A 72,089-nucleotide genomic window follows, 5' to 3' on the forward strand; every position below is an offset into this window, starting at 1 on the left:
TTTACAAAGAATAAAGCCTTGAATTTTTTTAGTTTCACAACATTTATTAAAGATATTATAATAGGTTTGCCTTAATGTCTATGTATCCCTGTGAAACTGAAGATAATCCATATATGTGAGACACATATGAGTTAATTTGACCCTTTCTATTCAAATGTTGACATGTACCAAGTAGCAGATGGTAGGATGTAGACCATAGTGGTCTTATACAGGCTTAGAAAAATAAGTAACATTTTTTTTAATCACAAATCCAGAAGAAATCATCATAGTCTTATTAACTGACACTCAATAGAAATAAATAATAGAAATGAATTTTTCAGGGCTTGATCTTTGTTTGGCAATTCAGATAACCATCTTCATTTACTTTTCTGCCCAAAACTAAGGTAGCCATTTCTATTTGGTATATATGAAAACAGAAACATAGGAAAGTTTCTTTTAGGAAATAACTTATGTAGAGATACAATTTCCATCGCCTTTTTTCTGGGTGTTTGATAAGTATGGAGGTTATCATTGCTGTCTATTTTTGTGTAAGACCGAGTTTCTTCTTATGACTGTACTTTTGAACATTAAAAAAAAAGATCATTTAGCTGCTCCATCTCCGTGTAACCATAATAATGAAATGGTAAAAATTTAGACTAGAATTTGGACCTTTCAACCAAACCTATTACCCATATTCACTGGTGACTAGACTGTGACAATATTACCCATTATTTTGTACCATTACATTGGTATTAATATACTTTAATGGAAGTTGCATCATGAAAGCCAATAAGTACCATCACAGTGCTTTAAAATCTTTTCTTATAATGAATGGTATTATATATTGAATGAATACATGAATATCATTAATAATAAATAATATTAAGTATCATTAAATAATAAATCATTAAATAATAAAAATATAATTAAGTAATAAAAGCTAAGAACATTATTATTCATCTAGGATTGTTAAGGTGATTGTTCAAAACATGAAGTAAGAGGCATTTGGTTATATTTTTGCCTCCCAAGAAATATTGTCTACTGTATATAAATGTAATTTTTGGTACACTTTGACACCAAAAAAAAAAAAATACTGCTTTACTCAACTTGTGAAAGTAATGTTAAATTTTATTTTGAGGAAATGTTAATATAGATACTCATTTATTATATATATTTAGTTCTTTTAAATCTCTTAAGAAGTCTAGTAATGCCAGATGTTTTAAAGAAGATCGTAGAAAATTGTTAGGGTCAAAGGGCATAATCCAGAGAGTTTGGAAAAATGCTTTCAAAGTTAGTAAATAATCCTTTTTCTCTACCCAGAACCTTTTGTGGGTTCTGTTAGTAAACTTCACCTTGAACCAGAAGATACTGTGAGTTATTTCCCAGGTCTTACTGGAGGAAGATTTTTGGTGATAAATTGCCCACGTTATGACTCACTACTTCAGAGTTTGGTTACTTTTGAACTTATTTTTGCTGGCCTACTTTTAGATGAACACATAGCATCTACATTAAATCATTAGTTTTCTTTCAGGCAAATGACCATTGCAAGTTTAATAAAACAGATTTTATTCAAATAATATAAGAAAATGAAGATTTAAGATGTTCTTAAATATTGTTTCTCTTTCAGAATGGCCATCTTAACTCTAGAAGAATATCAGATCTGGAGTGTGAAAGATGTTCTTGCCAATGAGTTTTTGAATCTACTTTTCCAGGTATGTTTAAGGTAAATGACAGAGACCGAGGGCAGTGGTACCAGTAGTTCTACATCTTTTCCATTATGTAGTAGTTAGACAACTAGACTACAAACCATATATTGTCAAAAGAACTGCATTAACCTGTACACCACCTGCAGATGGTAAGTTAGAGCGTGCGTGCTTCTCAGAGTCACAATGTGCATGATAGGAAAGTAGAGTATAGCTGATAATGTTTATCTTAATAACTCATGATAGAGCAGATTATAAACACATAGAAAAGAATTTAAAATGTAAAAGCCATTATAATTTGCTATTTTTCTTTACTTTTTGTTTTTTTTAAGACCCTTCCTAACAAGTAACGCAGTGTGGACAGAGACATAGATCATAAGTTGGCAGCTGTAAATTTTTCACAAAGTATACAATCTTTCCAGTTAGGAGGTTATTTTAGATGCAAAGCTGTTTCTTAACTTTCTTTTTTTTCTTTCTTTCTTTCTTTTTTTTCTTTTTTTTAATTTAATTCTTTAGAAGGCCCAAAAAAGATTGAAGGAGAAAGGAGGAAAGAAAAGCTGTCAGGGGTGAACATGAAATCATAAAACTTGCCAGATTTTAACTATTTTCCCAGTTAAAGTAGTTCTCTTTGCTCCAATTTAAAGAAACAACTTATAGTTTCCCATTTTTCATAGTTCTTCATAAATATATGTTGATTTAATAGTATTTTACAGAGTGTGAGTAGGGACAGACTGGAAGTTCAAGATTTGTAAATACTGACAGTATATATAGAATAGATAAACAAGTTTATACTGTATAGCACAGGGAAATATATTCAAGATTTTGTAGTAGCTCATGGTGAAAAAATATGAAAACAAATATACGTGTATTCATAAAGGACTGAAAAATTGTGCTGTACACCGGAAATTGACACAACATTGTAAACGGACTATAACTCAGTAAAAAAATAAAAATAAAGATAAAACTTTTAGAACACTATAAAAAAAGTAGTATTTTAGATTTTTCTTATTTTATTCTCCTTTTCTTATAAAAGCACCCCTATGAAGATCAATAAGACTTGATATCTTTATATCTATCATGATCCTCCATTGTAAATACAGAGTAACCTGCCTGTGACACAGCTATGTTAGAATAAATGAAAATTGAACTCTTCCTGACAGCTAATAACTAATGTATATTTAAAGCATATGAAATCTGATAAGCCTATGATACCCATTTAAATCAATCAGTTGCTCTACTGTCAGTTATCAGCCAGGATCTAAGTTGATGTCTTTATAAAACATAAATACATATAAAAATAATATAAACCTACTGTAAACAGAAATGACTTGCTTAGTAATATGAAAATGGTGCAGCTATTTTAATCTCATTTAAAATGATGTCCTCAATTACTTTAAGTTATCATTAATTATATAAACATTTTGACCACTTAAGTTTGTGTCTGAGTCATCTTGCAGCTCTTACATAGCAAAGCATTTTGAACTTTTATATTGCCTTTCCTATTTTCTCATGCTTATCAGGGACTTGCATAGGCACTATTTTTTCTATGACTCTATAAACAGATGTATGCCTGAGATTTTCTTTTGTGTCTCAGTGTCTCTAGCATTATATTACTGACAGATTTTTTTGTTGGTTATCAATCTAATTTTTTTCTTGGTATATATAGTCCTTTCAAATATATATATATATGTAGTCAGTTTACACTGTTGTGTCAATTTCTGGTGTACAGCATAATGCTTCATTCATACATGAACATACATATATTCATTTTCATACTCTTTTTCACCATAAGTTACTACAAAACAGTATTAGATATAGTTCCCTGTGCTATACAGTATGAACTTGTTTATAAATTGGGAGTTTGATTTGCAGGTACTAAATATTAACATTACATTTTATGATGCTCACTTTATCCCATATTCAGACATGCTTTTAAAACTTTATGTTCACTTAATATATAAGTAAGCAGACTTACTCTAAATTGTTTTATTTTCTGTCTGTTTCTAAAATAGAATTAGCTAGTAAATTCAGTGATAAAAGCTTGAATTATACTTTTATTTTATTTGCCAAGATTCCACTCCTGGCTGACCATTTTGGGTATTTAAGTATAAAGTAAGTAAATGTCAGTAGAATTAGGAAACCATTCTTGTGGTAATATTATTTTCAGTCCTTTCAAATAAACTCAGTGCCCAATATTTTGCAGAGGAAGCATTCTAAACATGATCAGGGTCTTCTATCTTGTACGTTAGTCAGAAAGCATCAAATGTTAAACAGTTTGATAAACAGAATAGTGCACCACACTGACCCCTACCTATATCCATGCTCTAATCCTGAAATCTGTGAATATGTTATTTTACATGGCAAAGGGGATTTTGCAGATGTATCAGGTTAAGGACTCTGAGACAGGGAGATTAGCCTGGATTATCTACATGGGCCTAGTCTAACAACAGGAGTCCTTAAAAATTGAAAATCTTTCCCAGCTGTGGTCAGAAAGATATGACTTTGGAAGAGGGATTAGAAAGCTGTAAAGCTGTTAGCTTTGAAGATAGAGGAAGGGCCATGGGTAAAGAAGTGTGGGTGAACTCTAGAAGCTGAAAAAGACAAGGAAATACTTTCTTCCTTTGACCTACAGAACGGCATAGTGCTGCTGACATCTTGATTTTTAGCCAAGTGATACCTGTTCCTGACGACCTACAGAACCATAAAACATTAAGTTTGTGTTGCTTTAAGCTGCAAAATTTGTGATAATTTGTTACAGCAGTTATAAAAATAAGTATAGGGGAGATAATCCAAATTTATGGATTGGAGGGCTCAACATTTTAAAGATGTCAGTTCCCCTTCAACTGATTCAAAGATTTACATGTGCACATCAAAATCCCCAAAAGTTAATTGTTGTTACTGTTTTTTTGTAGAACTTGACAAGCTGATTCTAAATACATAGAGAAGGGTGAAGGGCCAATAGCCAAGATGATATTAAAGAACAATGTTAAAGGACTTATTATAAAACAATATTAAGTCTATGTGATAACTACCTAAAGTTAGACATATAGACCAATGGAACAGTATTGAATTAAACCCTGTACCATACATGAACAGTAATTTTAGATAGATTATAAATCTAATAAATTTGAAACATAAAGCAAAGCATCTGGGGGAGGGTAAAGCTCCGGTGGAATGTGTGCTTAGCATGCATAAGGTCTTGGGTTCAACTCCCAGTACCTCCATTAAAATAAATAACCTAATCCCCCACCAAAATAAAGCATCTAGAAAATAGTGTAGGAGATATTTTAATGACTTTGAAGTGGCAAAGAGTTCTTAAACAGGACACAGCACTAAACATAAAAGAAGAGTTTTAAGTTGGACTTCAGTAAAATTAAGAATTATTTTTATCAAGAGATACCATTAAGAAAGTGAAAAGCTAAGCCACACGGTGGGAAAATATATTTGCTATACCTATATCCAACAAAAGACTTGTATCTAGGGCATATAAAGAACAAAAACCAGTGGAGAAAAAGGCAGAACCTTAATATTAAAATGTGCAAAAAAATTGAACAGGTGCTTCTCACACACACAAAAAAATCCACATAAGCTATGAAAAGGGGCTGACCTCTTTAGTAATAATGGAAATACGTACTAAACCCACACTTGGAACACCATTAGGCATCCACTAGAATAGTTAGTTGTTAAGTGATACGAAGCATTGGTGAGGGCAACAAGCAATGGGGACTCTTACACATGGCCAGTGGGAATATAAATTCTTACAAATACTTTGGAAATAGGCTTTTTGAATGAAAGTTATATATGTATATGTGTGTGTGTATATGTGTACACACACACACACACACACACACACCCTATTACCAAGGGTAACCCATGTGTGTACCCTTCAGAAACTTCTACATCTGAGCACCAAAGGACATGCAGAAAATTCTCATAATCACTATTTGTTATACCCCCAAATAGAAAATGACCCAAACACTTTTCAACAATACATGACCATAAGTGGTGGCACATGCATACAAGTTGTATACTTTAAAGCAATAAAAATAAATATACTAGTTTACAGAAAACACTAGTGGATGAATCTTACATAATTTTGAGAGGAAAGTATGGGACCAAAAATTTCAAAAGCAAAAAAGCCAATCCATGGTGGCTGAATTTAGGATGGTGAGTCCATCAAAGGGGTGCCGTAGTATCTGGGAAGAAACCCAAAGTGGAACAGCAATGTTCTGTTTCTTGACTGGATGAAGGTTACATAGATGTGTTTACTTTGTGAAAAATCACTGAGCTGCATACTTAAGATGTGTTCACATTTAAGCATGTATATTATATTTGCATTTTTTAAAAAAATGTTTGCTTGCAAAAAAAGATATCCAAAGCCTAAGTATTTATTAGTAGGAGGATGGATAAAACAAATGATAGTATATTCAAATAATGGAATACTATTCAACAATAAAAAAGAATCAACTACTGATACAAGGATGAACCTCAAAAGCCTAATTTATACATCTCATTGTCAGGTAAATTTTAACTCAGAAGGTAAACAAAACTGTAAACAGGCATGTGCCCTGGGGGGAGGGGTGCTTTAGCCTTTGTCTCCTCAGACCTGTGCCATTACTGGCACATCCCGCAAGAAGAGAGGCAGGGCTCAGCCACAGCTACCATCTCCTCCTGTGCATAGTGCCCGGGTGGGGGCGGGGCTGAGGCCTGAATCTGCACGTGGGGGCTCCACAACCTCCTAGGCAGGACTGAGGCTTGTTTATAGCCTGAGGCAGGGAGGATCTTTCTACCCTGACACCTCAGAGAACTTGTGCTGCCAAGAGAAACAAGGAGCTCAGATTTGGCACAGAGCGTAGGCGGGGCTGTTCCGCGGTCTTCCCCGAGCCCACCTACAGACCGCCTACCCGAGGCAGAGCAGGCAGCTGCACAGAGCAGCGGAGTGACCAGCACCAGGAGAGGGCACAGCACCTGACCACGGTGCTGGGATGGGGTGTGATCTGCCCACCTGCCTCCCCCTGATCACAGCATCTGACTGTGGCATCAGGAGGGGGAGTGACCTGCCCGCCCACCGGGTAAGAGCTCAGCTCCTGACCTAGTGTTAGGAGGGGGCACAATCTGCTACCCAACAGCCACTGAGAGCAGCACAGATGAGGGCGCCAACAGAAGGCCTATGAAACAGCAAGCTGAGTTCACGAAGCAGGGGGAAGATACAAAGACCTCTCGATCAAATCATTAAGGGCACACCATCTCCAGGTTAAGTAGGTAACTGATACTCCTTAAGCCACGGTGCCAGAGAGATATGAGCAATGTGAATAAACAGAGAAACCACTCCCAATTAAAAGATCAAGAGAAATCCCCTGAAAGCATGATCAAGGAAAAAGACATTGATGGCCTACTAGATCAAGGTTTCAAAAAAAGAGTGATCAAAGTACTGAAGGAACTAAAAAAAATAGTGTTTAGGGATATAAAATATGTCAAAAATGAAATAGAAACTATAGAGAAGAACCAAGTAGAAGTAGTAAACTCATTGTCTGAGATGAGAGCTGACCTAAAGGCTGTGCAAAGCAGACTAGAAAATACAGAAGAACAAGTATGTGATCTAGAAGACAGGACAACAGGAAGCACCCAATCAGAACAGCTGAGAGAAAAACAAATAAAAAACAATGGAAACAATATACGGGACCTACGGGGTAATATAAAGTGTGCCAATCTATGCATAATAGCAGTTCCAGAAGGGAAAAAAGAACAAAGGGGATTGAAAAGGTATGGGAAGGACTCATGACTGAAAACTTCCCAAACCTAAAGAAGGAATCATATCCAAGCACAGGAGGCTCAGAGGGTCCCAAACAGGAAGAACCCAAACATACCCACACCAAGGCATATCCTAATCAAGATAGCCAGAGTCAAGGATAAAGAAATGATCCTAAAGGAAGCAAGAGAAAAACAGAGTGAGTTACAAGGGAACCCCCATAAGGTTTTCAGCTGATTTCTCTACACTGTTTACAACAGCTAAGACATGGAAACAGCCTAAAATGTCCATCAACAGATGACTGGATAAAGATGTGGGATATTTATATGATGGGATACTATTCAGCCACAAAAACTGACAACATAACGCCATTTGCAGAGACATGGATGCTCCTGGAGAATGTTATTCTAGGTGGAGCAGAACAGAAAGAGAAAGAGGAATACCATATGAGATCACTCATGTGTGGAATCTTAAATATATGCAAGATCTTGTGGTAACTCACAGCAAAAAAAAAAAGTGACAATGAATATATGTACGTTCATGTATAACTGAAAAATTGTGCTCTACACTGGAATTTGTCATAACATTGTAAAATGACTATTACTCAATAAAAAATGTTTAAAAATAAATAAAATAAAATATAACCTTTAAAATACTGTATAATGAGAGGTGTGATGTTCTAGTATCTGTTCTAAGAAGTACGTTAGACACACATAAGAATAACCAATGGTCAGAAAGATCACATGTTACCAGCTACCACCCCATGCAAATTAATGGCATTTAGGAGATATTCATATATGTATGTACATATGTAAAATATGTATTATATATATGTAAATCAAATAAAATATTATAATCTAATGTAAAATCATATCAGCAAAAGCACTGTGCTGACATAAGTATCTTGGTGTAAATAGATTACAATTTTTTATTGAGTTGTCATAATGGGAATATTGTGAACCAAGTGGAAGTTGTAAAAAAAAGTCATCCAAAAAAAAAAAAAAATCCTGACTACATGAAAAGATGCACAGTTACTATAAGGCCTCTCCCCTTATTTACTATCAGTGTGAGAAAGTCTCTTGGAATAAGTTAGGAGAATTAAAAACTCTTAACAAGACACAAAAATGCACTCTCTGTTAAAGAAAATAAACCAAAAGAAAAAACAAATGAATGGACAATTAAGATCCTACAGATAAAAATACCAATTATTATGGGAAATATAGCCTTAAAATAAAAAATGAGATTATATTCTAATTTCACCTTTTGAATAAAGATATACAAAATTTAGCTGAATACCTTCGTATTTTGCACTTACGAAGAAAAAATGTATTTGCAATGAAAAAACAGCCATTATCCTGCCTTTTGAGTATTCTAAAGTTTTAGGTTTGAATATATTTCATCTTAAATGGTCTTACGCACTATGCAGTGGTTGGTGTTTTAAAAATACCACTGTGTGTGGAACTTCTAAAAGTGATTCAAAAAATTTATATTTTTGTAATAATTTAGTAATGACCCGGATATTATTTTTAACAAGACTACTCACCATGGAATGGTGCAAGATTTTTTCGATGAGTTTATATTCACACATGTTGAAGATTGTCACTATATTACGAGAAAATGTCAACCATGGCAGTATTTTGACTTGAAAACGAGATAAGCTGAGAAGCACATTTTAAGTATAAAATAAATGATTGCATGCCTTTAAAGACAAGAAAGTAAAAGCATGATAAACTCTGACTTTGACACACTTAAAATATAAAAATTAACATAATGTGATTTACACACTTCTCTTTAAATCTTTCAGTACTTTTTCAGCCCCTTTCCCATTACACCTGCGTCCCCGCTCCTGGCCCGCGATGTACACACCTCCGATCACACGGGGGAGGGGGACCCGGGCGGTGAGGACCAGGGGCTCGGACACTCACCCGCTCCCTGCGGGCGAGGAGAATAGTCGAAGCGGGCCCGCCAGCGCACCAGTCCCCTCCTGCCCAGCCGGCCGGGGCCCCAGCTCGGTCAGGTCCACACACACCCCGGCAGGAAGCGGGCGCAGGCAGTGGGAAACCGGCGTAACTTCAGACAGCGGGCGGGGAGCGTCCTCCTCCCGCGGACACGCAGGCAGCGCTGTCCTGGAGCCTCCATGGCGCCGCCCGCTCAGTCCTGAGGAAAACAAGCTCCGCCTCCAGGGAAGATGCTGGCTGCTGACGCGGACTGCGTATGCGCACCGCCACCTAAGACACGCTGGCTTCGCGCGCCCCCTGCAGGTCCTCGAGGGCGGTGCAGTATACTCAGAACTCACTGTAGAACACATGACCCCTCCCAGCCAGGATGCTAAGTCACTGGAAATCTCAGTGCCCTGGCCTCTTTGTTGATGGCACTGGCGATGCTCTCATCCAGCCATGCCTGCTCTCTTGCCTGACACATGCCTCAGTCCTTGGAATCCCGCCTGAATCAGATTCTGTTCTGGAGGAAGGACAGGTGCAGAAGAATCTCAAAATTCCAAACTTAGAAGATGATCAGGAACCCAAACTCAACTCTGTCAACTCCCTGGGGTCCCCTGAGGAGTGTGGTTTTCTCAGACCATCTGCCCTGTGTCAGGAGCAGACCAAGCCTCAGGTAGCTTAGAGAGACTATCATTCAGCACATGCTTTGGACGGTTCTCAGTTCTGACCTGCATGATCTTGAGACCATTTTGTAACTCCTAACACTGTTTTCTCATACCTATAGTGATGGTTATTGATGACTGAGTTAATCCTCTTACAATGCTGAGGTGCTGTTGTTCCTTGGATAACCGAATATTTTGAAGGGATCAACTGTTTATCACTTCCCCCTAATTAAGTATGTTTTTAAAACTAGAAATGTTTCAGGGGGCACTCAGGTCCTCCTCTTGCACCAGTTCCTGGTGTTGGCAGTTTCTGCTCTGAGCTCCAGATCCTGATCCTGCCGGTGGTCTATGGTGATGCCAGTGTGTACATGCTCTTCCTTGTGCACCGGTGTGGAAAGGAGGCAGCCCTTCCCCTACATGAGGCTGCAACATGCTGACACTCAAAGCAGGCACAATGAAGAATCAGCTAGAGTTCCCGGTACCAGCTGTCCCAGGTAGAAACATCACCTTCACCACAGTGTTCCTGTGCTCCTATCAGGCCTTCACTACTCCCAGCAGGCCATGCATGAGCAGTGTGACAGGTGACTGCCTGTCCCAGCACAGCATGGTGGTGATGATCCCACCTTATCTGTTTGTCTTTGGAGTGTCCCCACACGTCTCTGAGCTTCACTTTTCTCTTCTCACAGGCAGGCTTGTACAGGCATGAACCTCACAGGATTATGGTAGGTAGTCATGGTAGCTGCTCACCCAGTGGCAGGCTCTGCCGAGAGGGCTGCTGGGAGTGCTGTGTGTCTTCACACTTGTCCTTCACTCTCCCCAATGAAAACACTCTTGGCCTTATCCTTCCCTGGCCTGTGGCCTTTCTGTGTTTGCAAAAGAACATGGAAACAATCTGTTTGCAAAGAAGTTTTGAGGTTCTGTCCATCTGGTCCAGGAAATGCTGACTCTGCTAGATGTGCTGTTGGGTGGGCTCTCATGGGAGAGGCTTGGGCAGGACTTCCCTTGGCAATAAGCTGCCCCACCCAGGCCTTTCCATGATCCAGACTCCTGGGACCAGGGTGCAAATCCCCAGCTCCCCACTTGTAAACAATGTGACCTGGGCAACTTTCTCAAACCCAAGCTTTGTCCACCCAAGGTCATCAGAGATGGGGGATAACAGGATGTCCTGCACAGAGTGTCTGTGCAGATTAAGTGAGGTAGAACAGACAGAACAGTGGTGGGGCCTGGCCCATTGGTTGGCAGAAGGGAGCTCACCATGTGCAGCAATTTCCGCGGGTCACCCAGCAATCTGCCCAGAGGCTTAGCTACTCCATCACTATCATGTATCTGAAGTCCACTTAACCACATGGGAGAGAAACAAACACATATTCTGAGTGTAGCTGCCAGAGGAAAAAGTGCATCTGAGCGGGGAGTAATACCAGAGGGTGATCAGGATGGTGGAAGATGCCCCGTTGGGTTGAGCAGAGTGGAGCTGCCCTCTGGAGCCTGGGGTTAGTGATGATGGGCTTGTAGAAATGCCTCTCTCCTTTACCCATCAATGCTGGGTCCTGCGGGTACTGAGTCCCACAATCGGTGTGCTGCTAGTGCCCTCAACACAGAGAAAAACCCAGGGGATCCCACAAGGCTTCGGCCACGTCCTCTGCTTCCTGAACTCCCATTCTGGTGACCCCACCTGGGATGCAGAGATGAGGTGAGGCAGGGGCTTGTGCTGTCAACACCACTGCTCTACCCTGGGAATCTGACACACAGTAGGTGCTCGGTAAGTCATTGTTGAATGAACAGCAGTACTGGGTCAAGTTTCTGTGGGTGTCTGTGCCCCTAGATCAGGGACCCCTCAGGGCCCACCTCACAAGTGACATGAAAATAATAATGCCACCAGGAGCAATAACATTTCCTCAGAATAAGTGGGCTTTTCCAAGCACTCTCCACCTGTTGCAAAGGCCTCCCAGCAGGGAAGTGGGCTGTCAGGGGCAACACTGCACTCTCCACTGTAATAAGGAGAAAGCCAAGGGCCACAGAGAGGAGTGCCTTTCCAGTGTCACTGCTCACTTTCCCACCTTTTGGGAGACTGGGGGGCTTTTCTACTACATTCTGGCTCTGAAGCCCCAATATTGTTTGGACATGTCTCCCTCCCTGGAGCAGGGAACCACTAAGTGACCTGTCACTTGTCACCAAGCAGACAGGCTCATTTCAGCTCATTGTGCCACCTGCAGTTTGTGCTAGTAGCAGGATCCTCTGGGAGACATCACACTCTCCCAACCTGAAAACAGGTGAACAGCTCACAGGTTTTCTGGAGAGGATGGTCACATGGCCTTGATCTGGCCAATCAGCATTTTCCATCCTCCCTGGCCACTGTGATTGGCTCAGGGCTGGGCACCAGCCCAATCAGGCTCCACGGAGGTCAGGCCTAGTTGCTGGAATCCTGGGAGCAGAGAAGTTCTATTTCAGTTGGGAGTTGAGGGGTGGTGATGTCAGCCTGTGGCAGTTGGTGACTATCTTGCTCTCGTAAAGGCAGAGCCATGTGAAGATGACAACAGTGGCAGAGCCCAGAGGTGGGGAAGGATGACTTCTGCTGATGTCACTGAGCACCAGGTACAGCTCTGCCTGAAGCTATCTCCCTGTGGATGTCTCAGTTAGGTAAGTCATTCTCTCCTGCCCTGTTTGCTTCTTTAAGCCACTTTGGTTTTCTGTCACTGGTTTTAAGAAAAAGTTTGACTATTCCTTCAAGCTGGCTAAATGGAGACCCTGGAACTGCAACAGTGTGGTGACAGGCAACAATGTGGCTAATAGACTCCAGAGGCCTCTGTTCAAACAGGGGATTGTAAATGACAAGGGAGAGTACACATGGCCTCAGTGAACAGACTTGCTAGTGGTAGCTCGCAGTTCCTGGATATTAGAGTGCATGCACTCAGCCAAGTCTCAGCCCTGCTCTCACACCTGCTAACCCATACATCTCCTCTCCCACCTGCCTGGCCTAGGGGCCTGGACACCCCCAGGCACTTGAAACAGCCCAGGGCTTTGTGTTGTAATTTACACAGGCTGCCCCTACTTCTGAGGGTGAGGGTGACTGGGTTCCAGTTTACATAGAAAACAGACTAGACGGTCTCACTAGTGAGCTGTGGGGGTGGGACCCCAATCTACCATCTGACCTATGACTTCAGAGTGGACAGCTTACCCACCCTCAGCCAGGATGCTTGCTAAGCCTAGGGGCTCAGGAGTCCTGCTCCCTCCAGCACCCCTCCTGGAGGTGAGAGTGGGGGGGCTCTGCCCTATACAACACTCACCCCTGCAGGGGCACACGTGTGACCTCACAGTCTGTCATCCCTTCCTTATGACCTGGACCTCCTTGTCAGGGCATGAGAGGTGCCTTAATGTGTGAGAACTGCAGTTCATGGGTGCACATGTGGGCAGGTGCACCATGACTGAGAGGACAGCACCCCAATTTAAGCCCCCTCCATGCTCAGATGATTACATTCTGGAATTGAGGGGTTCCCAGGGGTCAGGTGGCCAATTCTGGCCTTAGGGGCAAATTCTTATCACCCAGGAGGCTAATTTTTAAATTAAATTACACATTTACAATTCAATAGTCAAGCCCCTTTCTCAGCAGCCTTGTAGCCTCTCAGCTTTTACCCCTCGCTGTGACCATGTTCTTAGCTTCAAATTGAGTGCCATTATGGACATGAACATGTCCCTGTCATGTGTCACCTTCAGAGTAAGGGGCCACCCAAAACTCCCCTCCCTTCCCCTTGTCGATACCTCCACACAGGGAGTAGGGCCCTTTCGATGCAGTTGTGCAAATGTGTGAGCTAAGGGTTTAGAATGACCAGACTAGGAGGGGTCTGCCCCACATGGCAGGGCAGGTGGGCTGGCAGGGGTTGATGGTTCACTTGTAAAACTCAGCTGGTGTCAGGCAGCGACAACAGACTGGCAGCCAAGGGCTCAGCTGGTGCAGAGTAAGCGGATTAAATGTGTTCACCCAGACGCCTCGGGGATGGCAGCCCTGGAGTAAGACTACAAGTGAGGAAGGTGGAGGGTCCCCAGTGCCTGGACCTCCACCTTGTAAAAATCAGGACTGAGATGTGGCTTTGAAATCAGAACACTGGAGTTCAAAGCTTCCCCCACCACTTGGTCAATAATTCAAAGCAAATGAGCCTCAGTTTTCTCATGTGTAAAATCGGAACATTGAAGCCTCTCCCTCTGAGGGTGTGGAGGGAAGTAAATGCGGTGACAGCAGAGCACAGGAGCTGTCTGGGCTGAGCCTGCACACAGGCAGGCCGTTGTTGCTGCCATGACCACCGTCTTCCAGGGCAGGGTCTGCACACTCTCCCTGTGAAGGTCCAGACAGTAAACATTCTAGGCTTTGAGGGACCTACAGTCCCTGTCACAACTACCACCCTCTGCTGTTGGAGGACGAAGGCAGCTCCTGCAGTAGGTAGTCCAGGCTCGCACCCCCGCTTCCTGGGATAAGTATTCCTGAGATACAATTGTCACATAACTTTGTTGGCTTTAGGTGTGCAGCATAATGGCTTGTTACATGTGCATATTGTGAAATGATCACTGCATTAAGTTTACTTGACGTCTGTCATCACCCATAGTCACACACTATTTTCCTTGTGATCAGAAATTTTAAGAGGTACTCTCTTAACAACTATCAAATGCACAGTGCAGTGTTGTTAACTACAGTCACCTTGCAGTACATTATGTCCCCAGGACTTGTTTGTCTTCTAACTGGAAGTTTATACATTTTGATTATCTTCCCGTATTTCAATCACCCCCTGACTCACCTCTGGCAATCACCAACCTGATCTCTGTTTCTATGGGTTTCAGTTTATTTTATAGATTCCACATATAAATGAGATCATACGTATTTGTCTTTCTCTGTCTTATTTATTTCACTTAGCATAATACCCTGAAGGTCCATCCAAGTTGTCACAAATGGCAGGATTTCATTTTTTTAATGTCTGAATAAGATTCCATTATATATACATATATATGCGTCACGTTTTCTGTATCCATTCATCTGTTGATGGACACTTAGGTTGTTTACATATCTTGGTTATTGTAAATAATGATACAGTGAACGTGAGGGTGCAGTTGTCTCATTGACATAGTGATTTCATTTCCTTTGGATATATTCCCAGCAGTGGATTTGCTGGATCATATGGAAGTTCTAATTTTAAATTTTGGGGGAGTCTTCTTACTCTTTTCCAGAGTGATGGCACCAATTTACATTCCCACCAACATTGCAGAAGTTTCCCTTTTCTTCACACCACCACCATCACTTGTTATCTCTTGTATTTTGATGACACCCACCCTGACAGGTGTGAGGGGATATCTCATTGTGGTTTTGATTTGCATTTCCCTGATGGTGAGTGATGTTGAGCACCTTTTCATGTACCTGTTAGACATCTGTGTGCCTTCTTTGGAAAAATGTCTATTCAGTTCCTCTGCCCACTTTTTAAATCAGATTGCTTGTTTTTTTGCTGTTGAATTGTAAGAGTTATTTATATGTTTTGGGTGTTAACCCCTTATCAGATACATAGTATGAAAGTACTTTCTCCCCTTCTGTCTGTTACTCTAACCTCTGCTTTCTGGATGACAGGGGTCCAGGCACTTGGGAATCTCTGCTTCTCACATGTTTCCAATGGTGGGTGGGTGAGGGCTGTGTTCTGATAAAACTGTGCACAACCGTGGGTCACTACCCCTTCTTTTAGAAGGTGGGCTCTGAAGAGTGCAGTGTGGGCAGGGATGTTTCCCTGAAGTCATCATTTGGATGGTCATGTGCCCTGGAACTCACATCTTCTAGCCCGGATGTGATGGGGGAATTTGCAAAGGGAGGACCTTGCAGCTAAGAGACTGACCAGGTGTTCTTGTGTCTTGTTGGAAGCACCTGGAAAAAAAGTTGTGTGGAACAGGGACTCCTCCAGGTCACAAGGCTCAGTTCAGGCTTCTGGGATGCAGAGACCTGCTCTGAGCCACTGTCACTGAGGAGGGAAGGGCCTCAGGCAGGAGGGAGGGGTTGCTGGATTTCACTTGCCCTGTTTGTCAAGTATCAGTTCTGGTGATGTGTGGCACATGGGCTTAGCTTTGGGCATGTAAGAGGAGAGGTTCCTGGGGAAGGGCTGGCTTTTTCCTCTGATTGAGTTCCTACTGTGTGCCAAGCACAGCAGTCCTCTGAGTCAGAGCTGGAAAGCCAGGCACAGAGAGGTCAGGGAGTTTCCAGGTCACACAACATTAGGGGCATCATTAGGGTCTGATGCAGACCTGACGCCCAGCCTACATTCTCTCTCCTTTCCCAGGACCATCATGATCCCACATGTCAGCATCACCCAGAGAGGCCCAGGTATGGGCACTGGGACCTTTCCTGCCTAACATGCCAGGAGCCTTAAGAGGGAGGACAAGACACTTCCTGAGTCCATGATGCCCAGAGGCTGCTCTCAGTGAGAGGCCCAGCACACACTCTTGGATGAATCCTAGCTCTGTCCTGAGTCACTCTGTCCTCCCTGCCTCAGTTCTTCTGCCCACATGGGGCTGGAAGCAGCAGCGACTTCACAAGGGTCTAAGGAACCTCCAGGATCCTGGAAGCAGCACCCTCACACAGGGAGCACGGTGGGGTCAGCCTCCATTGTCTCCTTAACTTTTCCTCACCTCTTTGCTGGATGAGGAGCCCTAGCGGGGCCCTGGCTTGTCCCAATTCTCACCCCAGATCAGGGTCCAGCAGGGGGTGGTGTCCAGGCTGGACTCTGTCCTCTGCCCCTTCTGGGCACCCTCATTCCCCACACCTTGGCTGCCTGGACACTGTCTTCCAGGGGCCACTCTGTGCCTCCCACACCTACCTAGCATCCACCCACCCTGGGTTACTCCATCGCCCTCTGGCCCTTGGACACACACCTACTCCTTGTTGAGTGGAAATGAGGTGAGGGACATGCTGGGCCTCCTGGACAGTCTGGGGAAGCCCGATATCCCCATCCTGCCCACCGCCCCAAGAGCCCAAGTTGGGGAGAGGGTGTGCCTCCATTCATACTCTGATTTGCTCAGATTCTCAGCACCTACTTTGCTGGGTGGATATGGGGGCAGAGGGATGATGTAAAAGCAGGAGACCTGGACAGCAGAGCATGAGAAGGGGGCTAGACCAGGCTGGTCTCATAACCCCCTTAGCCTTGGCTTTCTCATCTTTAAAGTGGGACAGACTATTGTGAGGTGAGCAGGATCCTGACCCATAGCCAGGCACTGTCCTACATGCATAAGAGATCACTGACTCCTCATGAAAATCTGTGGGGCAGGGACAGGCGTTATCACCCATTTCTGCAGAAGTAACTGAGGCACAGAGAGAACAGGGGAGGTGACCACTCCAGATTACAGAGCCCAGGCCATCTGGTTCCAGTGTCCAGGCTCATGGTCAGTGCCCACTCTGGGTTTCCTTCCTCCCTTCACCCTCCACTGGGACCCATGGCTGCAGCCTCATCTCAGTGTGATTGTTCATGGGGAGCAGGATGGGGGCTCTGAGGGCCCGTTTCTCCGAGCACTGCTTTCCCAGAAGGCTTAAGGGGTTGACTGTATTCACTACTGGACACCCAGGCCTGGGCCCAGGCCAGCCACACTGCAAGGCCTGAATCAATGATTGTTGAGTGAATACCTGAACCTCTGCATGTACCTGCATGTTGCTCCCATTTCCTCATCTCCACAGCTGGCTACCCGGCCAACACCTTATGTCATCAGGCCTCTGCCAGGGACAGTCAAGGGGACCAGAGCTGCTCATCTGGGGACAGGGAGCCTCAGGGGCCCTGTGTCTGTCCCAAGCATCTCCTGGGCCAATTCACAGGGAAGCCCAGGCAGCTTCCAGGAACAGCAATCAGGTCCCAATCCCAGGGGTGTAGAGTAGGTCTTGAGGGGTGTTTCCTGAGACTGACTTTGTGTATGAAGGGGTCCTGGGGGTCAGGCTGCTTTCAACCTCCATTCCAGGCCCACACCCCTGCTGGCAGCATGGAGCTAGTAATAAAGGACACAGGCCGTGGGGCCAAGGCTATAGCAGGGCTCTGCTCCCTCTCTGTGGTTCAGTGTCCTCATCTGTAACAGAGAACTAGTAACAGGGCCAAGGGAGGGCTCACTGAGACCCTCCTCTGTAGCTTTGGTTGGACACTGCCCTCTCTCTGCTCAGTGCCCTTCTCTGTAATAGAGAACTAATAACATTTTTCTTAGCCCCTTTTGGCCCCGTTTTTCTGAGTCTCTTTCCACATTGGGCCCAGGGCTTTCACAGAGATCACAGACTTGGGAGGTAATCAGAGTGTGGTCTCAGCCCTAGTGGTCCCAACTGAGGCCAGAGGAACTTCAGGAGGGGTGGGAATCCAGAAGTGCTTCATGGAGGATGTGAGATCTGAGCTGTGTCCCCAAGGATGAGCTGTCATCCAGCTGAGGCCTGGCACTGAGCAGGACCCATGTACATGGTGAATGAGGGTGTGAATGAATGAATGGGCACCCCTCTAACAGAGAGTGAGGGGGGAAGTCCCCCAGGCCAAAGCAGGAAACACAGGGCACCCTGGGGGAGCAGAGGGCGGGGCTGCAGTGTGATGCCTGCCTCACCCTTTATGGGTGTCTTGCCCCCACTTTAGCCTGTGTTCTGGTGGATTGGGAGCCCTTGCCTGTCCTCTGCTCCAGGATCCTGCTCTTCATTCCCAGCAACACCCACCTGTGTCACCTCAGTGTCCCCAAGTGGACCTGGACCTGTCTTGTGGGAGATTGTGAAGAGGGATTTGGTGTGCAGCCCAAGACTGAAGTGGGAGGGAGAGGATAATAGGGACCTCCAGAGGGGATCATGGGCTGGGGGAAATCGGAGGGGTGGGGAAGGCAGAGACTCAGGGCTGAAGGATCCTGCTAGTGGTGGCTCCTTCACAAGGGGCTTCACAGGGAGGAAGCATTCATGGGGTAAAGGCAGAGCTCAGTTTGGGGCTCGCTGACATGGAACAGCTCATCACAGAGACGTCCAGAGGAGCTGGATATAGGGAACAAAAGTGCCACTGATATCATGGTCAGAGCCTGAGACCCAGATGAGGTGGGGTGGTGGTGCAGGGGAAGGGGCTTGAAGATGTCAAGATGTTCATTCATTGGGGTCCTCAGGGTGGGGACCTTCATGTTCATTTCACAGCCACCTGGTGCCTGACAGAGCTAGGCTTAGGGAGGTCACTGTGTAGACACGTGCTGACAACCTAGATTCTCCTGTTTTTACATAAAGTCCCTGGTGTGAAGCCAGGTGGCACTCTTTAGAGTCATACACCCTCACCCCTGGGCTCTCTGTGTGCTTAGAGCCCAGTGGCACCTTACCTCCCACTCCCCACTGCAGGACCCTTTGCACACCTGCATTTCCACAAGCTATAAAACATCTTCTCTTGCTGAGTGTTTACCCTATGAAATCTCATTGCCCCAGGAAGAGAGGCCTCACAACCTGCCCTTATTAAAGTGGTAAAGCCTGTTGTTCAGAGAAGCCCCTGACAGATCTCACAACCAACCAGGTACCTGTGCATGAATTGATCATGCAGCCCCCTCCTCCTTGTGTGAACAGCAACCACCCCAATAACAGACCCCACACACTCAACCTTGGCGCTCGTGTAGGCACCTCTTGCCTGTGTGGCCTGATGTTGCCTATAGCAGTGTCCCTATTAAACTTTCCTAGACCCTTCTCAGACGCTGGTAATTCTTTACCAACCCAAGTAACTAGCCCGCCATTTTGCCCACAACACCTGAAACAGAATTGGCTAAATTATGCAGATTGATGATGCAGTTTAATTTGCTTTAAAGGTGAAATCAAGGTTTACAAATAAAAGCAACATACGTACTCAAGGCAGGACTAAGAACTCACACGGATAACTAAGACCCTCCACGCGCATCCCACTGTGGCCTCAGGGCCTTTGCGCTGGCTGCTCTTTCAGCCAGGATCTCTCTCCGCCTGCTTCTTGAACACCTCCAGGAATCTGCTCAAATGTCCTCCCTGACCTTATTTTTCTCCATGGAACATATCACCTCCGGACATTGTGTATATTATACTTAATTATCTCTGTGTCCCCCACCAGGCTGTCTGCTGCATGAGAATGGAGACCTGCCTGCTTCACTCCCTGCTGTGCCCGGTATATGGAACCCGCCCAACACACAGTAGGACCTCAGCGAATGTGTGACGTGTGTGTGATCACTGTAGGCCACAGACAAAGGTCTTCCCAGCAGTGATGGTAAGAGTCATTCATTCTCTACTTACTGAGCCCTACTGTGCACTGGATACTGACCTGGGTGGGAGGCATGCAGTGGATGAGACACAGTGAGCACACACAGCATGTTAGGAGGGACACGTGCTCTGGAGAGCACACAGGGCTGGGGGAAGTCAGGAGTGCAGGAGTGGAGGAGAAGAGGGCGAGGTGGAGACAGTGGTGGCAGAAGAGACAGAGAGGTGGGGCCCAGGTCTTGCAGGGCTTGATGGCTCCTGTGAGGGCTTTTCCTCAGGGCAGTGGAACCATGGCTGGGCGTGGAGAAGGGGCCCGGTTCCTGAATGCTATGCAGGAAATGGAGAAGTTGTCTGCTGGGGAGATGTGCATGGAGGAGGCTGTCCCTGTAGACTGTGCAGGCAGGGAAGGCTCCTCTGAGGGGGTGACATCTGAGCTGAGCCCTTGTATGGACCGTGTTTCCACCTTCTGTAGACTGGATGCTTTCGTCTGCCCTGCAGGCCTATGCAGGACACACCCTGTTCTCAGTCAACTGGACTTGGCCTCCTGCCTCCCTTTTGGGCCCTCCCACCCCAGAAGGAGTCCTTCTAGATCTAACACACTACCCCCTCCACTGGACTTGGACTCACACTGAGCCACTGTCCACCTGCCCAACTCACCCAGAGTCAAGTCCAGACACTTGGGGGAGCCCCTCCACCCCAGAGCCCATGAACTTACTCAAATGGCCAGTCCTCAGCCTGCTTACATGCCTCACCCTCCCCTCCTGCAGAAACCCTGTGACAGATCCTGTCCACAGCACCCTGCTCCTCCGATCCTGACCCCAGGCTTTCCCATGGGGTGTGACCCCGCATGGGGTGCAGTCCCCTCCTCCAGTCTGGTGAGTAGAAACTACCTTTTCTTTTTTCTTTTGTTAATATATTTATTTTTTAATTTTTATTTTATTGAGTTATAGTCAGTTTGCATTGTTGTGTCAATTTCCAGCATAGAGCATAATTTTGTCAATTGTGTTTACTCTTTCAAGAAACCATCTCTTGGCTTGATTTTTTCAAATGTTTCTAATATCTCTATTTTATTTATTTCCTCCCTGATCTTTATTATTTCCTTCCTTCTGCTTCCTTTTGTTATTTTTTGCTCTTCTTTTTCTAATTCTTTTAGGTGGTAAGTTTGATTGTTTATTGCAGTTTTTCCTCTTTTTTGAGGTAGACCTGATTCTCTCGCTATAAACTTCCCTCTAAGCACTGCCTTTTCTGGATCCCATAGGTTCTGTGTGGTTGTGTTTTCATCATCATTTGTCTCACTGTGTTTTTTTATTTCTTCTTTGATTTCATCATCCACCCATTTTTTTTTTAAAGTAGTATGTTGTTTAATCTCCATGCTGTCATTTATTTCTCCTTTATTTTTCTGTAGTTAATTTCTAGTTTTATGGTATTGTGTTCAGAAAAAGTTGCTTCAAATATTTTCTATCTTCTTCAAATTGTTAATGCTTCTTTTGTGCCAAAGTATATGATCTATCCTAGAAAATGTGGTACGTGCGCTTGGGAAGAATGTATATTCTATTTTAGGGAAATATAATGTTCTGAAAATATTAACCAAGACAAATTGTTCTATTTTATCATTTAATTTCTATGTTGTCTTATTAATTTTATGTATGGAAGATCTGTCCAGTGATGTTAATGGATAGTTAAAGTCTTCTACCATGACTGTATTCCGATCAAATTTTCCCTTTTTATCTGTTATGTATTTAGGTGCTCCTATGTTGGGTTCATATATGTTAATGAGTGTAATATCTTCATCTATGACTCCTTTAATCATTATAAAATGTCCTTCTTAATCTTTCTTTATAATCTTTGTTTTAAAGTCTATTTTATTTGAAATCACTGTTGATATTCCTGCTTTCTTGTCATTTCCATTTTTGTGGAATATCTTTTTCAATCCTCTCACTTTCAATCTATGTGTGTCCTTCTCCCTAACGTGGGTCTCTTGTATACAGTGTATTGTAGATACTTGCTTTATTATCCACTCTGCACTCTATATCCTTTGATTAAAGCATTTAGTCCATTGACATTTATAATAATTATTGATAGATATGTGTTTATTATATTTTGAACTTTGTTTTGCAGTTGATTTTGTATTTCCTCTTTGTTCCTTTCATTTTCTTTTTGTGGTTTGATAATTTTCCTTTTTATTATCTTGGTGTCTTCTTAGTTTTGTGACTCTATTGTAACTTTTTGGCTTGTGGTTACACTACTTTGTACGTATATTAACCCATTACTATATCTGTTTGTTTTAAACAGATAGTAATATAAGCTCAAACTCATCCTACCAAGAACAAAAGAGAGAGAGAGAGAGAGAGAGAGAGAGAGAAACCTGTATATTTTCTTGTTCCCCTCCCCCACCCTTAATGATTTAGATGTCCTCTTTTTATGATTTCATGTTTATTCTGTTGTAATTCATTGTAGCAATCACCTTTCCAATCATGGTTTTCTCCTTTTTGTAGCATCCTGCTTCTTTTCTGTTTAGAGTAGGTCTTTCAATATTTCCTTTAGCATAGGTTTAGTGTTGCTAAATTCTTTTAGTTTTTGCTTGTCTGTGAAGTTCTTTATCTCTCCTTCTATTCTAAAGGATAGCCTTGCTGGATAAAGTATCGTAGGCTGCATCATTTTTTTCATTCAGGACTTTGAATATTCCTTGCCCCTCCCTTCTGGCCTGTACTGTTTGTGTAGAGAAATCAGCTGAAAATCTTATTGGGGTTCCCTTGTATCTCATTCTTTGTTTTTCTCTTGCTGCCTTTAGAATCATTTCCTATTCTCAACCCTGGTCATCCTAATTGTAATATGTCTTGGTGTGGGTCTGTTTGGGACCTCCTTGTTTGGGACGCTCTGTGCTTCCTGTACTTGGATATCTGATTCCTTCTTTAGGTTTGGGAAGTTTTCAGTCATGATTTCTTCAAATACCTTTTCAATCCCCTTTGTTCTTTCTTCTCCTTCTGGGACCCCCATTATGAGTAGGTTGGCAAGCTTTATGTTATTCCATAGGTCCCTTATATTGCTTTCATTGGTTTTTATTTGTTTTCTCTCAGCTGTTCTGTTGTCCTGTCTTCTAAGTCACATATTCATTCCTCTCAATTATCTAGCCTACATTTTACAGCCTTTAGCTCAACTCTCATCTCAGCAAATGAGTTTTCCAATTTTCACTGGCTCCTCTTTAGAGTTTCAATTTCGTTTTTTGACATATTCTCTGTCTCTATAGACAATCTCTTTTAGTTTCTTCAGTACTTTGATCACTCCTTTCTTGAAATCATCTAGTAGACTATCAATGTCTATTTCATTGATTGTTCTTTCAGGGGATTTATCTTGTTCTTTTAATTGAGAGAGGTGGCTCTGCTTCTTCATCTTGCTTATATCTCTCTGGCACTATGGCTTATGGAGTATCAGTTATCTACTGTCGTCCTTTAGGAGTTTATTTATTTATATAAAGTGGATGCAGAAATAAAACTAAGCACAAAGAAATTAGTTTTAAAAGCAGTATAATCAATAACAGAAGAACATATTGAAACAAGATAACAATTGAGTTGGGATGAATTTTTAAAACATTAAAGGAAGAAAAATATTTGAGAACAGAGTATCATCATAACAGAAGAACAAAACAAAGATAAAAATGAAATTGGACAAATTGAAAGATAATAATATTAGTATTTTAAAAGAAAATTTTAAAAGGGATTAAAAATAGAAATATAAAAATTATTTAAGAAGTAACATTTAAAAAGTAAAAGAAAATGGAACAGAAAAAGAAGAGAGGATGTTCCCGTGGAGATTGTGTGCCCTTAATAATTTTATCAAGAGGTCTTTCTTAAATAAGTGTGGTTGCCAAGTCTTACTTCTGTGCCTTTTGTCTGTTATCCCTTTGGTTACGGATGTGGCCGTTAACCTGTTAACCAGAGCCTACCCTGACTATTGAATGGGGACTCCTATTTGTTTTGTGGTTGTCACAGCTCCTGCCCCTGCCTTGTTTCATGAACTCAGCTCATTGTTTCCAGAGACCCTCTGGTCACACCCTTGGTCTGTGCTGCTCCCAGTGCCTGTAGGTAGACATGTCACATCTCCTCCCAATGCTGCATCTTGGTGCTGCTCTCCTGCATGGTAGGTGGGCAGGGTGTGCCCCTTCCCAATGCCGTGTCCAGGTGCAGCAGTCCTGCACAGTAGTTGGGTTGGTTGCTCCCCTGTTCAGTGCTACTCCCCACTCCACATCTGTTCCACACTCTGTAGGTGGGCTTGAGGCAAATGGCCACACCAGCCCTAGTCCCTGCTCTTTGCCAGAACTCTGCTCCTTGTTCATTTGTCTTAGAGGTGCGAGTTCATAGACGCACCAGGACAGAACCTTCCTATATGTCTGGGAATGTAAACAAGTCTGAGTCCCACCTATGAGGCTGCAGAACTGCCAGGTACATATTCAGGTTTCAACCCTGCCTCTGCCTGGGTGGGTATGATGGCTGTGGCTGAGCCTCATCTCTCTTCTTCTGAGAAATCACCAGTTATGTTGCTGTGGGTCAGCAGAGACAAAGGACAAATCTCCCCTTCCCTCAGGCAAGCCAGCAAAGTTGCTTTGCTTTATTTTTTTTTCTTATTTTATGGGGGTCCCAGGCTGTTCTGATCTGTATACAATCCAAGCAGTTGTCCACAGCACACTGTAGTCCCCCAGGGTTACCTCTGTACAGTCAACCAGAGTCTGCCTGTATCCAGCAGCCTGTCCCTTCCCATCCCTGATTCACTTCTAGGTTTGGGGGTTGTTGACACACTTTGTGCCCATATAACTTAATTCTGTCAGTCAAGGGCGGTTCTGTACACATCTGAGCCTCAGAGGTTCCCTGTCCATCCTGCTGACCTCTCCGTTGGAAAGGGGGAGACCCAGTCAACCAGCACTATCCTTCCTTTGCTGCTCCCTCTTCAAAGGACCAACCCCAAGCCATTTTGCATTTTCTTCCTTCTTTTTTCCGTTTCTCCTACCAGATTGGTGGCACATTTCGTCTTTTGAAGATGGCAATGTTTTATCAAAGTTCATCAGATGTTCTGAGTGGATGGGTGTGTCTGTGAATGTCAGTCTTGGTGTATTTATTGGAGAGGATAAGATACAAGTATCCTTCTACTCCACTATCTTGGCCTTTCTCCAAGAATATGCACTCTTAATAATTTTGTCATAAGGTTGTTTTTAATTATGGGTGGTTGCCAAGTCTTCCTTCCATGCCTTTTGCCTGTTATCCCCTTTGTTGGTGGTGTGGCTGGTGTTCTGGTGGCCTGAGTCTGCCCTGGCTATTGAGCAGGAGCTCCTTTTTTTCCTGTGGTTGTCACACTCCTGCCCATATCCTGCTATGAAAACTCCACTTGCTGGTTGCAGAGGCCCTCCAGTCGTGCTCCTGGTCTGTGTCCCAGCATCAGTTTGTGGGTGGTCTGCACCCCCACCAGATGCCTGGTCCCAGCACCACACTTGTGCAAGGTAGTTGGCAGGTAGCTCCCCTGCCGCATTAGGTCCATGCTTCATAGGTGGACTCAGAGAAAACAGCTGCACTAGCCCTCATCCCTGCTCTGTTCCAGAACAGTGCTTCTTGTCCATTTGTCTTAGAAAAGCCAATTCAGAGAGGCATCGGTGTGTAATGGTCCCCTCTGCTTGGGACTGTAAACAAATCTCAGTCCCACCTATGAGGTTGTGGAGCCCCTAGGTAGGGATTCGGCTTTTGACCCCTCCTTCACCTGGGAACCATGAACCAGAAAATATGGTGGCTATGGCTGAGCCTTGACTCTCTTCTCCCAAGAAGTCTCCAATAATGGCACTGTGGGTCTGTGGACACAAAGGCTACGGATCCCCTTCCCCCCAGGGCACACCAGCAGTGTTGCTTTGCCTTTTTTTTTTTTTTTTGGATTTTATGGGGTACCCAGGCTGTTCTAATCTGTATACTCTCCCAGCCATGGCACACAGAACATTGCAGTCCCCCAAGGTTTCCTCTGTACAGTCAGCCCGAATCCTCTGCTCGACTCAGACAGCCTGTCCCATCCCACCTCTGCTGGTTCACGTCTAGGGCTGGGGATCATTGGGACTCTTTGTGCCCAATTAACTTAGTTCTGTCAGTCAAAGGCTATTCTGTACAGATCCGAGCCGCAGATGTTCCCTCTCCATCTTGCTGAACTCGCCATTGGAGTTGGGTAGACCCAGTGTATTAATGCTATTACTCCTTTGCAGCTCCCTCCTCATTGGAATGGTCCTGAACTATTTTCCTTTTTCTTCTTTTCTTCTACCAGATTTGTGGAAAATTTTATCTTTTGAAGAAGGCAATATTCTGTCAAAGTTCAGCAGGTGTTCTGGGTGGTGGGTGTGTCTGTGGATGTCACTCTTGGTGAATTTGTGGGAGAGGGTGAGCTCTGAGCATCTTTTTTACTCCACCATCTTTCCTCCTCCTTCACTTTTTCTTTTGATTGGAACACTTAGTCCATTGACATTTATAGTAGTTATTTTATAGATGTGGTTTTATTGCCATTTTGAAATTTGTTTTCCAGTTGATTTGGTATTTCTTATTTGTTCCTTTCTTTTAATTTTTTTTTCATTTTTGTCATATGATAAATTTCTTTTCTATAAGCTTGGTTTCTTTTTGGGTTTTATGACTCTTTATATACTTCTGATTTGTGGTTATCTTGTCTTTCAAGTATGGTAACCCCTTACTTCATCTGTTTGGTTTTAGTTGATAGTCATTTAGGCTCAAGTGCATCCTAAAAAGAAAGAAGACAAAAAGAAAGAAGAAAAAAAAAAAGGGAACAAAATCTATATTCTCTTGCTCTCCTCTTTCACCTTTTATGACTTTGCTATTCTCTCTTTCTTTCTTGCTTTCTTTATTGACTTACTGACTTATTTATATCTTCATGTTTTCCCTTGCAATTCACTGTATTTATTGCATTTCCAATTATGGTTTCCTAATTTCAATAGCTTCCTGTTTATGTTTTATTTAGATTAGAACTTTCAATTTTTTTTTAGCATAGATTTAGTACTGCTGAATTCTTTTAGTTTTGCTTGTCTGTGAAATTCTTTCTCTCTCTTTCTGTTCTAAAGGAGAGTCTTTCTAGATAGAATATCCTAGTTTGCAGCCTTTTCTCATTCAGGACTTTGAATATATCTTGCCACTCCCTTCTGGCCAGAAGTTTTTATGTAGAGAAATCTGCTGAATGCTTATGGGGCTCCCTTGTAACTAACATTTTGTTTTTCTCTCACTGCCTTTAGAATATTTTCTTTATCTTTAACTTTAACCATTTCAAATATAATATGTCTTGGTGTAGGTCTGTTTGGTTTCTTCTTGTTTGGGACCCTCTGTGCCTCCTGTACTTGGATAATTCTTTCCTTCTTAAGGTTTGGAAAGTTTTCAGTCATGATTTCTTTAACTATATTTTCAATCCCCTTTTCTCTTTCTTCTCCTTCTGGGACCCACTATTATGCATAGGCTGGCGCACTTTATATTACTTGCTTTAATTGGTTTTTATTGGCTTTTATGTCTGCTGTATTGGGTTATTTCTTTTATCTTGTCTCCTAAGTCATTTATTCATTCCTCTGCATTATCTAGTCTGTTTTTGATTGCCTGTAGTTGAATTTTCTATTTTTAACTAGCTCTTCTTTATAGTTTAAATTTTCTTTTCAAAGTTTTCTGTCTCTATTGATAGTCTCTTTTAGTTCTTTCAGTGTGTTGATCATTCCCTTTTTGAAGTCTAGTAGACTATCAGTCTATTTTACTGTTTGTTCTTTCAGGGGATTTCTCTTGTTCTTTTAATTGAAAGTGGTTCCTCGGCTTCTTTATTTACTCATATTTCTCTGGCTCTATGTATTTCTTCTAGACCCGTTTCTGAGCTGTGGTGTGTAGTAGGCAGGGTGGGAGCACTTCAGTTGTGAAGAAAAATAGGCAGGAGATTTCCACTGGGGAGTTCCCTCTGTGGTGTTGTCTGTCACTTGTTATGCAGACTTACAAAGTACTATTTGTTGATGTTGGCTTTATCCCTGCTTTAGCTATGGGAATGTCAGCCACCTACTCTGGTGCCCCTCAGGTTCTGAGCCCCAGGAAACATCAGTGCAGATCCAGCAGTGTCAGTCCCTTGGACCTGCCTTAGCAAGTGTGTAGTCACACACATGAATTTGTGGTCCACTACAGGTTCAGCTCAAACCCCAATCCTGCATCCACATATGGAACCATACACCACCCTGTTGTAAATACCCTCACTGGCCACCCTTCTTGAGTCAGAACTGCACTCACTGCCTGTAAGTCCCAGAGGTGTGGATCCACAAAGTGACCAGAGAGAGCAAATCCACCCTCTCTGCCTGGGGCTGTAAACAAATCTCAGTCCCGCCTGTGAAGTTGCAATGGCACAGGATATAGATTCAACATTCAGCTCTGCCTTTGTGCAGCAGTGTTGGCTATGACCAAGCCCCATTTCTCTTCTCATGAGAACACACCAACAATGGAGCCAAGTGGAGAAAGTGACTTTGGCACAGCCATGCATCATTCCTCCCCCATTATACCAACATTGGTGCTTTTTTATGAGAGTTTCAGTCTGTTCTGTTCCACACACACACACACACACACACAGCCAGAGCTCACACTGCCCTCTAGTTTCCTGATGCTGCCTCTCTGCAGTGTGACCCAGCCCTCTGCCTGGGCTCTTCACTGAATCCAGTAGCCAGTCCTGGCTCATCCCTGCTAGTTCATGTCTAGGGCTGGTCATCACAGGGACCCTCTGTGTCAGTATTCACCAGTTCTGCCTGCCATGCAGTTGCCACTGTGTCCTCCCTACCTTGGAAGCTCTGCTTCTTTCCTAGCTGATCTCCCAGCTAGAGAGGTTGTGTCCCAGTGTGAGGGTGCCTTTCTTCCCATGCTACTTTTTCCCTGCAGGATCAGTCCTGCACTGAATTTGTCTTTCTTCTTATTATTCCTTACCATATCTTGTGAGAATCTTCCTGTATTTCAAAATGAGAGACACTGTGCCAGAGTTCAGGAGGTTTCTGTGCAATTCAATGTTTTTGTAGATGTAATTCTTTGTGTATTTGTGGGAGAGGTCAAGCTGTGTGTCTGTCTACTCTGTCACTTTGACTCCTTCAAATTTTAAAATAGGGCTAGGTCTTTCTTAATTACTCTCAACAAGCTGTTGTAGTTTCCAGCGTACATGTCTTGTAATTTTTCCTTGCCTCTATTGGATGCTGATTCAGAACATACACAACCTTCTAGAGAAACCTGTCCCACCCTGCCATTTGCTGCCAACTAGCTGGCCTGTGTCTGAGTCACCAAAAGGTTTTGTTCTTTATCTGATTCTTAATTCTTTAGAATTTATCATTTTACTCTCATAAATTCTGATTGTACTTGTAACAAATACTTTAAAATAAAAATAATAAACTTTATGCTGTGGATTCAATATGAATGAATCTCAAGTAACATATGCTTTAAATACCTTAGAATTAGTAAAGCAATATAGATACATTATGAACACTTGAAATGTTGCCTAAAGGAAAAGTGCAGAGATTTGCAAATCCCACCCCCAGAAGTGACCGTCATGAATGGCTTGGTGAACATCTCTCAGTCTCTATCTCTCTTATTCTCTCTGCCTCTGTCTCTCACACACCACAAGATTCATTTACATCTATGATGATTTGACACATATGTGGTCATAGATGGCATCTGGGATGTAGATGATGGATTAACAAGCATCCAAACTGAGGGCTTCCTTGACATCAGGTAAAGACCTAGCAGTCATTTTTCCAGCTGCACAACAATCATTCCTCCATGTGAACCAGAACTGATGAATCCCACCCCCTCTCCATGAACATTAGTGTTGCTTCCAATCTCCTACTAGTTAAACCAGAACTGTGATGAACATCCTTGAAAAGACATCTTTGAAAAATTGTGCAAGAATTTTAGTATGATCAACACTAAGCATCAGCACTACTCGGAAAGGGGTGAACTTGTGGAACTGTAATTCATCCTGCATACTGTTCTCCCAGAGAGGAGTGTCTGTTCACTCTTCCCTCCAGGGGATCTACTGTGGCCTCTGCCTCCTCATGTTGTCACTAGAGCTGGTTGTCACCAGGCTAAATTCCTGCCAGTGTGATGGTGACCAATGCTGTCTCCAAAGTGTGTACATCTGTGTGCATCCTCACTTGAGAGGTCAAGCACCTCTAATATACACTGGCCACCTGCATTTCCTCTTGTTGGAATTGCATGTGTTTGTTCTGTTTCTGTTTAGAACACAGTGTTTCAAGAAGTTTTTGGACCACAGGGATGTGAAACCTTTCTCTGACTTTAGGTTATGAAAAATGATTTTTCCAGGTTGTGGTTTGACTTTCATGGCTTTTGAATATTATTATTTTTTATTTTTTAGGTTATGTTTTGCCACAGGAAGAGCTAAGCATCTCCCTTCTGGCTCTGGTATCACACATAGAATAGCAGTGCCTATCTCGAGATTATGCACATAGTTACTAAAAATTTTCATTTTGTACATCTCATGTTTAATCCACCTGGGTTTCCCTTTCAAATAACCAAAATACTACTTCAAGTTAAAAAAAAAAAACACCAGTCCCTTGTTAAAATATGAGAGCAGACACAAACAGCCACCTTTTGTATGATTTCATTGATAGGGAACATCCAGGGTAGGGAAAGACACACAGAGAGAAAGAGGATTAGGGCTTGTCAGGGGCTAGGGGAGGGAGAAAAGAGAATGTGTGCTTTGGATACAGGGTTTTATTATGAGGAAAGAAACAGTCTGAAACTAGACAGTGATGATGGTTACACAGCATTGTGAATGCACTTAATACTCCTGAATTGCACAATTTAAAATGGAAAAACATCTAAATTTTATTATTGTAAACTTAAAACATAAAAATAGATGATACTCTAAATGACATGAAAGAAAACAAGGAAATTACAGAAAAAAAAAAAAACAAAAATGATTCCAGGAGAAGGGAAGTAAAGTTCGGGTCTGAGAGTGGGTTGATTCTGAGAATTAGATGACAGTGTTGGTGTTTGCAGAGGCATCTCAGCCTGTAGTGGTGGTGATGCCTGAATTGGCTCTGGGTCTCATAGAAGTGTGTGTGTAGGTGCAGGAGGAGCTACAAGATCAGGCTCAGGGTCTCCCTGCAGGACTGGTAATGTAACCTGGCTCTAGGTCTCCTGTAGGGCTATTCTTACAGTCTCCCTGCAGAGCTGGTGGGATGTGAAATGGTTCTGTGTTTTTTGCAGGTGCATGTTCGGGTTCCCCTGCAGGGTTGGTAGAATGGGACCCAGTCCTGTGTCTCCTGCAGGATCCAGCTCAGGATCTCATGCAATACCAGGCTCAGGGTCTCCTTGTAAGGCTTGTGGAATGAGACCCCATCCTTTTTCTCCTGCAGCAGCAGATTCATGGTGTCCCTGCAAGGTTTTGCAATTTCACCCTACTCTGTATCACCTGCAGGAGCAGGCTCAGACTGTCCCTGCTGGGTTGTTGGAATATGACCCATCTCTGATTCTCTTGCAGAAGCAGGCTCAGGGTCCCTCTACAGGGCTAGTCAATTTTGTTCCAGTCCTAGGTCCCTTGCAGGTGCAGGATTGGGGTCTTCTTTCAGGGCTGGTGAAATGTGACTCAGCTGTTGGTCTCCTGCAGAAACAGGCAGAGTTTCTCCCTGCAAGCCTTGTGGAATGAGACCCAGTGCTGGGTCTCCTACAGGAGCATGCTCGGGGTCTCTAGGCAGGGCTAGTGGAATTGGACCTGGCTAATGGTCTCCCTGCAGTGCTGTTGGAATTGGTCCAATTCTTGGGTGTCTTGAAGGTGCAGGCTCTAAGTCTCCCTGCATTGCTGGTGAAATGTGACCCAGTTGTGGTTCTCCTGAAGGAACAGTCTCAGGGTTTCCCTGCAGGGCTGGCGGATGGAACATAGTCCTGGGTCTCCTGGAGGAGCAGGCTCTGGGTCATTCTAGAGCTGTTGCAATATGACCAATCTCAGGTTCTCCTGTAGGAGTAGGCTCGGGGCCTTCCTGCACGGCTAGTGGAATTGGACACGGCTCATGGTCTCCGTGCAGTGCCATTGGAATTGGTCCAAATCTTGGATCTTTTGAAGGTGTAGGTTCTAAATTTCCCTGCATTGCTCATGGAATGTGACCTGGCTCTGGTTCTTCTGCAGGTGCAGGCTGATAAATTACCTGTAGGGCTGGTGGAATGTGACATGGCTCTTAGTCTCCTGCCAGAGCTGATTCAGGGTCTTTCCACAGGGCTGGTAGAATTGGTCCCAGGCCTGGGTCTCCTGCATGTGAAGGCTCAGGTATCCCTGCAGGGCTTGTGGAATGTGACTGGGTTTCTGTTTCCTGCAGGGGCAGGTTCAGAGTCTCCTTGCAGTGTTGCTGGAATGGCACATGGCTCTGAGTTTCCTGTAACAGCAGTCTTATGTTCTTCCTACAGGGCTAGTGGAATATGACTCAGACCTTGGTCACTTGCAGGAGCAGGCTAGTTTTCTCCCTGCTGGGATGGTGGAATCAGACCCTGTCCTGGGTCTTCTGCAGAAGCAGGCTCCAGGTCTTCCTGCAGGGCTGTTGGAACATGACCCCATCACTGGTTCTGCTTCAGGAGTAGGCACAGGGTCTCCTTGCAAGGATAGTGTAATTGGACCCAGCTCAGGGGTCACTACAGGGCTGATGGAATGTGACCTGGCTCTGTGGTTCCTGCAAGTGTAGGTTCTGTGTCTCCCTTCAGGGTTGGTTTAATGGGACCCATTCCTGGGTCTCCTGTAGAAGTAGGCTCAGAGTCTCCCTGCAGGGCTGGTGGAATGTGACCCATCTCTGGGTCACCTGCCAGAACAGATTTGGACACTACCTTCAGGCTGGAGGAATTGGGCCTGTTCTTGCATTTCCTGCAGGAACAGGCCTTGGGTCTTCCTGGAAGAATACTGTAATATGACCCATCTCTGGTTCTCTTGCAGGAGAGGCTCATGGTCTCCCTAGAAGGTTAGCAGAATTTGTCCCATTCCTTGGTCCAAGGCTCAGGGTATCCCTGCAAGGTTGGTGGAATGGGACCTAGTCCTGTGTCTCCTGCAGCAGCAGGTTCTGTTCTCTTTGCATGGCTGGTGGAATGTGACTCCACTCTGTAGTATTTTTTGCAGATGCAGGCTTAGGGACCTCACCAGAACTGATGGCTCTTAGTCTCCTATGGGAGCAGGTGAGGGATTCCCTGCAGAGCTGGTGGAATTCATCCCAGTCCTCAGTCTCTTGCAATTGCAGACTCAGTGTCTCCCTGCAGGGTTTGTGGAATATGACTTGGCTGTGGGTATCCTGCAGGAGCAAGCTCAGTGTTTCCGTGCAGGGTTGGTGGAATGAGATCTAGTTCTGGCTCTCCTACAAGAGGAAGCTGGGATTCTCCCTGGAAAGGCTGGTGGAATTGGACTGGGATGTCTGTCTCCTGCAGGAGCAAGCCTAGGGATTACCTGCAGAGCTGGTAGAATGTCACACAACTCTTGTTCTTCTGCAGGAGCTGGCTCATGTTCTCTGTGAAGGGCTTGGTCTCCCCCAAGAGCAGGTTTGTAGTCTCACTACAGGGCTGGTGTTATGTGACCCACTCTGTTTTCTGCAGATGCAGTCTCCGTGTTTGACTGCAGGTTTGGTGGAATGGGACGAAGTCCTGGGTTTCCTGGAGTAGCAGGCTTACAGTCTCCCTTCTGGGATATTGGAATGTGACCCAGTCATGTGTTTCCTGCTGAAGTGGCCTCAGGATATCCCTGCAGGGCTGTTGGAATTGTACCTCGCTCTGTATCACCTGCAGGATCAGGTTTGTGCTCTCCCAGCAAGGCTGGTGGATTTGGACCTATTCCTGGGTCTCCTGCAGGAGCAGGTTTTCAGTCTTCCTGCAGGGCTTCTGGAATATGACATATCTCTAATTTTCCTGCAGGATCAGGCTTGTGGGTCACCCAGCAAGGCTAGTGGAATTGGACCCACTTCAAGGTCTTAGTGCAGAGTTGATGGAATGGGACCCAGTCCTGGGTCTCCTGCAGGAATTGGCTCAGAGTCTCCCTGCAGGACTGGTGAAATTGGACCCATTCCTGAGTCTCCTGCAGGAGGAGGCCCTGCATCTTCCTGGAGGGATGGTGGAATATGACAGAGATCTGGTTCTCCTGCAGGAATAGGCTCAAGGTCTCCCTACAAGGCTAGTGGAATTGGACACATTCCTGGATCCATTGCAAGTGAAGGCTTGGGGTTCTTCCTACACAGCTGGTGGAATGTGATTTGGTTCTGAGTCTCCTGCAGGAGTAGGCTCAGGGCCTCCTTGAAAGATTGGTGAAATGGGACACAGTGCTGTGTCTCCTGCAGTAGCAGGCTCAGGTTCTCCCTACAGTGTTGGTAAAATTGGACCTGGCTCCAATTCAACTGCAGTAGCAGACTGAAGGTATACCTGCATGGCTGGTTTAGTGTGAAGGAACAGCAAGTCTTAATACATTGGCCCACTCCTGGTAAAAGTATAAACAGGGCTTGGTGCATGGTCTCTTGTATTGTCTGAAAAAGCCCCTTGAGATGTGTTGATTATGATGACCTCTTCCAAGAACTTGAACACTTATAGAATCTCTGCCAACTCATCTTGTTTAGACTGAAGGAATCTGCCTTTCATCAGTTCTTGGAATAGAGATCAACACAAAATGAAAGAGGGAAGAAAAAATTACCAATCTATCTATTAAGAAATCAGCTGAAGACATTAGAAAGTTCTCTTGCAATGCACTTGTTTCTATTTTGGTGCATTTAGAATCATTTCTTTATTATCAACTTTGGCCATTTAAATTAGAATATATATTGTTGTAGGCCTACTGGGGTTCATTATGCTTGGACCCTCTGTGCTTCCTGTGTTGAGATAGCTGGTTCTATCTTTGGTTTAAGAAAATTTCAGTCTGATTTCTTCAAATATCTTTTCAAACCATTTGCCTTTCTTCTTTTCCATGTGGGATCCCTAGGAGTCATAGACTGGTATGTTTTCTCTTATCCCAGGTTTCAGTTGCATTGCTTGCATTGGTTTTCACTTGCTTTTCTATGTCGTGTTCTGACTGAGTGATTGCGGTTATCCTGCTTTCGAATTCACTTATTTGTTCCTCTGCATTATCTAGTCCGATTTGGACTGTCTTTAGCTTAGCTATTCTCACCATTGAGTTTTCTGATTCTATTTGGCTCATCTAAAGTGTTTCTCTTTCCATTTATACTAGCCTGCATTTGTATTCATAGACTCAAGATTTCCTTCAGTGTTTTTATGTCCTCCCTTTTCAAGTCATGTTCTAGTAAATTTTGGTGGTCTAATACATTGCATGTTCTTTCAGGAGACTCCTGTCTTTTGAAAATTTGGAATGGTTCTTTTAATTTTATTATATCCCTCTATCGCTATGGGTTAAGGATTATCAGTTATCTATTATAGACTTGAACAGCTTTTGTAAGTGAAATCATTTCTGTGCACATTTAGTATTAATGCTTTGAGGATTGTTTTTGGTATGTAATGATGCCATGCATTCCTTCTGTGTCTGTTGCCTGTTATATCTATGATTGCTAGTGTGGTTTTTGTTGTGGTGAATACAACCTATTCTAGTAAAGTTAGCAGAGTGTCATTTTGGTTAAATGCTTATCATAGCTCTGACAGTGCTGGGATTAGTAATTTTTGCTGGAATACAGGCTTCCAAATGGTTTCTGGGCTGCCGGCTGGATATGTGGATAGGGAATGGTTCCAATACACTCTCATGAAAGTGCATTCGTCCTTACTATTGCCACGGAAAAGTCAAAATTTTATAATGGGTTCCCTCAGGTTCTCTGCAAACAAAAACAAAAGTGGAAACAAATCTAATGATGTCACACATTAGAACCTGTTGAAGCGTGCAGTGCCACAGTTGGGTCCTTAGTGTAGTACTGGGTCAGCACCACAACTATTGTTGCATTAGCATGTGGTAGTCAAGTCTGACGGAAAGGCTTCAAATTCACATATTGTTCAGCAGATCTCTGCTCCAAGAACTCTTGCAATAAGGCATTGGAACTCAAAGGCAAGCATGGGGCATTTCAAAAACCTCTGCTTTGGACAATAAGAAATTTCAATCCTGCCTATGAAAGTTGCAGATCCTTGGGCTATAGAATCTGATTTCAACAATAAATTTCCCTGGATTCTAGAAGCTAGATGAAGATGGCTCTGAATGAGACCCATTTCTCCTTTATGGAGAAAATGAGCAATTATACCGTGGATGTGGAAAGACTGTGACTAAGGCCCTGGGTTACTAAGCTAATCCACAACACATATGCCAGCAGATTTAATATTAAGAGAGGACACAGGCAGATCTGTTCTCTAGATAGTACCAACCACAGCCCAAAACAATCTGCAAACCCCTGGGAATAAATTTGTGACATCAGACACAGCCCTAACACACAGATTCCACAGGCACTCCTAGCTCAAAATTAACAGGTGGAGTATTGGTCTGGGAATGAATTGCAGAGAAATTTTGTGATTATTGCTTTCAGATATGTCAACCAAACGTCCACTATGCACTCTTTTAACCCTCAGCACATTGTCTTCCATCTCAAATGACCTGTCCACTTTAGAGTGTGCATTCCAGTAAAACACAGTTTCCCCTTTACTGCTCCCTCACCAAAGGTCAGGTCCTGCACTGATTTCCATTCTCTAATTTGCCTTCTACTCTTTCCAGGTTATGTGAGAATTTTCTGACTTTTGAAGTAAGAGATGTTTGGGCATTTTTCAGCAGGGTTCCTGAGCCAAGGGCTGGGAGAGTGTATGTTTATCTTGCTGTATACATGGGAGAGAGTGAGCGAAGTTTGCACTGGTACTCTGCCAGTTTGGCATGGATAAATTAACACAATTTAGTCATAACTCACAGACACTTGATTCTTGTTTAGCTATTTTTCTGTATATCAGTTGTGGGAGGATGTGTCCGAAAACTCCAGGTCTGACAATGTGTTCATACCTCATTGCAGACTTTCAAATAATAAACAGAATTAAATTACATACATGGGAAATGTATCAAAATAAATACAGTTTTAGAAACATACTATATCTAACTATAAGACAGAGTTGCCAAATTTAGGTACCAGCTTGAAATATCCAAATAAGAAAAATGCACAGAAAATATAAATTAGCAGCCAAAAGTCATGAAGGAGGCAGGTCAACAGTTTTCTCTTGGTGCCTCCAGCACTAACAGAAACAGTGAAATGATTCTTAGAACCATTAACAACCACAACCCTAGTTTTCCATTGTGCATGTGGTGCCCTTTCCTAATAATGACACATACTGGTCAATGTTGGCGATTCAAGGGGAAAAATTATTATTTAGGAAACCACAAAGAAACCCAAACAATGTATTTTTACATAGGCTTGGTTTCAATAGCACTTAGAGATATTATAGATATGAGAACACTGCCGCAGCTTTGCTAGGCTATTGACAATCATGTGCTCTTCTATCAAAGATGAGAATGTTTAATCGACTAATTATGTTGAGAAAAGCAATTTAACCCAAAAAATACAGCAATCACATTATATCCTGCTCCTGGGACTTGACAAAAGGGAAAAGACGGTCCACAAAAGAAGTGTCACTACATACCTATCCCAACAATTACACTTCATTTCAATAACTGAATTATAATAGTTACAAATACTGTTTTGAAAAAATGAGGATAAATAAATATCCAAATTCAGGCAAAAAATTCACTCACTTAAAAAACTCCCTTCACACCAAAGTAGACATAAGCCCAGCATTTGCTGAATCTAGGGGAAGATCATCATTTCAAGGTGTGAGCGAAGAATTCAATACCAATCTATTTTAGTCGAGAGTAGTTGACAATGGAGGAGTTCACTGTTGTGCACAGAATGTGAAGGAGGAGGAACTCTGATACAAGGAGGGGCTTGCTCAGCTCCTACTGGCTTCATTGCAACTCAAGTGCTGATTCTTTGAAGTGGATACATGAGGGGAGGGGAGGGAAGAGCAAGTGCTTGGTACCAAGGGCCAACCCTGGGAAAAGGCTTACCTGTGCTTCGTGCTTGGTCGTCTGAGTGGTTTATAAATGCCCCTTGGGACGTGTGGATTCTCACGACCTCTTCCAAGAACATGAGCGCTTTTATCATCTCTGCCATCTCTTCTCTTTTAGACGTCAGTAATCTTGGACCCGTTCTTGGAGCAGAGAATTGAGTACCTTCCTAAAGTGCACGTTGACACTCCATATGTTTCTGCCAGTATCAGCGAGGTTCAATATGTCTCATGAATGTCTTTTGAGCCTGGTATTCTCAACAGAAGTCTCCATGCCAGTATTCTCCATTGTAGCAGAACAACTCTCATCAATGTGTTCGCATCTCACCTCAATTTGTGCAGCCAGCTTTTCTGCCAACTTCCTTCATGTCTCCTATAAAGTCAAATTCTAAAGGACAGGGCAAGTCTGAAAGTACCTCGGAGCCTCACCTGTAAGCTGATGACAGGCAGATCTTCCACTATCTGCCCTTTCAGATTCTGGAAACTGACCCGTGAACTCAGGCCATTGCGCAGCACGAGTATCTCGAACTTACACAGATTCCAGAAAAAGAGACTTAAGCCAAGCTCCATAGAGGGCGGTACCGCCTCCATGACACTGATCCACCCACAGAATTCTGCCCAGTTACCTTGGATCCACCAGCCACAACAATCCTGGCAGAACACACCAAGATTCCACCTGGAATCCAACCGGTAACTGCCATCCCCAATGGTTGCTGCATCTTGTCAGTGTTGGGGGAGGGGCTGCATCAGACGAGAGGTTCCAAAGGTAAATGTGATTCTCTCCATTAGCGTCCCATGATCAGTTTTTTCTTCCCTCTATCCTTTTGTACAGATCTGTATACACAGTACAAACGGAGGGAATTCTGTCCATGTTAAGTTTATGGTTTCACACGTCTTTAAACTTTCTAACTGTTAACATTACACAAAGACCCACTATAAGAATCTTTTGTTTGTGTAATATCCATTCACCCACAATGCATATCCGTCTGTTGCTTTTCTGCTGAAATACACACTCTCTCAGAACATGGATCCATTTGTTTCATGGGGGCTGAAATTCCTAGAAGTGAAACCAATCCCAATGTGCACTTTCCTGTCTGTCTCTTTTGCTCTTAGTACAGTTTTGCAGAGCTACTTGTCTTTGTTATAGGTGTATGCCATTTATTCTCTACGTAGGGTTGAATATGCCATTCATTGATCCTGTTGGAAGACTTGTAAACCTATATCACGGACTATGACTCCATCTTATTCAAAATCGGCATTTGGGTTAGGTCACGATATGCTCTTTTGAATCAATATTTATGAATATTAATGCACACGTCTGTGTTCTGAATACATGTGTGTTGATTACATGCAAGCCTCGATACTGGGTCAATGCAGGCTGAATCATCCTTGACATCAGTTTGAGTAATTTATTTTGAATTATCATGTATCCTTTGGATAGATGTCAGCCAACCGTACACTTTTTGTGTTTATTTGTTTGATTGTTTGTTTGCTTGTTGTTTGTTTTGCAAACACATTACGCCATGAATCTCTCCGTTTGCTTCAGAGAGTTATGTAAGCTGATTTACTTAGTATAGTGCTGAAAATCAACTATGATTTCCTGCTCCCCACTTCCATCTTCAGGATTTTGATTTCCTCATTGCCTTTTTGTTTATTCTTTGAAACTCATTGCTCTTCTTGCATTTCCAATAATGGTTTTCTTATTTACATTTCTACTTGCTACTTTTCGATTCAGGGTGGAATTCTCAATCTTCCTTTAAGGATAAGTTCCTAACTGCTGAATTCTTCTAAGTTTTGCCGGTCTGTGAAATTATCTAGCTCTGCCTTTAATAGGAATGGCAGTCTTGTAGCATAGGCTACCATAGATTGCAGCTTTTTCTTATTCAGGATTTGGTCTATGTCCTGTCACTCCTTCTATCCTGCAATATTCCTCTCGAAATATAAGCTGAAACCCCTCTGGAGGTAGTGTTGTGACTAAGTTGTTTTCCTCTAGATGCATTTAAAATCACTCGGTTGATCATGAACTTTGTTGATTTGAATAATACTGCTGAATGTAGGTGTATTGGGTTTCCAACTCCTTTGGTATGTGTACTTTCTGATTTCGTATACCTCATTCTTTCTTGTCTTTCAGCAAGTTACAGTCTGATTTTTCTACAAATATCTTTTCAGACTTTTTTTGTTAATCTTGCTTTTCCATCTGGGACTCTTACGAATCTTACTCTTTCATGCTTTGTCTTACCCCAGGCTTCAACAGCAATGTTTGCATTGGGTTGCACTTCTTTTTCTATGTCTTCTTCTGATCGAGGGATTTCTGTTCCCCTGTCTTCACAGTCTTTCACGAGTCCGTCTGCATTATCAAGTCTGCTTTGGACTGACTTTAGCCCTGATATTATCTCATCCTTGAGTTTTCTGATATTATTTGGCTCGTTTTTAGAGTTTCTCTTCCCCTTTCCTGGATAACTGCCTTTTGTGATTCTGAGACAATGTTGTACTTCATGTTTTCCTCACCTCAGTTTTCAATACATGCTCTGGTAGCGTTTTGCAGTCTAGATGTTTGAAAGCTTATTTTTTGGGCCTTCAAACTCTTTGAAACTGAAAATGGTACTTCCTGTTTCTTTTACTATACTTCTTTATCTCTACTGGTCAAGTAATATCAGATATATAATATAGATTTATAGGGCTTTGTTAAGTGAAAATTTTAGACCATTGGGTGTACAAAGTTCCATGATATTTCTGTGAGGACAATTTTCCCTAGGCATTGATGCCATGTCCTGTTCCTGTGTGTGTTGTCTGGTATATCTCTAATTGCTGGTGTTGCCTTTGTTGTGATGAACACACCATATTTTTTCAATTAGTAAAACTTCGTTTTATTGCACTTACCTCACAATTCTGAAAGTGCAGAGTACACTTCCTGTTCTGGAAATGAAGCTTAAAGGTTTTCAGCACGGCATTCTGCTGTATGTCATATTGGAGTCTTTCCAAAACAGCAAACTGAGAGTGTGCTTGTGCTTTCTATTGCCATGGGAATGTCCCAAAGTTACCAGTTCTTCCCAGAGCTCCTCTGTGTACAGAAACACCAGTGGAAACATATGTATGGATGCCATAAATCAGGGCCTGCTGGAATGATCCCGCAGACCGATCTTTGTGTCCTCTGTGCAGTACCATGTCAGTGCCATCCAAAATGTAGCATCCGCATTTGGGAGATAATGCTGAAGGAAATGCTTCAACTTCTCACGTTGTGGACTTTGACCACTCTTCCTTGATCCCTCATCCTTGGGTCATGTGTGCACGAATGCAACCACAGAGCTGTACCGAATTCTCTTCCTCAAACCAATCCATAATTCCTGTCCAGGTTATGACTGTAGCATATCCTAAAGGTTTTCATACTGATTTCAAACCCAAGGGCCACTGAATCCCTCAGACCAGATGCACGACATCTCTGATTGAGCCCCACACGTGCTCTATTGGCAAAATGCCAAATTGATCCTGGGCCTGCAAAATGCAGTGGATGTGGCCATGGCACATATCGAAAAACTCAACCTCACACGCCAATGTGGTTGCTTTCTTAATGGGGTAACAGGTCGGTTTGCTCTCTTGATAGAACCCACCACAACCCACAATGCACTCCAGATCCCTGAGACTCAGCGTGTGCCATTATCTGTAGCTCTATACCTCATTTTCCACTGCCTCTGCTGGCTCAAATTTGGCAGATCGGATCTTTGTCTCAGATTCAATTGTGGGGATATTTTGTGCTGATTTCTATGAGTTATGTCAGCCAAGCATCTGCTGTGCACTCTTCTAACACTCAGCGCATTACCTACAATCCCATCTGTGCTGTCCGCTTGAGAGTGTGCGTCCAAGTAAAACAGAGTTTCACCTTTGCTGCTCCATCAGCAGAGGTCAGATCCTGCACAGATTTCCATTCTCTACTTTGCCTTCTCCTGCTTCCAGGTTTTCTGAGGCCTCATCCTGTCTTTGGAAGTAACAGACCACACTTCGGAAAGTGTCCTGTGCCAAGGGCTGGGTGAGTGGATGTTTACATTGCTGTGTACATGGGTGGGAGTGAGCGCAGGTTGCACTGGTTCTCTGCCAACTGGGCATCGATAAATCAACACTTTACAGATATAATTCACAGAATTGTGATGGTTGTTTAGCTCTGTTTAATATGCAGCCATGGTGGGAGGGTTTGTCCGTAGCCTCCAATTTTCACATTGTGTTGATAACTCAGTTGCAGTTTTTAAGAAGGTTAATAGAATTGATTTACATGTTTTGGGATTTATAAGAAAATGAAGGTAGATTTTGAAACATACTAAATCCACCTAGATGCCAGACCTGTCAATTTTGTAACATTATGTCAACTATAAGAAAAATATAGACAGTTATAAAGTAAAATCACTGTCCAATAATTTGAAGGGGATATGTCAACTCTTTACTGTTGAAGCCTCCAACACCAACCGGAACCATGAAGTACCTATTGGAACCACGAAATAACCGAGAACCTGGGTTTCCCTTGTGCATGTGGTTCCCTTTACTCACAATGACACATACTGGCCAATGTTGGCATTTCAAGGGGTAACATTCCTCTTTGGGAAAATACAAGAAAAACCAAACAAAATTATACATTTAGGCTTGATTCCAAAGCACCTAGAGGCATTTTAGCTATGAGAACCCTGCTGCAGCTCTGCTAGGCAATTGAGAACCAATTGTTCTTCTATCATTGATGAGAACGCTTAATCATCCGATCATATTGGGTAAATAAATTTCACACAACCAAGTGTGCACCCCCATGATATCGTGCACCCGGGGCTTGTCTGAAGGGAAAGACGCCCCACATAACCTGTGTCTTTAATGTCTTTCACGACTTTTACAGTTCAGTTCACTATCTGACTTATAATATTTGACTATACTGTCTTGAAATACTGAGGCCTAATACATATTTAAGTTCAGTCAAAGATTCCCCTCACCTACCACACTCCCTTCACCCGAAAAAGACTTAACCACAGCATTTGCTGAATCTACGGGAAGGTCATCATTTCTTTGTGTGAGCTGAGTATTAAATTCCTATCTATTTTAGTCGAGAGTATTTGACCTTTAAGGAATTCACCATTCTTCACAGAGTGTGAAGTTGGAGGAACTCTGATTCTAGGAGGGGCTTGCTCTTCTCCTACTGGCTTCATTGCAGCTCAGGATCTGATTCTTTAAAATGGATGACTGAGTGGAGGGGTGGGAAGTGCAAGTGCCTGATAGCTATGCCCAAACCTGGGAAAAGGCTAACCTGGGCTTGGTGCATTTTGGTCTGAATGGTTTGTAAATGCCCCTTGGGACCTGTGGATTCTCGTGACTTCTTCCAAGAACATGAGCGCTTTTATCATCTCCGCCATCTCTTCTCTTTTAGACGTCAGGAATCTTGGACCCGTTCTTGAAGCAGGGAATTGAGTAACTTTCTCAAGTGCACGTTGACAATCCGTATATTTCTACCAGTATCACCGAGGTTCAGTAGGTCTCATGAAAGAATTTCGAGCCTGGAATTCTCTAGAGAAGCCTCCATGCCGGTATTCTCCATTGTAGCAGAACAACTCTCATCAATATGTTCGCATCTCAGCTCAATCCATCCAGCCAACTTTTCTGCCAGGTTCTCTTCGTGTCTCCCATAAAGTCGACTTCAACAGGACTGGGCAAGTCTGGAAGTAACTCTGAGCCTCAGTAGTATGCTGATGACAGGCAGATCTTCCACTGTCTGCCCTTTCAGATTCTGGAAACTGACCCGTGAACTCAGGTCTTTGGGCAGCAGCAGTAACTCGAACTTGCACAGCTTCCCGAGCAAAAGACCAAAGCCAAGCTCCACAGAGGGCGGCAGACCCTCCATCACACTGATCCACCCACAGAATTCTGCCCAGGTACCTTGGTTCCATCAGCCACAACAAGCCTCGCAGTACACAGCAACATTCCTTCTGGAATTCCATCCGGTAACTGCCATCCCCAATGGTTGCTGCATTATTTCAGTGTTGGGGGAGGGGCTGCATTAGACTAGAGGTTCCTAAGGGAAACGTGATTCAATCCACTGGCGTCCAATCGTCCTTTTTTCTTCCCTCTTTCCTTTGGTCCAGACTGTATACAGAGTACAAACGGAGGGAAGTGTGTCCATTTTTAGTTTATGTTTTCACACGTCTTGATACTTTCTAACAGTTCACATTACACGGAGACCCACTAAAGTAAAGTCATGTTTGTGTAATATCCATTCACCCAGAATACATATCCGTCTGTTGCTTTCTGCTGAAACATCCACACTCTCAGAACATGGATCCATTTGTTTCATGGGGGCTGAAATTCCTCGAAGTGAAACCAATCCCAATGTGCCCTTTGTAGTCTGTCTCTTTTGCTCTTAGTACAGTTTGGCAGAGCTACTTGTCTTTGCTATAGGCTTATGCCGTTTCTTCTCTACGTAGGGTAGAATATGACATTCGTTCATCCTGTTGGAAGACTTGTAAGTGTATATATCACGTTCTATGAACCAATCATATTCAAAACCGACATTTGGTTTGGGTCACGATATGCACTTATGAATCAATATTTATGAATATGAATGCATGCATCTGTTTTCTGAATACAAGTGTGTTGAGTACATGCTAGCCGCCATACTGGGTCGATGCGTGCTGAATGATCCTTGACATCACTTTGAGTATTTTGTATCGAATAATCATGGTTCTTTGGTATATGTCAGCCAACTGTAACCTTTTGGTGTTTGTTTGTTTGATTGTTTGTTTGTTTTGCAAACACATTAGGCCATGCATCTCTACTTTTGCTTCAGACAGACAATAATATAAGCTGATTCACTTAAGATAGTGCTTAAAATCAACTATAATTTCCTGCTACCCTCTCCCATCTTTAGGATTTTGATGTCCTCCTTGCCTTCTTCTTGTTTCTTCTTTGCAACTCATGCTCTTCTTGCATTTCCAATAGTGGTTTTCTTATTTCCATTTCATCTTGCTTCATTTCTACTCAGGGAAGGATTCTCAACTTGTGTTTTAGGATCAGTTTCAAACTGCTGAATTCTTTTAAGATTTGCTGGTCAGTGAAATTCCCTAGATATGCCGTTCTTAGAAACGGCGGTCATTTGGCATTGGTTACCGTAGATTGCAGCTTTTTCTCATTGAAGATATGGCCTATGTCCTGGCACTCCTCCCTGTCCAGCAAAATTTCTGCCGAGATATGAGCTGAAACCCCACTGGAGGTTCTATTGTGACTAAGTTGCTTTCCTCGAGGTGCATTTTAGATCACTGGGATGATCATGAACTTTGTTTATTTGAATTCTACAGCTGCTTGTTGGTGTATTGGGATTTCACCTCCTTTGGATGCTGTGTACTTCCTGAATTCGTATAGATGATCCTTTCTTGGCTTTCAGCATGTTTCATTGTGATTCTTCTACAAACACCTTTTCAGAATTTTTTATTTTATCTGTTGCTTTTCCTTTTGGGACTCTTATGAATCCTATTCTTTCATGCTTTGTCTTACACCAGGATTCAACAGTGATGTTTGCGTTGGTTTGCACTTGCTTTTCTATGTCTTTATCTGATCGAGGGATTTCTGTTCCCCTGTCTTCACAGTCATTCACGAGTCCCTCTGCATTATCTAGTCTGCTTAGGACTGACTTTAGCCCAGTTATTATCTCATCCATTGAGTTTTCTGATATTATTTGGTTCTTCTCTAGAATTTCCCTTCCCCTTTTCTGGTATTCTGACCTTTGTGATTCTGAGACTCTGTTGTACTACAGTGTTTTGCTCACCTCCGTTTTCAAAGCTTGCTCTGGTAGAGTTTTGCATCTAGATGCTTGAAAGCTTATTGTTTGGGCCTTCAATCTCTTTGGAACTGAAATGGTACTTCCTGTTTCTTTTACTATATTTCTTTTTCTATCTTGTTCAAGTACAATCAGGTATTTAATATAGACTTATAAGGCTTGGTTAAGTGAAAAATTTAGACTCTTTGGTGTATGCAATTCCATAATATTTCTGTGAGGACAAATTTCCCTAGACATTGAGGCCATGCCCTGTTCCTGTGTGTGTTTTCTTGTATATCTCTAATTGATGGTGTTGCATTTGTTGTGATGAACACACCATACTGTTTCAGTTAGTAGAACATCATTTTTATTACACTAATCTCACAATTCTGAAAGGGCACAGGGCACTTCCTCTAGTGGAAATGAAGCTTCTATAGGTTTTCAGCTCTGCATTCTTCTGTATGTCATTTTGAAGTGTCTCCAAAACAGCCAAAAGAGTGCACTTGTACTTTCTACTGCCATGGGAATGTCCCAATGTTACCAGTTCTTCCCAGAGTTTCTCTGTCTACAGAAACACCAGTGTAAGCATATGTATGCATGTCATAATTCAGGGCCTGCTGGGATGATCCCGCAGACCGACCTATGTGTCCTCAGTGCAGTACCCTGTCAGTGCCGTCCAAAATGTAGCATCTGCATTTGGGTGATAATGCTGTAAGAAATGCTTCATCTTCTCATGCTGTGGACTTTGACCACTCTTCCTATTTCTCCAATTCTTGAGTAATGTGTTCATGAAGGCAACCACAGAGCTGTTCCGTATCGTCTGCCTCAAACCAGACTGTAATCCCAATCCAGGTTATGAATGTAGCAGATCCTAAATCTTTTAATACTGATTTCAAACCCAACGCCCCATGGAACCATCAGTCCAGATGCATGATACCTCTGATTGAGCCCCACACGTGCTCTATTGGCAAAATGTCAAATTGGACCCTGGTCCTGCAGATGCAGTGGATGTGGCCATAGGACATATCGAAAAACTCAACCTCATGCGCCAGTGCGTTTGCTGTCTCACTGAGGTCACAGTTCTCTTTGCTCTCTTGAAAGTACCCACCAAAACCCACAATGCACTCTAGATCCCTGAGTTCTGTCAGAGCCATCATCCATAGCCCTATCCCTCTTTTTCCGCTGCCTCTGCTAGCTCAGATTTGGCAGCTCGGATCTTGGTCTCAGATTTAAATGTGGGGATATTTTGAGCTGATTTCTTTGAGTTCTGTCAGCCAAGAATCTGCTGTGCACTCTTCTAACACTCAGCGCATCACCTTCAATCCCATGCCTGCTGCCCGCTTGAGAGTGTGCTTCCAAGGAAAACAGAGTTTCACATTTGATGCTCCATTACCAGAGGTCAGATCCTGCACTGGTTTCCATTCTCTACTTTGCCTTTTCCTGCTTCCGGTTTTTCTGAGGCCTCATCCTGTCTTTGGAAGTAACAGAACACTCTTAGGCAAGTGTCCTTTGCCAAGGGCTGGGTGAGTGTGTGTTTACAATATTTTGTGTATGGTAGCTAGTGAGAGCAGTTTGCACTGGTTCTCTTCCTACTGGGCATCGACAAATCAACACTTTTCACAAATAATTCACAGAAATAGGATATTTGTTTCGCTCCGATTTCTTTACAGCCATCGTCGGTGGGATTTTCTGAAGACTCCAGCTTTGACCTTATGTTGATAAGGCAGGTGCAGCCTATCAGAAAGTTAACAGTATCGATTTACATGTTTTGGTATTTATATGAAGGTGAAGTTAGATTTTGAAAATTACCAAATCAACCTAGAAGCCAGACTTGACAGTTTCTGTAAAATTTTGTCAGCTCTAAGGGATAATCAGACAGTCTCAATGTAAAATAACAGTCCAAAACTTTGAAGGCGACATGCCAACTCTTTTCTCTTGAAGCCTCCAACAACAAAGGAAACAATGAAATAAGTATTGGAACCATGAAATAACCCCCATCCTGTGTTTCACTTGTGCACCTGGTGCCCTTTAATCCCAATGACACATACTAGGCAATGTTGGCATTTCAAGGGGTAACATTCCTCTCTAGGAATATACAAGAAAATCTAAACAGAATATATATATTTAAGGTTGATTCCAAAAGCACCTAGATGCATTTAACTATGAGAAGCCTGCTGCAGCTATGCTAGGCTATTAAGAAACAGGTGCTCTTCTATCAGTGCTGAGAAGGCTTAATCATCCGATCATGTTGGGTAAAACAATTTAACACAACCAAGTGTGCACCTCCTAGATATAGTGAACCCGGGGCTTGACGGAAGGGAACGACGGTCCATATAACCAGTGTCTTTAATGTGTTTGGCGAGTTTTACAGTTCAGTTCACTATCTGACTTCTAAATTTTTCCTGAACTGTCTTGAAAAACTGAGGCCTAATACATATTCAAGTTCATTCAAAGATTCCCCTCACTTCCCACACTCCTTTCAGCCCAAAGAAAACATAACCAAAGCATTTCCTGAATCTAGGGGAAGGTCATCATTTCATTGTGTGAGCTAAGTATTCAATTCGTATCTATTTTATTCGAGAGTATTTGACCTTTAAAGATTTCACAGTTGTTCACCGAGTGTGAAGCAGGAGGTTCTCTGATTCTAGTAGGGGCTTGCTCACCTCCTACTGGATTCATTGCAGCTCAGGTTCTGATTCATTGAAATGGATGCCTGAGTGGAGTGGAGGGAAGAGCATGTGATTGATAGCTAGGCACAAACGTGGGAATAGGCTTACCTGGGCTTGGTGCATTTGGGTCTGAATGATTCGTAAATGCCCCTTGGGATGTGTGGATTCTCACGACCTCTTCCAAGAAAATGAGCGCTTTTATCATCTCTGCCATCTCTTCTCTTTTAGACGTCAGGAATCTTGGACTCGTTCTTGGAGCAGATAATCGAGTAACTTTCTCAAGGGCAAGTTGACTCTCCTTATGTTTCTTCCAGTATCACCGAGGTACAGTAGTTCTCATGAATGTCTTTCGAGCCTGGTATGCTCTAGAGATGTCTCCAAGCCGATAATCTCCACTGTAGCAGAACAACTTTCATCAATGTGTTCGCACATCTCCTCAATCCATGCAGCCAGTTTTTCTGCCAGCTTCTCTTCGTGTCTCCAATAAAGTCGACGTCCACAGGACTGGGCAAGTCTGAAAATACCTCAGAGCCTCACCATTAAGCTGATGACAGGCAGATCTTCCACTGTCTGCCCTTTCAGATTCTGGGAACTGACCTGTGAACTCAGCTCTCTGGGCAGCAGCAGTATCTCGAACTTAAACAGCTTCCCGTACAAAAGACCTAAGCCAATCTCCACATAGAGCAGCAGACCCACCATCAAACTGATCCACCCACAGAATTCTGCCCAGTTACCTTGGATCCACCAGCCGCAAAACGCCTCGTGATACACACCAACATTCCACCTGGAATCCAACCGGTAACTGCCATCCACAGTGGTTGATGCATCAAGTCCGTGTTGGGGGTGATGCTGCATTAGACGAGAGTTTCCTAAGGGAAAGGTGATTCTATCCAGAAGGGTCCCATGTTCTTTTTGTCTTCCCTCTTTCCTTTTGTTCAGATCTGTATACACAGTACAAACGGAGGGAAGTGTGTCCATGATCATTTTATGAATTCACACCTATTATACTTTGTAACAGTTCAGAGTACACGGAGACCCACTCCAGGAAACTCATGTTTGTGTAATATCCATCCACCCAGATTACATATCCATCTGTTGCTTTCTGCTGAAACACCCACACTCTCAGAACATGGATCCATTTGTTTCATGGGGGCTGAAATTCCTAGAAATGAAACCAATCCCTACGTGCACTTTCCTGTCTGTCTCTTTTGCTCTTAGTACAGTTTTGTAGAGCTACATGTCTTTGTTATAGGCTTATGCCGTTTCTTCTCTACGTAGGGTAGTATAAGGCATTCGTTCATCCTGTTGGAAGACTTGTAAGTCTATATCCCGTTCTCTGACCCACTCTTATTCAAAACCGTCATTTGGGTTGGCTCAAGATATGCACTTCTGGATCAGTATATATGAGTAGTAATGCACGCGTCTGTTTTTGGAATACAAGTGTGTTGAGTACATGCTAAAAGCGAAAATAGTTCAATGCGTGCTGAAGGATACTTGACATCACTTTGAGTACTTTGTCTTGAATAATCATGGTTGTTTGGTATATGTCAGCCAACTGTAAACTTTTGGTGTTTGTTTGTCTGATTGTTTTGCAAACACATTAGGCCATGCATCTCTCCTTTTGCTTCAGACAGACAGTCATGTAAGCTGATTCACTTAAGATAGTGCTTAAAATCAACTATGATTTCCTGCTACTCTCTCCCATCTTTAGGATTTTGATGTCCTCCTTGCCTTATTGTTCTTACATATTTGCAACTCAGGCTCTTCCTGCATTTGCAATAATGGTTTTGTTAATTCCATTTCATCTTGCTACTTTTCTACTCAGGGTAGGATTCTCAATTTTTGTTGTAGGATCAGTCTCAAACTGCTGAATTCTTTTAAGGTTTGCGTGTAAGTGAAATTCCCTAGCTGTGCAGTTGTTATAAACAGCGGTCATTTGGCATAGGCTACCCTAGATTGCAGCTTTTTCTCTTTCAGGATATGGTCTATGTCCTGGCACTCCTCCTCGTGCTGCAAAATTTCTGCCGAGATATCAGCTGAAACCCCTCTGGAGGTTCTGATGTGACTAAGTTGCTTTCCTCGAGGTGCATTTTACATCGCTGGGATGATCACGAAATTTGTTTATTTGAATTCTACAGCTGATTGTTGGTCTATTTGTTTTCCACCTCTTTTGGATGCTGTGTACTTCCTGAATTCGTATAGATGATACTTTGTTGGCTTTAAGTAATTTCATTGTGATTTTTCTACAAATTCCTTTTCAGAATTTATTATTTTATCACTTGCTTTTCCATTTGGGAATCCTATGATTCCTATTCTTACCTGGTTTTTCTTAACCCAGGATTCAACAGTGATGTTAGCGTTGGTTTGCACTTGCTTTTCTGTGTCTTATTCTGATGGAGGGATTTCTGTTCCCCTGTCCTCACAGTCATTCACGAGTCCCTCTGCATTATGTAGTCTGCTTAGGATTGACTTTAGCCCAGTTTTTATCATATCGATTGAGTTTTCTGATACTACTGTGTTCTTCTTTAGAGTTTCTCTTCCCCTTTTCTGGTATTCTGCCTTTTGTGATTCTGAGGCACTGTGGTTCATCAGTGTTTTCCTCACCTCCATTTTCAGAGCTTGCTCTGGTATCGTTTTGCCGTCTAGTTGTTTGAAAGCTTATTTTTTGGGCCTTCAATCTCTTTGGAACTGAAAATGGTACTTCCTGTTTCTTTTACTATAATTCTTTTATTCTACAAGTCAGGTATTATCATGTATTTAATATAGACTTATAGAGCTTGGTTAAGTGCAAATTTTTGACTCTTTGGTGTATGGAATTCCATGGTATTTTTGTGAGGACAATTTTCCCTATACCTTGATGCCATGCCCTGTTCCTGTGTGTGTTGTCTGGTATATCTCTAAATCCTGGTGTTGCATTTGTTGTAATGAACACACCATACTGTTTCAGTTAATAGAAACTCCTTTTTATTACACTAATCTCACACTTCTGAAAGGGCACAGGGCACTTCCTCTAGTGGAAATGAAGCTTCAATAGGTTTTCAGCTCTGCATTCTTCTGTATGTCATTTTGAAGTGTCTCCAAATCAGCCAACATAGAGTGCGCTTGTACATTCTACTGCCATAGGAATGTCCCAATGTTACCAGTTCTTCCCAGAGTTTCTCTGTCTACAGAAACACCAGTGTAAGCATATGTATGCATGTCATAATTCAGGGCCTGCTGGGATGATCCCGCAGACCGACCTATGTGTCCTTGGTGCAGTACCCTGTCAGTGCCTTCCAAAATGTAGCATCTGCATTTGGGTGATAATGCTGTAAGAAATGCTTCATCTTCTCATGCTGTGGACTTTGACCACTCTTCCTATTTCTCCCATTCTTGAGTAATGGGTTCATGCCGTCCAAAATGTAGCATCTGCATTTGGGTGATAATGCTGTAAGTAATGCTTCATCTTCTCATGCTGTGGACTTTGACCACTCTTCCTAGTTCTCTCATTCTTGAGTAATGGGTTCACGAAGGCATCCACAGAGCTGTTCCGCATCCTCTGCCTCAAACCAGAGTGTAATCCCAATCCAGGTTATGAATATAGCAGATCCTAAATCTTTTAATACTGATTTCATACCCAACGCCCCCAGGAACCCTCAGTCCAGATGCATGATACCTCTGATTGAGCCCCACACGTGCTCTACTTGCAAAATGTCAAATTGGACCCTGGTCCTGCAGATGCAGTGGATGTGGACATAGAACATATCGATAAACTCAACCTCACGCGCCAGTGCGGTTGCTGTCTCACTGGCGTCACAGTTCTCTTTGCTCTATTGAAAGTACCCACCAAAACCAACAACGCACTCTAGATCCCTGAGTTGAACGAGAGCCATCATACGTAGCCCTATCCCTCTTTTCCCGCTGCCTCTGCTAGCTCAGATTTGGCAGCTCGGATCTTGGTCTCAGATTTAAATGTGGGGATATTTTGAGCTGATTTCTTTGAGTTCTGTCAGCCAAGAATCTGCTGTGCACTCTTCTTACACTCAGCGCATCACCTTCAAGCCCATGCCTGCTGCCCGCTTGAGAGTGTGCTTCCAAGGAAAACAGAGTTTCACCTTTGATGCTCCATTACCAGAGGTCAGATCCTGCACTTGTTTCCATTCTCTACTTTGCCTTTTCCTGCTTCCGGTTTTTCTGAGGCCTCATCCTGTCTTTGGAAGTAACACACCGCTCTTTAGCTAGTGTCCTTTGCCAAGGGCTGGGTGAGTGTTTGTTTACAATATTATGTTTATGGTAGCTAGTGAGAGCAGCTTGCACTGGTTCTCTTCCTACTGGGCATCGACAAATCAACACTATTCACAAATAATTCACAGAAATTGTATATTTGTTTCGCTCCGTTTTCTTTAAAGCCATGGTCGGAGTGTTTGTCTGAAGACAGCATCTTTGTCCTTATGATGACAAGGCAGTTGCAGTCTTTAAGAAGGTTTATAGTATCGATTTACGTGTTTTGGGATTTATATGAAAGTGAAGTTAGTTTTTGAAAATTACCAAATCAACCTAGAAGCCAGACTTGACAATATGTGTAAGAATTTGTCAGCACTAAGGAAAAATCAGTCAGTCTCAATGTAAAATAGCAGTCCAAAAGTTTGAAGGGGACATGCCAACCCTTTTCTCTTGAAGCCTCCAACAACAAAAGGAACAATGAAATAACTATTGGAACCATGATATAACCCCCAACCTGGGTTTCCCTTTTGCACCTGGTGCCCTTTATTCCCAATGACACATACTAGGCAATGCTGGCATTTCAAGGGGTAACATTCCTCTCTAGGAATATACAAGAAAATCTAAACAGAATATATACATTTAGGCTTGATTCCAAAAGCACCTATAGGCATTTAACTATGAGAAACCTGCTGCAGCTATGCTATGTTATTGAGAGCCAGGTGCTCTTCTATCAGTGCTGAGAAGTCTTAATCATCTGATCATGTTGGGTAAAGCAATTTAACACAACCAAATCTGCACCTGCAAGATATAGTGCACCCGGGGCTTGAAAGAAGTGAGTGAATGTCCACTTAACCTGTGACTTATTGTGTTTGGTGCCTTTTAAAGTTCAGTTCACTATCTGAATTTTTATATTTTCCTGTACTGTCATGAAAATCTGAGGCCTAATACATATTCAAGTTCACTCAAAGATTCCCCTCACTTCCCACACTCCTTTCAGCCCAAAGTATACATAACCCCAGCATTTCCTGAATCTACAGGAAGGTCATTATTTCTTTGTGTGAGCTAAGTATTCAATTCCTATCTATTTTAGTGGATATTATATGACCTTTAAGGAGTTCACTCTTGTTCACCGAGTGTGAAGGAGGAGGAACACTGATTCTAGTAGGGGCTTGATCTCCTCCTACTGGATTCATAGCAGCTCAGGTTCTGATCCATTGAAATGGATGACTGAGTAGAGTGGAGGGAAGAGCATGTGATTGATAGCTAGGCACAAACGTGGGAATAGACTTACCTGGGCTTGGTGCATTTCGGTCTGAATGATTCTTAACTGCCCCTTGGGATGTGTGGATTCTCATGACCTCTTCCAAGAACATGAGCGCTTTTATCATCTCTGCCATCTCTTCTCTTTTAGACGTCAGGAATATTGGACCCGTTCTTGGAGCAGAGAATCGAGTAACTTTCTCAAGGGCACGTTGACTCTCCGTATGTTTCTTCCAGTATCACCGAGGTTCAGTAGGTCTCATGAATGTCTTTCGAGCCTGGTATGCTCTAGAGATGTCTCCAAGCCGATAATCTCCACTGTAGCAGAACAACTTTCATCAATGTGTTCGCACATCTCCTCAATCCATGCAGCCAGTGTTTCTGCCAGCTTCTCTTCTTGTCTCGCATAAAGTCGACATCAACAGGACTGGGCAAGTCTGAAAATACCTCAGAGCCTCACCAGTAAGCTGATGACAGGCAGATCTTCCACTGTCTGCCCTTTCAGATTCTGGGAACTTACCTGTGAACTCAGGTCTCAGGGCAGCAGCAGTATCTCGAACTTACTCAGCTTCCCGAACAAAAGACCTAAGCCAATCTCCACATAGGGTAGCAGACCCAATATTAAACTGATCCACCCACAGAATACTGCCCAGTTACCTTGGTTCCACCAGCCGCAACACGCCTCGTGGTACACACCAAAATTCCACCTGGAATCCAACCGGTAAGTGCCATCCCCATTGGTTGATGCATCAAGTCCGTGTTGGGGGTGATGCTGCATTAGACGAGATTTTCCTAAGGGAAATGTGATTCTATCCACAAGGGTCCCATGGTCCTTTTCTCTTCCCTCTTTCCTTTTGTTCAGATCTGTATACACTGTACAGAAGGAGGGAAGTGTGTCCATGATCATTTTATGAATTCACACTTATTATACTTTCTTAAAGTTCACAATACACAGAGACCCACTCAAGGAAACTCATGTTTGTGTCATATCCATTCACCCAGATTACATATCCGTCTGTTGCTTTCTGCTGAAACACCCACACTCTCAGAACATGGATCCATTTGTTTCATGGGGGCTGAAATTCCTAGAAATGAAACCAATCCCTACGTGCACTTTCCTGTCTGTCTCTTTTGCTCTTAGTACAGTTTTGCAGAGCTACTTGTCTTTGTTATAGGCTTATGCCATTTCTTCTCTACGTAGGGTAGAATTAGGCATTCGTTCATCCTGTTGGAAGACTTGTAAGTCTATATCCCGTTCTCTGACCCACTCTTATTCAAAACCGTCATTTGGGTTGGCTCACGATATGCACTTCTGGATCAGTATCTATGAATAGTAATGCACGCGTCTGTTTTTGGAATACAAGTGTGTTGAGTACATGCTAACAGCGATAATAGGTCGATGCGTGCTGAAGGATCCTTGACATCACTTTGAGTATTTTGTCTTGAATAATCATGGTTGTTTGGTATATGTCAGCCAACTGTAACCTTTTGGTGTTTGTCTGATTGTTTTGCAAACACATTAGGCCATGCATCTCTCCTTTTGCTTCAGACAGTCATGAAAGCTGATTCACTTATGATAGTGCTTAAAATCAACTATGATTTCCTGCTACTCTCTCCCATCTTTAGGATTTTGATGTCCTCCTTTCCTTTTTCTTCTTACTTCTTTGCAACTCAGGCTCTTCTTGCTTTGCAATAATGGTTTTGTTATTTCCATTTCATCTTGCTACTTTTCTACTCAGGGTAGGATTCTCAATTTTTGTTGTAGGATCAGTCTCAAACTGCTGAATTCTTTTAAGGTTTGCCGGTCAGTGAAATTCCCTAGATCTGCCGTTGTTATAAACGGCGGTCATTTGGCATAGGCTACCCTAGATTGCAGCTTTTTCTCATTCAGGATATGGTCTATGTCCTGGCACTGCTCCCCGTGCTGCAAAATTTCCGCCGAGATATCAGCTGAAACCCCTCTGGAGGTTCTGATGTGAATAAGTTGCTTTCCTCGAGGTGCATTTTACATCATTGGGATGATCATGAAGTTTGTTTATTTGAATTCTACAGCTGCTTGTTAGTTTATTGGTATTCCACCTCTTTTGGATGCTGTGTACTTCCTGAATTCGTATAGATGATACTTTGTTGGCTTTAAGCAATTTCATTGTGATTTTTCTACAAATTCCTTTTCAGAATTTATTATTTTATCTCTTGCTTTTCCATTTGGGAATCCTATGATTCCTATTCTTACCTGGTTTTTCTTAACCCAGGATTCAACAGTGATGTTAGCGTTGGTTTGCACTTGCTTTTCTGTGTCTTATTCTGATGGAGGGATTTCTGTTCCCCTGTCCTCACAGTCATTCACGAGTCCCTCTGCATTATGTAGTCTGCTTAGGATTGACTTTAGCCCAGTTTTTATCATATCGATTGAGTTTTCTGATACTACTGTGTTCTTCTTTAGAGTTTCTCTTCCCCTTTTCTGGTATTCTGCCTTTTGTGATTCTGAGGCACTGTGGTTCATCAGTGTTTTCCTCACCTCCATTTTCAGAGCTTGCTCTGGTATCGTTTTGCCGTCTAGTTGTTTGAAAGCTTATTTTTTGGGCCTTCAATCTCTTTGGAACTGAAAATGGTACTTCCTGTTTCTTTTACTATAATTCTTTTATTCTACAAGTCAGGTATTATCATGTATTTAATATAGACTTATAGAGCTTGGTTAAGTGCAAATTTTTGACTCTTTGGTGTATGGAATTCCATGGTATTTTTGTGAGGACAATTTTCCCTATACCTTGATGCCATGCCCTGTTCCTGTGTGTGTTGTCTGGTATATCTCTAAATCCTGGTGTTGCATTTGTTGTAATGAACACACCATACTGTTTCAGTTAATAGAAACTCCTTTTTATTACACTAATCTCACACTTCTGAAAGGGCACAGGGCACTTCCTCTAGTGGAAATGAAGCTTCAATAGGTTTTCAGCTCTGCATTCTTCTGTATGTCATTTTGAAGTGTCTCCAAATCAGCCAACATAGAGTGCGCTTGTACATTCTACTGCCATAGGAATGTCCCAATGTTACCAGTTCTTCCCAGAGTTTCTCTGTCTACAGAAACACCAGTGTAAGCATATGTATGCATGTCATAATTCAGGGCCTGCTGGGATGATCCCGCAGACCGACCTATGTGTCCTTGGTGCAGTACCCTGTCAGTGCCTTCCAAAATGTAGCATCTGCATTTGGGTGATAATGCTGTAAGAAATGCTTCATCTTCTCATGCTGTGGACTTTGACCACTCTTCCTATTTCTCCCATTCTTGAGTAATGGGTTCATGCCGTCCAAAATGTAGCATCTGCATTTGGGTGATAATGCTGTAAGTAATGCTTCATCTTCTCATGCTGTGGACTTTGACCACTCTTCCTAGTTCTCTCATTCTTGAGTAATGGGTTCACGAAGGCATCCACAGAGCTGTTCCGCATCCTCTGCCTCAAACCAGAGTGTAATCCCAATCCAGGTTATGAATATAGCAGATCCTAAATCTTTTAATACTGATTTCATACCCAACGCCCCCAGGAACCCTCAGTCCAGATGCATGATACCTCTGATTGAGCCCCACACGTGCTCTACTTGCAAAATGTCAAATTGGACCCTGGTCCTGCAGATGCAGTGGATGTGGACATAGAACATATCGATAAACTCAACCTCACGCGCCAGTGCGGTTGCTGTCTCACTGGCGTCACAGTTCTCTTTGCTCTATTGAAAGTACCCACCAAAACCAACAACGCACTCTAGATCCCTGAGTTGAACGAGAGCCATCATACGTAGCCCTATCCCTCTTTTCCCGCTGCCTCTGCTAGCTCAGATTTGGCAGCTCGGATCTTGGTCTCAGATTTAAATGTGGGGATATTTTGAGCTGATTTCTTTGAGTTCTGTCAGCCAAGAATCTGCTGTGCACTCTTCTTACACTCAGCGCATCACCTTCAAGCCCATGCCTGCTGCCCGCTTGAGAGTGTGCTTCCAAGGAAAACAGAGTTTCACCTTTGATGCTCCATTACCAGAGGTCAGATCCTGCACTTGTTTCCATTCTCTACTTTGCCTTTTCCTGCTTCCGGTTTTTCTGAGGCCTCATCCTGTCTTTGGAAGTAACACACCGCTCTTTAGCTAGTGTCCTTTGCCAAGGGCTGGGTGAGTGTTTGTTTACAATATTATGTTTATGGTAGCTAGTGAGAGCAGCTTGCACTGGTTCTCTTCCTACTGGGCATCGACAAATCAACACTATTCACAAATAATTCACAGAAATTGTATATTTGTTTCGCTCCGTTTTCTTTAAAGCCATGGTCGGAGTGTTTGTCTGAAGACAGCAGCTTTGACCTAATGATGACAAGGCAGTTGCAGTCTTTAAGAAGGTTTATAGTATCGATTTACGTGTTTTGGGATTTATATGAAAGTGAAGTTAGTTTTTGAAAATTACCAAATCAACCTAGAAGCCAGACTTGACAATATGTGTAAGAATTTGTCAGCACTAAGGAAAAAACAGTCAGTCTCAATGTAAAATAGCAGTCCAAAAGTTTGAAGGGGACATGCCAACCCTTTTCTCTTGAAGCCTCCAACAACAAAAGGAACAATGAAATAACTATTGGAACCATGATATAACCCCCAACCTGGGTTTCCCTTTTGCACCTGGTGCCCTTTATTCCCAATGACACATACTAGGCAATGCTGGCATTTCAAGGGGTAACATTCCTCTCTAGGAATATACAAGAAAATCTAAACAGAATATATACATTTAGGCTTGATTCCAAAAGCACCTATAGGCATTTAACTATGAGAAACCTGCTGCAGCTATGCTATGTTATTGAGAGCCAGGTGCTCTTCTATCAGTGCTGAGAAGTCTTAATCATCTGATCATGTTGGGTAAAGCAATTTAACACAACCAAATCTGCACCTGCAAGATATAGTGCACCCGGGGCTTGAAGGAAGTGAATGAATGTTCACATAACCTGTGACTTATTGTGTTTGGTGCCTTTTAAAGTTCAGTTCACTATCTGAATTTTTATATTTTCCTGTACTGTCATGAAAATCTGAGGCCTAATACATATTCAAGTTCACTCAAAGATTCCCCTCACTTCCCACACTCCTTTCAGCCCAAAGTATACATAACCCCAGCATTTCCTGAATCTACAGGAAGGTCATTATTTCTTTGTGTGAGCTAAGTATTCAATTCCTATCTATTTTAGTGGATATTATATGACCTTTAAGGATTTCACTCTTGTTCACCGAGTGTGAAGGAGGAGGAACACTGATTCTAGTAGGGGCTTGATCTCCTCCTACTGGATTCATAGCAGCTCAGGTTCTGATCCATTGAAATGGATGACTAAGTAGAGTGGAGGGAAGAGCATGTGATTGATAGCTAGGCACAAACGTGGGAATAGGCTTACCTGGGCTTGGTGCATTTCGGTCTGAATGATTCTTAACTGCCCCTTGGGATGTGTGGATTCTCATGACCTCTTCCAAGAACATGAGCGCTTTTATCATCTCTGCCATCTCTTCTCTTTTAGACGTCAGGAATATTGGACCCGTTCTTGGAGCAGAGAATCGAGTAACTTTCTCAAGGGCACGTTGTCTCTCCGTATGTTTCTTCCAGTATCACCGAGGTTCAGTAGGTCTCATGAATGTCTTTCGAGCCTGGTATGCTCTAGAGATGTCTCCAAGCCGATAATCTCCACTGTAGCAGAACAACTTTCATCAATGTGTTCGCACATCTCCTCAATCCATGCAGCCAGTGTTTCTGCCAGCTTCTCTTCGTGTCTCCCATAAAGTCGACGCCAACAGGACTGGGCAAGTCTGAAAATACCTCGGAGCCTCACCAGTAAGCTGATGACAGGCAGATCTTCCACTGTCTGCCCTTTCAGATTCTGGGAACTTACCTGTGAACTCAGGTCTCAGGGCAGCAGCAGTATCTCGAACTTACTCAGATTCCCGAACAAAAGACCTAAGCCAATCTCCACATAGGGTAGCAGACCCAATATTAAGCTGATCCACCCACAGAATACTGCCCAGTTACCTTGGATCCACCAGCCGCAACACGCCTCGTGGTACACACCAAAATTCCCCTGGAATCCAACCGGTAAGTGCCATCCCCAGTGGTTGATGCATCAAGTCCGTGTTGGGGGTGATGCTGCATTAGACGAGATTTTCCTAAGGGAAATGTGATTCTATCCACAAGGGTCCCATGGTCCTTTTCTCTTCCCTCTTTCCTTTTGTTCAAATCTGTATACACTGTACAAAAGGAGTGAAGTGTGTCCATGATCATTTTATGAATTCACACTTATTATACTTTCTAAAAGTTCACAGTACACAGAGACCCACTCAAGGAAACTCATGTTTGTGTCATATCCATTCACCCAGATTACATATCCGTCTGTTGCTTTCTGCTGAAACACCCACACTCTCAGAACATGGATCCATTTGTTTCATGGGGGCTGAAATTCCTAGAAATGAAACCAATCCCTACGTGCACTTTCCTGTCTGTCTCTTTTGCTCTTAGTACAGTTTTGCAGAGCTACTTGTCTTTGTTATAGGCTTATGCCATTTCTTCTCTACGTAGGGTAGAATTAGGCATTCGTTCATCCTGTTGGAAGACTTGTAAGTCTATATCCCGTTCTCTGACCCACTCTTATTCAAAACCGTCATTTGGGTTGGCTCACGATATGCACTTCTGGATCAGTATCTATGAATAGTAATGCACGCGTCTGTTTTTGGAATACAAGTGTGTTGAGTACATGCTAACAGCGATAATAGGTCGATGCGTGCTGAAGGATCCTTGACATCACTTTGAGTATTTTGTCTTGAATAATCATGGTTGTTTGGTATATGTCAGCCAACTGTAACCTTTTGGTGTTTGTCTGATTGTTTTGCAAACACATTAGGCCATGCATCTCTCCTTTTGCTTCAGACAGTCATGAAAGCTGATTCACTTATGATAGTGCTTAAAATCAACTATGATTTCCTGCTACTCTCTCCCATCTTTAGGATTTTGATGTCCTCCTTTCCTTTTTCTTCTTACTTCTTTGCAACTCAGGCTCTTCTTGCTTTGCAATAATGGTTTTGTTATTTCCATTTCATCTTGCTACTTTTCTACTCAGGGTAGGATTCTCAATTTTTGTTGTAGGATCAGTCTCAAACTGCTGAATTCTTTTAAGGTTTGCCGGTCAGTGAAATTCCCTAGATCTGCCGTTGTTATAAACGGCGGTCATTTGGCATAGGCTACCCTAGATTGCAGCTTTTTCTCATTCAGGATATGGTCTATGTCCTGGCACTGCTCCCCGTGCTGCAAAATTTCCGCCGAGATATCAGCTGAAACCCCTCTGGAGGTTCTGATGTGAATAAGTTGCTTTCCTCGAGGTGCATTTTACATCATTGGGATGATCATGAAGTTTGTTTATTTGAATTCTACAGCTGCTTGTTAGTTTATTGGTATTCCACCTCTTTTGGATGCTGTGTACTTCCTGAATTCGTATAGATGATACTTTGTTGGCTTTAAGCAATTTCATTGTGATTTTTCTACAAATTCCTTTTCAGAATTTATTATTTTATCACTTGCTTTTCCATTTGGGAATCCTATGATTCCTATTCTTACCTGGTTTTTCTTAACCCAGGATTCAACAGTGATGTTAGCGTTGGTTTGCACTTGCTTTTCTGTGTCTTATTCTGATGGAGGGATTTCTGTTCCCCTGTCCTCACAGTCATTCACGAGTCCCTCTGCATTATGTAGTCTGCTTAGGATTGACTTTAGCCCAGTTTTTATCATATCGATTGAGTTTTCTGATACTACTGTGTTCTTCTTTAGAGTTTCTCTTCCCCTTTTCTGGTATTCTGCCTTTTGTGATTCTGAGGCACTGTGGTTCATCAGTGTTTTCCTCACCTCCATTTTCAGAGCTTGCTCTGGTATCGTTTTGCCGTCTAGTTGTTTGAAAGCTTATTTTTTGGGCCTTCAATCTCTTTGGAACTGAAAATGGTACTTCCTGTTTCTTTTACTATAATTCTTTTATTCTACAAGTCAGGTATTATCATGTATTTAATATAGACTTATAGAGCTTGGTTAAGTGCAAATTTTTGACTCTTTGGTGTATGGAATTCCATGGTATTTTTGTGAGGACAATTTTCCCTATACCTTGATGCCATGCCCTGTTCCTGTGTGTGTTGTCTGGTATATCTCTAAATCCTGGTGTTGCATTTGTTGTAATGAACACACCATACTGTTTCAGTTAATAGAAACTCCTTTTTATTACACTAATCTCACACTTCTGAAAGGGCACAGGGCACTTCCTCTAGTGGAAATGAAGCTTCAATAGGTTTTCAGCTCTGCATTCTTCTGTATGTCATTTTGAAGTGTCTCCAAATCAGCCAACATAGAGTGCGCTTGTACATTCTACTGCCATGGGAATGTCCCAATGTTACCAGTTCTTCCCAGAGTTTCTCTGTCTACAGAAACACCAGTGTAAGCATATGTATGCATGTCATAATTCAGGGCCTGCTGGGATGATCCCGCAGACCGACCTATGTGTCCTTGGTGCAGTACCCTGTCAGTGCCTTCCAAAATGTAGCATCTGCATTTGGGTGATAATGCTGTAAGAAATGCTTCATCTTCTCATGCTGTGGACTTTGACCACTCTTCCTATTTCTCCCATTCTTGAGTAATGGGTTCATGCCGTCCAAAATGTAGCATCTGCATTTGGGTGATAATGCTGTAAGTAATGCTTCATCTTCTCATGCTGTGGACTTTGACCACTCTTCCTAGTTCTCTCATTCTTGAGTAATGGGTTCACGAAGGCATCCACAGAGCTGTTCCGCATCCTCTGCCTCAAACCAGAGTGTAATCCCAATCCAGGTTATGAATATAGCAGATCCTAAATCTTTTAATACTGATTTCATACCCAACGCCCCCAGGAACCCTCAGTCCAGATGCATGATACCTCTGATTGAGCCCCACACGTGCTCTACTTGCAAAATGTCAAATTGGACCCTGGTCCTGCAGATGCAGTGGATGTGGACATAGAACATATCGATAAACTCAACCTCACGCGCCAGTGCGGTTGCTGTCTCACTGGCGTCACAGTTCTCTTTGCTCTATTGAAAGTACCCACCAAAACCAACAACGCACTCTAGATCCCTGAGTTGAACGAGAGCCATCATACGTAGCCCTATCCCTCTTTTCCCGCTGCCTCTGCTAGCTCAGATTTGGCAGCTCGGATCTTGGTCTCAGATTTAAATGTGGGGATATTTTGAGCTGATTTCTTTGAGTTCTGTCAGCCAAGAATCTGCTGTGCACTCTTCTTACACTCAGCGCATCACCTTCAAGCCCATGCCTGCTGCCCGCTTGAGAGTGTGCTTCCAAGGAAAACAGAGTTTCACCTTTGATGCTCCATTACCAGAGGTCAGATCCTGCACTTGTTTCCATTCTCTACTTTGCCTTTTCCTGCTTCCGGTTTTTCTGAGGCCTCATCCTGTCTTTGGAAGTAACACACCGCTCTTTAGCTAGTGTCCTTTGCCAAGGGCTGGGTGAGTGTTTGTTTACAATATTATGTTTATGGTAGCTAGTGAGAGCAGCTTGCACTGGTTCTCTTCCTACTGGGCATCGACAAATCAACACTATTCACAAATAATTCACAGAAATTGTATATTTGTTTCGCTCCGTTTTCTTTAAAGCCATGGTCGGAGTGTTTGTCTGAAGACAGCATCTTTGTCCTTATGATGACAAGGCAGTTGCAGTCTTTAAGAAGGTTTATAGTATCGATTTACGTGTTTTGGGATTTATATGAAAGTGAAGTTAGTTTTTGAAAATTACCAAATCAACCTAGAAGCCAGACTTGACAATATGTGTAAGAATTTGTCAGCACTAAGGAAAAATCAGTCAGTCTCAATGTAAAATAGCAGTCCAAAAGTTTGAAGGGGACATGCCAACCCTTTTCTCTTGAAGCCTCCAACAACAAAAGGAACAATGAAATAACTATTGGAACCATGATATAACCCCCAACCTGGGTTTCCCTTTTGCACCTGGTGCCCTTTATTCCCAATGACACATACTAGGCAATGCTGGCATTTCAAGGGGTAACATTCCTCTCTAGGAATATACAAGAAAATCTAAACAGAATATATACATTTAGGCTTGATTCCAAAAGCACCTATAGGCATTTAACTATGAGAAACCTGCTGCAGCTATGCTATGTTATTGAGAGCCAGGTGCTCTTCTATCAGTGCTGAGAAGTCTTAATCATCTGATCATGTTGGGTAAAGCAATTTAACACAACCAAATCTGCACCTGCAAGATATAGTGCACCCGGGGCTTGAAAGAAGTGAGTGAATGTCCACTTAACCTGTGACTTATTGTGTTTGGTGCCTTTTAAAGTTCAGTTCACTATCTGAATTTTTATATTTTCCTGTACTGTCATGAAAATCTGAGGCCTAATACATATTCAAGTTCACTCAAAGATTCCCCTCACTTCCCACACTCCTTTCAGCCCAAAGTATACATAACCCCAGCATTTCCTGAATCTACAGGAAGGTCATTATTTCTTTGTGTGAGCTAAGTATTCAATTCCTATCTATTTTAGTGGATATTATATGACCTTTAAGGAGTTCACTCTTGTTCACCGAGTGTGAAGGAGGAGGAACACTGATTCTAGTAGGGGCTTGATCTCCTCCTACTGGATTCATAGCAGCTCAGGTTCTGATCCATTGAAATGGATGACTGAGTAGAGTGGAGGGAAGAGCATGTGATTGATAGCTAGGCACAAACGTGGGAATAGACTTACCTGGGCTTGGTGCATTTCGGTCTGAATGATTCTTAACTGCCCCTTGGGATGTGTGGATTCTCATGACCTCTTCCAAGAACATGAGCGCTTTTATCATCTCTGCCATCTCTTCTCTTTTAGACGTCAGGAATATTGGACCCGTTCTTGGAGCAGAGAATCGAGTAACTTTCTCAAGGGCACGTTGACTCTCCGTATGTTTCTTCCAGTATCACCGAGGTTCAGTAGGTCTCATGAATGTCTTTCGAGCCTGGTATGCTCTAGAGATGTCTCCAAGCCGATAATCTCCACTGTAGCAGAACAACTTTCATCAATGTGTTCGCACATCTCCTCAATCCATGCAGCCAGTGTTTCTGCCAGCTTCTCTTCTTGTCTCGCATAAAGTCGACATCAACAGGACTGGGCAAGTCTGAAAATACCTCAGAGCCTCACCAGTAAGCTGATGACAGGCAGATCTTCCACTGTCTGCCCTTTCAGATTCTGGGAACTTACCTGTGAACTCAGGTCTCAGGGCAGCAGCAGTATCTCGAACTTACTCAGCTTCCCGAACAAAAGACCTAAGCCAATCTCCACATAGGGTAGCAGACCCAATATTAAACTGATCCACCCACAGAATACTGCCCAGTTACCTTGGTTCCACCAGCCGCAACACGCCTCGTGGTACACACCAAAATTCCACCTGGAATCCAACCGGTAAGTGCCATCCCCATTGGTTGGTGCATCAAGTCCGTGTTGGGGGTGATGCTGCATTAGACGAGATTTTCCTAAGGGAAATGTGATTCTATCCACAAGGGTCCCATGGTCCTTTTCTCTTCCCTCTTTCCTTTTGTTCAGATCTGTATACACTGTACAGAAGGAGGGAAGTGTGTCCATGATCATTTTATGAATTCACACTTATTATACTTTCTTAAAGTTCACAATACACAGAGACCCACTCAAGGAAACTCATGTTTGTGTCATATCCATTCACCCAGATTACATATCCGTCTGTTGCTTTCTGCTGAAACACCCACACTCTCAGAACATGGATCCATTTGTTTCATGGGGGCTGAAATTCCTAGAAATGAAACCAATCCCTACGTGCACTTTCCTGTCTGTCTCTTTTGCTCTTAGTACAGTTTTGCAGAGCTACTTGTCTTTGTTATAGGCTTATGCCATTTCTTCTCTACGTAGGGTAGAATTAGGCATTCGTTCATCCTGTTGGAAGACTTGTAAGTCTATATCCCGTTCTCTGACCCACTCTTATTCAAAACCGTCATTTGGGTTGGCTCACGATATGCACTTCTGGATCAGTATCTATGAATAGTAATGCACGCGTCTGTTTTTGGAATACAAGTGTGTTGAGTACATGCTAACAGCGATAATAGGTCGATGCGTGCTGAAGGATCCTTGACATCACTTTGAGTATTTTGTCTTGAATAATCATGGTTGTTTGGTATATGTCAGCCAACTGTAACCTTTTGGTGTTTGTCTGATTGTTTTGCAAACACATTAGGCCATGCATCTCTCCTTTTGCTTCAGACAGTCATGAAAGCTGATTCACTTATGATAGTGCTTAAAATCAACTATGATTTCCTGCTACTCTCTCCCATCTTTAGGATTTTGATGTCCTCCTTTCCTTTTTCTTCTTACTTCTTTGCAACTCAGGCTCTTCTTGCTTTGCAATAATGGTTTTGTTATTTCCATTTCATCTTGCTACTTTTCTACTCAGGGTAGGATTCTCAATTTTTGTTGTAGGATCAGTCTCAAACTGCTGAATTCTTTTAAGGTTTGCCGGTCAGTGAAATTCCCTAGATCTGCCGTTGTTATAAACGGCGGTCATTTGGCATAGGCTACCCTAGATTGCAGCTTTTTCTCATTCAGGATATGGTCTATGTCCTGGCACTGCTCCCCGTGCTGCAAAATTTCCGCCGAGATATCAGCTGAAACCCCTCTGGAGGTTCTGATGTGAATAAGTTGCTTTCCTCGAGGTGCATTTTACATCATTGGGATGATCATGAAGTTTGTTTATTTGAATTCTACAGCTGCTTGTTAGTTTATTGGTATTCCACCTCTTTTGGATGCTGTGTACTTCCTGAATTCGTATAGATGATACTTTGTTGGCTTTAAGCAATTTCATTGTGATTTTTCTACAAATTCCTTTTCAGAATTTATTATTTTATCTCTTGCTTTTCCATTTGGGAATCCTATGATTCCTATTCTTACCTGGTTTTTCTTAACCCAGGATTCAACAGTGATGTTAGCGTTGGTTTGCACTTGCTTTTCTGTGTCTTATTCTGATGGAGGGATTTCTGTTCCCCTGTCCTCACAGTCATTCACGAGTCCCTCTGCATTATGTAGTCTGCTTAGGATTGACTTTAGCCCAGTTTTTATCATATCGATTGAGTTTTCTGATACTACTGTGTTCTTCTTTAGAGTTTCTCTTCCCCTTTTCTGGTATTCTGCCTTTTGTGATTCTGAGGCACTGTGGTTCATCAGTGTTTTCCTCACCTCCATTTTCAGAGCTTGCTCTGGTATCGTTTTGCCGTCTAGTTGTTTGAAAGCTTATTTTTTGGGCCTTCAATCTCTTTGGAACTGAAAATGGTACTTCCTGTTTCTTTTACTATAATTCTTTTATTCTACAAGTCAGGTATTATCATGTATTTAATATAGACTTATAGAGCTTGGTTAAGTGCAAATTTTTGACTCTTTGGTGTATGGAATTCCATGGTATTTTTGTGAGGACAATTTTCCCTATACCTTGATGCCATGCCCTGTTCCTGTGTGTGTTGTCTGGTATATCTCTAAATCCTGGTGTTGCATTTGTTGTAATGAACACACCATACTGTTTCAGTTAATAGAAACTCCTTTTTATTACACTAATCTCACACTTCTGAAAGGGCACAGGGCACTTCCTCTAGTGGAAATGAAGCTTCAATAGGTTTTCAGCTCTGCATTCTTCTGTATGTCATTTTGAAGTGTCTCCAAATCAGCCAACATAGAGTGCGCTTGTACATTCTACTGCCATGGGAATGTCCCAATGTTACCAGTTCTTCCCAGAGTTTCTCTGTCTACAGAAACACCAGTGTAAGCATATGTATGCATGTCATAATTCAGGGCCTGCTGGGATGATCCCGCAGACCGACCTATGTGTCCTTGGTGCAGTACCCTGTCAGTGCCTTCCAAAATGTAGCATCTGCATTTGGGTGATAATGCTGTAAGAAATGCTTCATCTTCTCATGCTGTGGACTTTGACCACTCTTCCTATTTCTCCCATTCTTGAGTAATGGGTTCATGCCGTCCAAAATGTAGCATCTGCATTTGGGTGATAATGCTGTAAGTAATGCTTCATCTTCTCATGCTGTGGACTTTGACCACTCTTCCTAGTTCTCTCATTCTTGAGTAATGGGTTCACGAAGGCATCCACAGAGCTGTTCCGCATCCTCTGCCTCAAACCAGAGTGTAATCCCAATCCAGGTTATGAATATAGCAGATCCTAAATCTTTTAATACTGATTTCATACCCAACGCCCCCAGGAACCCTCAGTCCAGATGCATGATACCTCTGATTGAGCCCCACACGTGCTCTACTTGCAAAATGTCAAATTGGACCCTGGTCCTGCAGATGCAGTGGATGTGGACATAGAACATATCGATAAACTCAACCTCACGCGCCAGTGCGGTTGCTGTCTCACTGGCGTCACAGTTCTCTTTGCTCTATTGAAAGTACCCACCAAAACCAACAACGCACTCTAGATCCCTGAGTTGAACGAGAGCCATCATACGTAGCCCTATCCCTCTTTTCCCGCTGCCTCTGCTAGCTCAGATTTGGCAGCTCGGATCTTGGTCTCAGATTTAAATGTGGGGATATTTTGAGCTGATTTCTTTGAGTTCTGTCAGCCAAGAATCTGCTGTGCACTCTTCTTACACTCAGCGCATCACCTTCAAGCCCATGCCTGCTGCGCGCTTGAGAGTGTGCTTCCAAGGAAAACAGAGTTTCACCTTTGATGCTCCATTACCAGAGGTCAGATCCTGCACTTGTTTCCATTCTCTACTTTGCCTTTTCCTGCTTCCGGTTTTTCTGAGGCCTCATCCTGTCTTTGGAAGTAACACACCGCTCTTTAGCTAGTGTCCTTTGCCAAGGGCTGGGTGAGTGTTTGTTTACAATATTATGTTTATGGTAGCTAGTGAGAGCAGCTTGCACTGGTTCTCTTCCTACTGGGCATCGACAAATCAACACTATTCACAAATAATTCACAGAAATTGTATATTTGTTTCGCTCCGTTTTCTTTAAAGCCATGGTCGGAGTGTTTGTCTGAAGACAGCAGCTTTGACCTAATGATGACAAGGCAGTTGCAGTCTTTAAGAAGGTTTATAGTATCGATTTACGTGTTTTGGGATTTATATGAAAGTGAAGTTAGTTTTTGAAAATTACCAAATCAACCTAGAAGCCAGACTTGACAATATGTGTAAGAATTTGTCAGCACTAAGGAAAAAACAGTCAGTCTCAATGTAAAATAGCAGTCCAAAAGTTTGAAGGGGACATGCCAACCCTTTTCTCTTGAAGCCTCCAACAACAAAAGGAACAATGAAATAACTATTGGAACCATGATATAACCCCCAACCTGGGTTTCCCTTTTGCACCTGGTGCCCTTTATTCCCAATGACACATACTAGGCAATGCTGGCATTTCAAGGGGTAACATTCCTCTCTAGGAATATACAAGAAAATCTAAACAGAATATATACATTTAGGCTTGATTCCAAAAGCACCTATAGGCATTTAACTATGAGAAACCTGCTGCAGCTATGCTATGTTATTGAGAGCCAGGTGCTCTTCTATCAGTGCTGAGAAGTCTTAATCATCTGATCATGTTGGGTAAAGCAATTTAACACAACCAAATCTGCACCTGCAAGATATAGTGCACCCGGGGCTTGAAGGAAGTGAATGAATGTTCACATAACCTGTGACTTATTGTGTTTGGTGCCTTTTAAAGTTCAGTTCACTATCTGAATTTTTATATTTTCCTGTACTGTCATGAAAATCTGAGGCCTAATACATATTCAAGTTCACTCAAAGATTCCCCTCACTTCCCACACTCCTTTCAGCCCAAAGTATACATAACCCCAGCATTTCCTGAATCTACAGGAAGGTCATTATTTCTTTGTGTGAGCTAAGTATTCAATTCCTATCTATTTTAGTGGATATTATATGACCTTTAAGGATTTCACTCTTGTTCACCGAGTGTGAAGGAGGAGGAACACTGATTCTAGTAGGGGCTTGATCTCCTCCTACTGGATTCATAGCAGCTCAGGTTCTGATCCATTGAAATGGATGACTAAGTAGAGTGGAGGGAAGAGCATGTGATTGATAGCTAGGCACAAACGTGGGAATAGGCTTACCTGGGCTTGGTGCATTTCGGTCTGAATGATTCTTAACTGCCCCTTGGGATGTGTGGATTCTCATGACCTCTTCCAAGAACATGAGCGCTTTTATCATCTCTGCCATCTCTTCTCTTTTAGACGTCAGGAATATTGGACCCGTTCTTGGAGCAGAGAATCGAGTAACTTTCTCAAGGGCACGTTGTCTCTCCGTATGTTTCTTCCAGTATCACCGAGGTTCAGTAGGTCTCATGAATGTCTTTCGAGCCTGGTATGCTCTAGAGATGTCTCCAAGCCGATAATCTCCACTGTAGCAGAACAACTTTCATCAATGTGTTCGCACATCTCCTCAATCCATGCAGCCAGTGTTTCTGCCAGCTTCTCTTCGTGTCTCCCATAAAGTCGACGCCAACAGGACTGGGCAAGTCTGAAAATACCTCGGAGCCTCACCAGTAAGCTGATGACAGGCAGATCTTCCACTGTCTGCCCTTTCAGATTCTGGGAACTTACCTGTGAACTCAGGTCTCAGGGCAGCAGCAGTATCTCGAACTTACTCAGATTCCCGAACAAAAGACCTAAGCCAATCTCCACATAGGGTAGCAGACCCAATATTAAGCTGATCCACCCACAGAATACTGCCCAGTTACCTTGGATCCACCAGCCGCAACACGCCTCGTGGTACACACCAAAATTCCCCTGGAATCCAACCGGTAAGTGCCATCCCCAGTGGTTGATGCATCAAGTCCGTGTTGGGGGTGATGCTGCATTAGACGAGATTTTCCTAAGGGAAATGTGATTCTATCCACAAGGGTCCCATGGTCCTTTTCTCTTCCCTCTTTCCTTTTGTTCAAATCTGTATACACTGTACAAAAGGAGTGAAGTGTGTCCATGATCATTTTATGAATTCACACTTATTATACTTTCTAAAAGTTCACAGTACACAGAGACCCACTCAAGGAAACTCATGTTTGTGTCATATCCATTCACCCAGATTACATATCCGTCTGTTGCTTTCTGCTGAAACACCCACACTCTCAGAACATGGATCCATTTGTTTCATGGGGGCTGAAATTCCTAGAAATGAAACCAATCCCTACGTGCACTTTCCTGTCTGTCTCTTTTGCTCTTAGTACAGTTTTGCAGAGCTACTTGTCTTTGTTATAGGCTTATGCCATTTCTTCTCTACGTAGGGTAGAATTAGGCATTCGTTCATCCTGTTGGAAGACTTGTAAGTCTATATCCCGTTCTCTGACCCACTCTTATTCAAAACCGTCATTTGGGTTGGCTCACGATATGCACTTCTGGATCAGTATCTATGAATAGTAATGCACGCGTCTGTTTTTGGAATACAAGTGTGTTGAGTACATGCTAACAGCGATAATAGGTCGATGCGTGCTGAAGGATCCTTGACATCACTTTGAGTATTTTGTCTTGAATAATCATGGTTGTTTGGTATATGTCAGCCAACTGTAACCTTTTGGTGTTTGTCTGATTGTTTTGCAAACACATTAGGCCATGCATCTCTCCTTTTGCTTCAGACAGTCATGAAAGCTGATTCACTTATGATAGTGCTTAAAATCAACTATGATTTCCTGCTACTCTCTCCCATCTTTAGGATTTTGATGTCCTCCTTTCCTTTTTCTTCTTACTTCTTTGCAACTCAGGCTCTTCTTGCTTTGCAATAATGGTTTTGTTATTTCCATTTCATCTTGCTACTTTTCTACTCAGGGTAGGATTCTCAATTTTTGTTGTAGGATCAGTCTCAAACTGCTGAATTCTTTTA

The 72,089-nt window shown here is 42.8% G+C and overlaps 1 long non-coding RNA gene across 1 annotated transcript; it reads left to right on the plus strand.

Annotated features, from left to right (window-relative positions):
- Nucleotides 1–12,331: 12,331 nt before the first annotated feature.
- LOC135320817 (uncharacterized) lies at nucleotides 12,332–54,534 on the plus strand. Its single transcript, XR_010380147.1, has 7 exons — nucleotides 12,332–12,670; nucleotides 20,098–20,250; nucleotides 21,008–21,115; nucleotides 38,382–39,026; nucleotides 42,212–42,284; nucleotides 48,932–49,501; nucleotides 54,318–54,534. It is a non-coding gene; the product is annotated as an uncharacterized LOC135320817 (long non-coding RNA).
- The last annotated feature ends 17,555 nt before the right edge of the window (nucleotides 54,535–72,089 follow it).

The sequence above is a fragment of the Camelus dromedarius genome, unplaced genomic scaffold (genome assembly GCF_036321535.1).
Source record: "Camelus dromedarius isolate mCamDro1 unplaced genomic scaffold, mCamDro1.pat HAP1_SCAFFOLD_19, whole genome shotgun sequence".
In the NCBI taxonomy this organism is placed as follows: domain Eukaryota; kingdom Metazoa; phylum Chordata; class Mammalia; order Artiodactyla; family Camelidae; genus Camelus; species Camelus dromedarius.